At 42.9% G+C, this 72089-nt stretch overlaps 2 protein-coding genes across 2 annotated transcripts; one reads left to right on the forward strand and one right to left on the reverse strand.

The window, feature by feature from the left end:
* The first annotated feature begins 7391 nt into the window (after nucleotides 1-7391).
* Nucleotides 7392-36936, forward strand: LOC139557231 (pleckstrin homology domain-containing family N member 1-like). The gene is made up of 16 exons (XM_071371759.1): nucleotides 7392-7608; nucleotides 13765-13855; nucleotides 15879-16040; nucleotides 17404-17484; nucleotides 18300-18390; nucleotides 22166-22302; nucleotides 22946-23092; nucleotides 26309-26389; nucleotides 27127-27202; nucleotides 29394-29539; nucleotides 29641-30012; nucleotides 32588-32824; nucleotides 33496-33669; nucleotides 34235-34459; nucleotides 35039-35099; nucleotides 35983-36936. The coding sequence occupies exons 1-16, from the start codon at nucleotides 7535-7537 to the stop codon at nucleotides 36168-36170; spliced, it is 2343 nt and encodes a 780-aa protein (XP_071227860.1). The 5' UTR covers nucleotides 7392-7534; the 3' UTR covers nucleotides 36171-36936.
* A 596-nt stretch (nucleotides 36937-37532) lies between these two features.
* On the reverse strand, nucleotides 37533-47967 carry perm1a (PPARGC1 and ESRR induced regulator, muscle 1a). The gene is made up of 3 exons (XM_071371760.1): nucleotides 43879-47967; nucleotides 42484-42600; nucleotides 37533-38973 (listed from the first exon to the last, which is right to left on the reverse strand). Exons 1-3 carry the CDS (start codon nucleotides 47936-47938, stop codon nucleotides 38867-38869), a joined length of 4284 nt encoding a protein of 1427 aa, XP_071227861.1. The 5' UTR covers nucleotides 47939-47967; the 3' UTR covers nucleotides 37533-38866.
* Between the last annotated feature and the right edge of the window lie 24122 nt (nucleotides 47968-72089).

Raw genomic sequence — 72089 nt, forward strand, 5'->3', positions numbered from 1 at the left:
TTGTTCTTTTTTAACAGTTTGCGAATTGTGCCTATCACCCTCACGGCAGTCATTTAAGCTATGCATTCTGCCAAGAATCGTTCACAATCTAGTCCGGTTGCGGCCACAACTAGACCTTGTTTCAAATGTATCAAGAAACAATTGTATTTCTATGCCTAGCAATCAACAAATGTACATTGTTTAAAGCAAACGTTTACATGTCTCAGTCACAAATGACAGCTCCAATAAGACCCCTATTGTGAATGAGATGTGAACAAGAGATTTGTAGAATCATGACTCTTTCAAGTTTAAGTTAATCATTCGCCGGTGTAGGGTCCTGCATACTCTGGGCATTACTGACTTAAATGAACAAAATGAGTCGAATGATTCTTTCTTTTGACTGAACGAGTCGAAATGATCTGAGTCAGTAAAAAGAGTCAGTAAAACTTCCCATCCATCACCACAAACTGTTTATTTTCCCAAGTAGCCACTTCCGCTACTTTCTTCAAGGATAGGCATGTGTGACTGGAGCCTTGAGTGTAGGTAAGTCACCATTTTGTGTGCAGTTGCAGACGAGCACGCAAATACATTTTTCCATGACACCATATGATAGACTTATCTTTCACACATACACACTGCACAGTCAAGACATCACTTCTGATTATGCTATATACCCGCCAGGTTGGTGGCATCTTACTTGGGGAGGAAAGGGGAAAAGGGGATACCTAGTCAGTTATCCAACAATGTATTCTGAATCAGAGAGGTGCGTGGGGCTGCCTTAATCGACTTCCGCAACTTTGGCGCCTGGGGAACAGTGGGTTAACTGCCTTGCTCGGGCAGAATGACAGATCTTTACCTTGTCAGCTCGGGGATTCGATCCAGCAACCTTCCGGTTACTGCCCAACGCTCTAACCACTAGATGGGCCCATGGTAATGGCTGGAGCGGAATTAGTAGAATAGTATCAAATACATCAAACACATGGTTTCCATATGTTTGATGCCATTCCATTTGCTCTGTTCCAGCCATTATTATGAGCCGTCCTCCCCTCAGCAGCCTCCTGTGACACCAACTCCCCTTTATCTTGTCTGCTCCAGGGGTTGTAATGTCTGGCAACACTTTTACAACCCACACTATCAGTGTTACAACTTCTCTGTGACATACACTATATATACAAAAGTATGTGGACACCCCTTCAATTTAGTGGATTTGGCTATTTCAGCCACACCCGTTGCTGACAGGTGTATAGAATTGAGCACACAGCCATGTTATCTCCATAGACAAAGATTGGCAGTGGAATGGCCTTACTGAAGAGCTCAGTGACTTTGAAAATGGCACCGTCATAGGATGCCACCTTTCCAACAAGTCAGTTCCTTAAATTTCGACCCTGCTTCGAACCCAGCTGCCTCAGTTAACTGTTATTGTGAAGTGGAAACGTCTAGGAGCAACAAGGGCTCAGCCACGAAGTGGTAGGCCACACAAGCTCACAGAACGGGACCGCCGAGTGCTGAAGCGCATTGCAACACTCACTACCGAGTTCCAAACTGCCTCTGGAAGCAACGTCAGCACAATAACTGTTCGTTGGGCGCTTCATGAAATGGGTTTCCATGGCCAAACAGCCGCAAGCTTAAGATCACCATGTGCAATACCAAGCGTCGGCTGGAGTGGTGTAAAGCTCACCGCCATTGGACACTGGAGCAGTGGAAACGTGTTCTCTGGAGAGATTAATCACACTTCACCATCTGGCGTCTGACGGATGAATCTGGGTTTAGCGGATGCCAGAAGAACGCTTCCTGCCCCAATGCATATTGCCAACTGTAAAGTTTGGTGGAGGAGAAATAATGGTCTGGGTCTGTTTTCATGTTTCGGGCTAGGTCCCTTAGTTCCAGTGAAAGGAAATCTTAATGCTACAGCATACAATGACATTCTAGACGATTCTGTGCTTCTGACTTTGTAGCAACAGTTTGGGGATGGCCCTTTCCTATTTCAGCATGACAATGCCCCCATGCACAAAGTAAGGTCCATACAAAAATGGTTTGTCGAGATCTGTGTGGAAGAACTTGACTGGCCGCAGTCAACCCCATCAAACACCTTTGGGATGAATTAGAACACAGACTGCGAGCCAGGTTTAATCTCCCAACATTAGTGCCCGACCTCACTAATGCTCAAGTGGCTGAATGGAAGCAAGTCCCCGCAGCAATGTTCCAACATCTAGTGGAAAGCCTTCCCAGAAGAGTGGAGGCTGTTTTAGCAGCTATGGGAGGACCAACTCCATATTAATGCCCATGAGTTTGGAAGAAGATGTTCCACGAGCAGGTGTCCGCAAACTTTTGTTTGCTGCTTAGTATCTATGCATGGTCACTTTACCCCTACCTACATGTACAAATTACCTCGACTAACCTGTACCCCTGCACATTGACTCTGTACCAGTTCCCCCTGTATATAGCCTCGTTAATGTTATTTTACTGTGTTACTTTTTATTTAAAACATTTGTTTATTTAGTAAATATTTTCTGAACTGCATTGTTGGTTAAGGGCTTGTAAGTAAGCATTTCATGGTAAGGTTGACACCTGTTATAATAATGCTTGTCTCTATCAAATAACAGCTATACACTCCACCTTCCCTCTTGATTAAATTACTCCGCTTGAGCAACACACAACTTTGTTATGGTAAATGCGGCTTTTCATACAGGCTTTAGGTTGCTCTCTTAAAGACTGGAGCTTCTCCCATTGAGTTTAACTAGTATGATGACTGTTTAGTGCCTTGGGTGGATTGGTTTGCACATTATGGTTCAGCAGCTTGGGATGAACTGTCAGTTTATTGGAAATGTGTCTATTTCATATAATGTGGCCAGGACGTTTAAAGTCCAGTCATAGACAGAAACTGGAATTAAAGCTGAGTTTGTGACTCATTCTTTGACCAGAAACGAGCACTGTCTGTTAAGACAAATCTCTGGTTTTGGTTTCATTTTGAATGGACATTTTAGTTTTTTAGGTGTGCCCTCTCTACTCATAATAACCTCTAATTATGTTTTTAAGAAATTGTGAAACACTTGCAGTGCTCCTAGTCCTAAAGTAACTAGGCCTAGGTCATAATTAATCAATAAGGCAAGAGGAGGTGTGGTACAGTGGGGAGAACAAGTATTTGATACACTGCCGATTTTGCAGGTTTTCCTACTTACAAAGCATGTAGAGGTCTGTAATTTTTATCATAGGTACACTTCAACTATGAGAGACGGAATCTAAAACAAAAATCCAGAAAATCACATTGTATGATTTTTAAGTAATTAATTTGCATTTTATTGCATGACATAAGTATTTGATACATCAGAAAAGCAGAAGTTAATATTTGGTACAGAAACCTTTGTTTGCAATTACAGAGATCATACGTTTCCTGTAGTTCTTCACCAGGTTTGCACACACTGCAGCAGGGATTTTGGCCCACTCCTCCCTACAGATCTTCTCCAGATCCTTCAGGTTTCGGGGCTGTCGCTGGGCAATACGGACTTTCAGCTCCCTCCAAAGATTTTCTATTGGGTTCAGGTCTGGAGACTGGCTAGGCCACTCCAGGACCTTGAGATGCTTCTTACGGAGCCACTCCTTAGTTGCCATGGCTGTGTGCTTCGTGTCGTTGTCATTCTGGAAGACCCAGCCACGACCCATCTTCAATGCTCTTACTGAGGGAAGGAGGTTGTTGGCCAAGATCTCGCGATACATGGCCCCATCCATCCTCCCCTCAATACGGTGCAGTCGTCCTGTCCCCTTTGCAGAAAAGCATCCCCAAAGAATGATGTTTCCACCTCCATGCTTCACGGTTGGGATGGTGTTCTTGGGGTTGTACTCATACTTCTTCTTCCTCCAAACACGGCGAGTGGAGTTAGACCAAAAAGCTCTATTTTTGTCTCATCAGACCACATGACCTTCTCCCATTCCTCCTCTGGATCATCCAGATGGTCATTGGCAAACTTCAGACAGGCCTGGACATGCACTGGCTTAAGCAGGGGGACCTTGCGTGCGCTGCAGGATTTTAATCCATGACGGCGTAGTGTGTTACTAATGGTTTTCTTTGAGACTGTGGTCCCAGCTCTCTTCAGGTCATTGACCAGGTCCTGCCGTGTAGTTCTGGGCTGATCCCTCACCTTCCTCATGATCATTGATGCCCCACGAGGTGAAATCTTGCATGGAGCCCCAGACCGAGGGTGATTGACCGTCATCTTGAACTTCTTCCATTTTCTAATAATTGCGCTAACAGTTGTTTCCTTCTCACCAAGCTGCTTGCCTATTGTCCTGTAGCCCATCCCAGCCTTGTGCAGGTCTACAATTTTATCCCTGATGTCCTTACACAGCTCTCTGGTCTTGGCCATTGTGGAGAGGTTGGAATCTGTTTGATTGTGTGTGGACAGGTGTCTTTTATACAGGTAACGAGTTCAAACAGGTGCAGTTAATACAGGTAATGAGTGGAGAACAGGAGGGCTTCTTAAAGAAAAACTAACAGGTCTGTGAGAGCCGGAATTCTTACTGGTTGGTAGGTGATCAAATACTTATGTCATGCAATAAAATGCAAATTAATTATTTAAAAATCATACAATGTGATTTTCTGGATTTTTGTTTTAGATTCCGTCTCTCATAGTTGAAGTGTACCTATGATAAAAATTACAGACCTCTACATGCTTTGTAAGTAGGAAAACCTGCAAAATCGGCAGTGTATCAAATACTTGTTCTCCCCACTGTATATGGCCAATATACCACGGCTAAGGGCTGTTGTTACGTACGACCCAATGCCGAGTGCCTTATTGATATTATAAACTGGTTACCAACGTAATTGGATCAGTAAAAATAAATGTTTTGTCATACCCGTGGTATACGGTTTGATAAGCCACGGCTTTCAGTCAATCAGCATTCAGGGCTCGAAACCACTCAGTTTATAATAAGTCTTAAAATATGACATATTGGTCTATCCGCATGGTGTATTGATTTTGTTAAATGTTTCCTCTGTTGCTCCTGATGACAATGAAACACCAAGAGAGGAATTCATCTGACAGTTTTTTTTTAAATGAAATATTAGCAGTGTTACCATAACACTATACAATATAATTATTGGTTATAACACTTAATATCCGTCATCAAACAGGAACTTGTGTATATCGACTGCACTCCTGCTGAAACTGTAGATTTAATTTAAATATGGAACTCTTTCATATGCAAACAAGTATCAGTCGATGATTAACACTAGAAGCACTGAAGTAGTCGTTTTGACGGCATATTAATTTAAAATTGAAATAGGCCTATCTCTGCCATTATTAAAGTCATGCCCCACCTCCGTCCTTGACCTTTCCTAAATAAGTATATTTAACACACTAATGTTGTTAGAATTTTAATATCACAAAATTCCTGCCCCTCATTCACCGCTAGTCATTCACCATCAGCCTGTGCAGCTGATGATGGCCCAACTACACCTAAACTCTATCAAAACTAATTTCACACATATAATAATAGAGTTAGCCTAAAGACAAGATTAAATTGACAGTCTGATGGGTGACAATATTATCAATTGTCAAATTGTAACCTAAAAGAAGAGATGCATGGGTAGCTTGGAATTGACACAAAGGCAAGGAAATGGAGGGCCAAAAAGTGACTTTTTCAAATCCTCTGACAGTCACATGCAGGTATGACGTCGTCTATATAGTATGAAAAAAAGCTAATTCTGAGGTTTCCAAAACACTTACCTTTGCCAAATAACTTTAACATTTTAAGAGATTAGCTCTATTTCCAAATATGACTTCTTACCAGAATAACAGCTGTTCCATGCCACATGGGTAACATATAGCCCAGGTTACAAAGCAAAGACTAGTAATATAATAAAACCAAAAATATGCTATTGTCACGTTCTGACCCTAGTTCTTTTGTTATTTCTTTGTTTTAGTATGGTCAGGGCGTGAGTTGGGTGGGTTGTCTATGTTCCGTTTTCTATGTTGGTTTTTGCGTTTGGCCTGGTATGATTCTCAATCAGAGGCAGGTGTCGTTAGTTGTCTCTGATTGAGAATCATACTTAGGTAGCCTTTTTCCACCTGTGTTTCGTGGGTGTTTATTTTCTGTCTTTGTGTATGTCACCAGACAGGACTGTTTCGTTTCATTCTCGTTTATCGTTAGTTTTGTTGTTTTGTTCGAGTTTCGTTTTCATTAAAAGGCATAATGAATACTTACCACGCTGCAGTTTGGTCCTCCTCTCTTTCTCCAAACGACGAGCGTTACAGCTATTTGTTATTTTGAATACATGTGCTTAGTTCCATAATGTTTCTTAAAACCTGCCATAAGGAAAATGTATTTCTTTGTGATGAATTTAACACTTGAATTGTGGTGTTTTTAGAGAGCCTACAGTAACATAAATTAATATACTATTGTGTTCTTCTTTGTATTCGAATGTTACCCAAGACCTTCATAAACACAACCAAATAATTATTTTTGCGAAGGCATATATGAAATGTACTTATTAGACTGTTAGAATGCTGAAGTCAAAAGGATGGATGACTGAAAACGGGATGGCTCAAGGCCGGACTTTTCTGTTGTGAAACAGCGTACACATGTTTAGGGACACATAGGTAGAATACAGCAATGACATAACATTCTGGTCTGCTAAACATGGACGATATCTTCTTTTCATAAAATGTAATATAATATACACATTTCAGTTCATTTTGGGTTTAAAGGGATGTTCTCGTATTACTGAAAAAATATATGTTTTTATACATGATGTGGGAAAAATGTTTATTTCCTTTTTTTGTAAGCTGTTTTATATAGAACAGCCACAAGAGACTGACCTCTGTTTTAATATCACATCCCTTGTCATTACTTAACTTTTCAGAGTGACAACGTTGTGCTCAATGTATATGGGGCAATAATAAATACTTCTTTGGGCAACAGGCTCAGACATGTCCCAGTCTGGAAGGTCACTCCTCTCCCCTCTGATTGACACCACCGTCAACCACCATCAATTCAGAGTGACCTGTCTTTTCATGATAGTATTTAAACATTGAAATGAGGCCCATTTGGCTGGTGGAAGGAGAGAAATGATACACTTCGCTCTGCCCCCATTTCTTTGTTGTGGAATGGCTTTAACAGAGGGATCCCACGCAGGGTGTGAAATACCCCTACGCGCACACACACACACACACACACACACACACACACACACACACACACACACACACACACACACACACACACACACACACACACACACACACACACACACACACACACACACACACACACACACACACACACACACACACACACACACACACACACACACACACACACACGCCCTGACACAACTCAAAGCCCCGCCCCCTGCGCGCACACACTCTCACTGACACATACCCACACTGATCTGCCGATACAACCCTCGCCCTACCCTCTTCTCCCTCAGTATCTGCCTGACTTCAGTAAGCACACTGCCTCCACACCGTCTGCTTTGGGTTGTACAGTCACCATCACTGAGGAACATAATACAGGACATCTATAGAGGAGCGGACAGCCCCGACAACAGTAGAGCAGCATGGGGAGCAGCATGTCATGTGTTCCCCAACACAACTTCAGGTTCTCCAGCAAGAGTTTCATACGCAGGAACAGGTAAGGAAGGGCAAATCCTCACAACACAGGCAGAGTCTTAATGTCATACATGTCTGTTGTGGTGTGGTATTGGAGATGGAGGGAATTATTGGTATTTTTCACAGTGTTTGAGCTGTACGGTTTAAATGGAGGTTGGGAGGTTTATGGGATCAGAGACAGGATCACAGGGGGTACACGAGAGCACATGAGCAGTGGTATATTTCCAACTGTGTGATACAGTTACTGTTTTCCTCTTATTTGCATCTCCCTGTTTAACTGTAGTTTTGTTTCTTGTCAGATAATCTGGTTCCCTTCCCTTATCAGTATCTGACCCAAATTAGAATGGAATAAAATACAATGGTTAGGATAGAATATAATATAATGGTTAGGATAGAATATAATATAATGGTTAGGATAGAATATAATATAATGGTTAGGATAGAATATAATATAATGGTTAGGATAGAATAGAATAGAATGGTTAGGATAGAATATAATATAATGGTTAGGATAGAATATAATATAATGGTTAGGATAGAATAGAATAGAATGGTTAGGATAGAATAGAATGGTTAGGATAGACTATGATAAAATGGTTAGGATAGAATAGAATGGTTAGGATAGAATAGAATGGTTAGGATAGAATATGATAGAATGGTTAGGATAGAATAGAATGGTTAGGATAGAATAGAATGGTTAGGATATAATAGAATGGTTAGGATATAATAGAATAGAATGGCTAGGATATAATAGAATGGTTAGGATATAATAGAATAGAATGGTTAGGATATAATAGAATAGAATGGTTAGGATATAATAGAATAGAATGGTTAGGATATAATAGAATGGTTAGGATATAATAGAATAGAATGGTTAGGATATAATAGAATGGTTAGGATAGAATAGAATGGTTAGGATAGAATATAATAGAATGGTTAGGATATAACAGAATGGTTAGGATAGAATATAATATAATGGTTAGGATAGAATAGAAAATAATGGTTAGGATATAATAGAATAGAATGGTTAGGATATAACAGAATGGTTAGGATAGAATATAATAGAATGGTTAGGATATAAAGAATAGAATGGTTAGGATATAATAGAATAGAATGGTTAGGATATAACAGAATGGTTAGGATAGAATATAATAGAATGGTTAGGATATAATATAAAGAATATAAAAGAATGGTTAGGATGAAATAGAATGGTTAGGATAGAATAGAATAGAATGGTTAGCATAGAATAGAATGGTTAGGATAGAATATAATGCTTAGGATAGAATAGAATCACTGCCGGGACATAAACCGACAATGTCCTAGTCATGAAATAATTATTTTGGATTGTTCGAAGTTGATTAGTATTGCTGTAAGCTTATGCTACTTTAATGTACTATCAGAGTCATGAAATGAATCAACTTTATGACCCTCAGTGAAATGCTTTTACTTATAGCCACTTAGCAAAGCAAGGGCCATGATGGTACAACTGTTATGAATTGCTACTTTACCACATGGTTCACCATTCTGGGGGCAGCCTCTATATGTGGTATCCTTAGGGTTCTGCCAAGTAGATTTATGTTCAAATAAAAACAGAGGTTTAGTGTTGTCCAAAGTGCACCTAACCGTTGCCTCTTTAAAAGCATGCACAAACTTGAAAGCGCACACTCACACACACACACACACAAACACAGGTGAATTGATTGTTCACAAACAATAAATTCTGTTTTCTCACATACTCTGTGTCCTGCTCTCGCTCTCAATTCAGTTCAATTCAAGGGGCTTTATTGGCATGGGAAACATACAGTCGAAGTCTGAAGTTTACATACACTTAGGTTGGAGTTAATAAAACTCGTTTTTCAATAACTCCACAAATTTTTTGTTAACAAACTATAGTTTTGGCAAGTCGTTTAGGACATCTACTTTGTGCATGACACAAGTAATTTTTCCAACAATTGTTTAAAGAAAGATTATTTAACTTATAACTCACTGTATCACAATTCCAGTGGGTCAGAAGTTTAACACTAAGTTGACTGTGCCTTTAATTAAACAGCTTGGAAAATTCCAGAACATGATGTCATGGCTTTAGCAGCTTCTGATAGGCTAATTTACTTCATTTGAGTCAATTGGCAGTGTACCCGTGGATGTATTTCAAGGCCTACCTTCAATCTCAGTGCCTCACTGCTTGACCTCATGGGAAAATCAAAAACATCAGCCAAGACCTCAGAAAAAAAATTGCAGACCTCCACAAGTTTGGTTCATCCTTGGGAGCAATTTCCAAACACCTGAAGGTACCACGTTCATCTGTACAAACAATAGTACCCAAGTATAAACACCATGACACCACACAGTCGTCATACCGCTCAGAAAGGAGATGCATTCTGTCTCCTAGAGATGAACGTACTTTGGTGCGAAAAGTGCAAATCAATCACAGAACAACAGCAAAGGACTTTGTGAAGATGCTGGTGGAAACAGGTAAAAAAGTATCTATATCCACAGTAAAACGAGTCCTATATCGACATAACCTGAAAGGCCACTCAGCAAGGAAGAAGCCACTGCTCCAAAACTGCCATTAAAAAGCCAGACTACGGTTTGCAACTGCACATGGGGACAAAGATTGTACTTTTTGGAGAAATGTCCTCTGGTCTGATGAAACGAAAATGGAACTGTTTGGCCATAATGACCGTCGTTATGTTTGGAGGAAAAAGGGGGATGCTTGCAAGCCGAAGAACACCATCCCAACCGTGAAGAACGGGGGTGGCAGCATCATGTTGTGGGGGTGCTTTTCTGCAGGAGGGACTGGTGCACTTCACAAAATAGATGGCATCATGAGGAAAGGAAAATGATGTGGATATATTGAAGCAACATTTCAAGACATCAGTCAGGAAGTTAAAGCTTGGTCGCAAATGGGCCTTCCAAATGGACAATGACCCCAAGCATACTTCCAAAGTTGTGGCAAAATGGCTTAAGGACAACAAAGTCAAGGTATTGGAGTGGCCATCACAAAGCCCTGACCTCAATCCTATAGAAAATTTGTGGGCAGAACTGAAAAGGGGTGTGCGAGCAAGGAGGCCTGCAAACCTGATTCAGTTCCACCAGCTCTTGTCAGGAGGAATGGGCCAAAATGCACCCAACTTATTGTGGGAAGCTTGTGGAGGGCTACCCGAAGCATTTGACCGAAGTTAAACAATTTAAAGGCCATGCTACCAAATACTAATTGAGTGTATGTAAACTTCTGACCCACTGGGAATGTGATGAAATAAATAAAAGCTGAAATAAATCATTCTCTCTACTATTATTCTGACATTTCACATTCTTAAAATAAAGTGATGATCCTAACTGACTTAAGACAGGGATTTTTTCCTATGATTAAATGTCAGGAATTGTGAAAAACTGAGTTTAAATGTATTTGGCTAAGGTGTATGTAAACTTCAAACTTCAACTGTATCTGTTGAAGAGGGTGGGGCTTAAGCTGCATCCCTGTCTCACCCCACGGCCCTGTGGGAAGAAATGTGTGTGTTTTTTGACTATTTTAACCGCACACTTGTTTGTGTACATGGATTTTATAATGTCGTATGTTTTTCCCCCAACACCACTTTCCATCAATTTGTATAGCAGACCCTCATTCCAAATTGAGTCGAAGGCTTTTTTGAAATAAACAAAGCATGAGAAGACAATTATGGTGTGGAGGGTGAATACGTGGTCTGTCCGATAATTTGGTAAAAAGCCATTTTGACATTTTCTCAGTACATTGTTTTCACTGAGGAAATGTATGAGTCTGCTTTTAATGATAATGCAGAGGATTTCCCCAAGGTTGCTGTTGACGCATATCCCACGGTAGTTATTGGGGTTGAATTGTGGATTGGGGTGATCAGTCCTTGGTTCCAAATATTGGGGAAGATGCCAGAGCTAAGGATGATTTTAAAGAGTTTTAGTATAGCCAATTGGAATTTGTTGTCTGTATATTTGATCATTTCATTGAGGATTCCATCAACACCACAGGTATTTTTGGGTTGGAGGGTTTTTATTTTGTCCTGTAGTTCATTCAAGGTAATTGGAGAATCTGGTGGGTTCTGGTAGTCTTTAATAGTTGGTTCTAAGATTTGTATTTGATCATGTATAGGTTTTTGCTGTTGGTTCTTTGTTAATAAAGAGCCTAAAAGATTGGAGAAGTGGTTTACCCATACATCTCCATTTTGGATAGTTAATTCTTCGTGTTGTTATTTGTTTAGTGTTTTCCAATTTTCCCAGAAGTGGTTAGAGTCTATGGATTCTTCAATTACATTGAGCTGATTTCTGACGTGCTGTTCCTTCTTTTTCCGTAGTGTAGTTCTGTATTGTTTTAGTGATTCACCATAGTGAAGGCGTAGACTCAGGTTTTCCAGGTCTCTATGTTTTTGGTTGGACAGGTTTCTCAATTTCTTTCTTTGATTTTTGTATTCTTCATCAAACCATTTGTCATTGTTGTTAATTTTTAGATTTGAAAGGGAAGCTGAGAGGTCAAATATACGGTTAATATTTTCTTCTGCCAAGTTTACACCTTCACTATTACAGTGGAACATTTTGTACAGGAAGTTGTCTAAAAGGGATTGAATTTGTTGTTGCCTAATTGTTTTTTGTTAGGTTTCCAAACTGCATTCCTTCCATCTATAGCATTTCTTAATATCTCAGTTCCTTTGGCTTTGATGCCTCATGATTGAGTATTGCTCTGTGGTCTAATAGGGGTGTCAGTGGGCTGACTGTGAACGCTCTGAGAGACTCTGGGTTGAGGTCAGTGATAAAGTAGTCTACTGTACTACTGCCAAGAGATGAGCTATAGGTGTACCTACCATAGGAGTCCCCTCGAAGCCTACCATTGACTATGTACATACCCAGCGTACGACAGAGCTGCAGGAGTTTTTGTTGGTTATGTTGTCATAGTTGTGCCTAGGCGGGCATATAGGGGAGGGAATGCTGTCACCTCCAGGCAGGTGTTTGTCCCCCTGTGTGCTGAGGGTGTCAGGTTCTTGTCCGGTTCTGGCATTTAGGTCGCCACAGACTAGTACATGTAATTAAAGTATGGGGATTCTAGTGGGGGATATAGGTAGCACACAGGAGGACATTTTTCTTAAGATAATTTCCTTTTGAATTTCTAGCCAGATGTAAAATGTTCCTGTTTTGATTAATTTAATGGAGTGAGTTAGGTCTGTTCTATACCAAATTAGCATACCCCCTTAGTCCCTTCCCTGTTTTACACCTGGTAGTTTGGTGGATGGGACTACCAGCTCTCTGTAACCTAGAGGGCAACCAGTGGGTCCGTCTCCTCTATACCAGGCTTCTTGTAGGATGACAATGTCTCACATTCTCTCTCTGTGTAGTGAAAGGGCCAGGTTCAGCTCAGTTATTCCCTGTAGAGCAAGATAATGTGAATGCCAATTTAGTGACACAGAAAATACTAGGTTCGCAGATACCAGTCTTAGTCAATAAGTTTACAGAGTTTACATTTCTGGGTTGCGTTAGACAGTCAGTGTTCACATTATATTGTTCTGCTCAGAATTCAAAGAACAAGAACCTGGAATATAGTGATCACTTTATTGATGATTGATTAATGCTTGTCAGTCTTATTTGTCAGTCATCACATTCTGATCCGAACTTGATTACCACCAGCTCAGATGAAGTCTTTGTTTTATGCTAATGTCATTTAGATGGGCCACAGGGAGATAGAGAGAGAAACTCGAGGGAGATTGTAAAAGTTGACTCACTCTGATATCAATGCACCGGAAATGTTTCTTTATGAAGCTGTGACACTAAAGATAACAGATGGGGTTCAGGCTTGACAAAGGAGGAGATTGAAGCCTTTATTTCTTTATTCATGCAATGCCTATCTGAGACATAAGCCCTGAATGTTTTGCTCATTTAAATGGGTGATATTGAAGGGAACTGACAAAGGGGTTTCCTGGTCAAATGTGTCTAGATTTACAACGTGAAACCAGGCACTCACTTTACACTCCACACCCTTTCAAACTGAAAAGGGAACTCTTCAGAAAGGAACACATTCATCTTGAACTCATTGTTTTCATCCGCCATTGAGAAGCCAGCTGGTAGCACAGCAAACAGACAGGCTAGCTAGGCTACCTGCGTGGTAAACATGGGAGAGGGAGTTGTAAAATAAGTTTCTTTTCCCCCTTCCCTCCCGGAGCAGCAGCCGCTTGTTCCGTAAGAAGTATCCCCAGGAAGGACAGGAGAAGTCCAACAGCATCATCAATATTCTCTGCACTGTCACTCCAAGGAAGGTATGGAACGCTGGAAAACTCTCTCCCTCCCTCTTCCCCCCTTTCTCCGTCCGTCTCTCTCACTCTCCCTCTTCCATTCTCTCTCTCTAAACCATGATAAAAGACATAGACATATTTCATGAACACACACAAATATTTTATGACAAATTCTCTCATTTCAACCATGTCATACAAACACACGTACTATGTTGATACATGTATGCATAATCTTGGAAGCAATTTTTTTTTTAATCTTACAGGGACAACTGAATAACCTTTTTTCTAAGAATTCAGCCACAATTTAAGTTCGTTTATTTAACTAGGCAAGTCAGTTAAAAACAAATTCTTATTTTCGATGACGGCCTAGGAACAGTGGGTTAACTGGTCTAGGAACAGTGGGTTAACTGGTCTAGGAACAGTGGGTTAACTGGTCTAGGAACAGTGGGTTAACTGGTCTAGGAACAGTGGGTTAACTGGTCTAGGAACAGTGGGTTAACTGGTCTAGGAACAGTGGGTTAACTGGTCTAGGAACAGTGGGTTAACTGGTCTAGGAACAGTGGGTTAACTGGTCTAGGAACAGTGGGTTAACTGGTCTAGGAACAGTGGGTTAACTGGTCTAGGAATACTGGGTTAACTGGTCTAGGAACAGTGGGTTAACTGGTCTAGGAACAGTGGGTTAACTGGTCTAGGAACAGTGGGTTAACTGGTCTAGGAACAGTGGGTTAACTGGTCTAGGAACAGTGGGTTAACTGGTCTAGGAACAGTGGGTTAACTGGTCTAGGAACAGTGGGTTAACTGGTCTAGGAATACTGGGTTAACTGGTCTAGGAACAGTGGGTTAACTGGTCTAGGAACAGTGGGTTAACTGGTCTAGGAACAGTGGGTTAACTGGTCTAGGAACAGTGGGTTAACTGGTCTAGGAACAGTGGGTTAACTGGTCTAGGAACAGTGGGTTAACTGGTCTAGGAACAGTGGGTTAACTGGTCTAGGAACAGTGGGTTAACTGGTCTAGGAATACTGGGTTAACTGGTCTAGGAACAGTGGGTTAACTGGTCTAGGAACAGTGGGTTAACTGGTCTAGGAACAGTGGGTTAACTGGTCTAGGAACAGTGGGTTAACTGGTCTAGGAACAGTGGGTTAACTGGTCTAGGAATACTGGGTTAACTGGTCTAGGAACAGTGGGTTAACTGGTCTAGGAACAGTGGGTTAACTGGTCTAGGAATACTGGGTTAACTGGTCTAGGAACAGTGGGTTAACTGGTCTAGGAACAGTGGGTTAACTGGTCTAGGAACAGTGGGTTAACTGGTCTAGGAACAGTGGGTTAACTGGTCTAGGAATACTGGGTTAACTGGTCTAGGAACAGTGGGTTAACTGGTCTAGGAACAGTGGGTTAACTGGTCTAGGAACAGTGGGTTAACTGGTCTAGGAACAGTGGGTTAACTGGTCTAGGAATACTGGGTTAACTGGTCTAGGAACAGTGGGTTAACTGGTCTAGGAACAGTGGGTTAACTGGTCTAGGAACAGTGGGTTAACTGGTCTAGGAACAGTGGGTTAACTGGTCTAGGAACAGTGGGTTAACTGGTCTAGGAATACTGGGTTAACTGGTCTAGGAACAGTGGGTTAACTGGTCTAGGAACAGTGGGTTAACTGGTCTAGGAACAGTGGGTTAACTGGTCTAGGAACAGTGGGTTAACTGGTCTAGGAACAGTGGGTTAACTGGTCTAGGAACAGTGGGTTAACTGGTCTAGGAATACTGGGTTAACTGGTCTAGGAACAGTGGGTTAACTGGTCTAGGAACAGTGGGTTAACTGGTCTAGGAACAGTGGGTTAACTGGTCTAGGAACAGTGGGTTAACTGGCCTAGGAATACTGGGTTAACTGTCTTGTTCAGGGGCAGAACGACAGATTTTTACCTTGTCAGCTCGGGGATTTGATCTTGCAACCTTCCGGTTACTAGTCCAACGCTCTAACCACTAGGCTTCCTGCCGCCCCAGGTTTGTTGTGCACAATGGGTTAATATTCACTAATGTCATTGGTTGCTTGCAGGAGATGACCCATAAGGATCTGCAGAAGATCGAGAACATTAAGTGGGAACCTCCGTTCCCTTACGACCCAGCCAATGGATGGAAGAAAAGCAGCATCAATGTCAAAAATTATGGCAGGATGGTCCACAGCTCTAAAGTCCGCTTCCGCTTTCTCCACTGCAAGGTGAGAAACAACTAACACACACACACACACACACACACACACACACACACACACACACACACACACACACACACACACACACACACACACACACACACACACACACACACACACACACACACACACACACACACACACACACACACACACACACACACACACACACACACACACACACACACACACACACACACACGTCCTCTGACGGAACTGTAACACCTCAAGTCACTTCAGATAACTGACTAACTAAATGATGAAACAACAATAAAGCACAATAAACATATACCTCCACACAGTCATTGTGGTTAATGAGGTCTTTAAACAAGCCTCCACCCCACAGTGAAACAGTGTGTTAGTCACCCCCGACGGGAGGCAAACCAAACAAACAGGTGGAGGGGACAGGATGTAGTCCTAGCTCTGCGGGTTTGTGAAACGGTTAGCTAATGCTTAACTAACGCTGACGTGGTGGCCAAGGGGGATGAATAAAACGAGGGTTCAGCATAGGGGACCGCAGGCCGCGTTTAAACACGCTGGGCACTGAAGGAATTGGTAAACAACTCCCGGGGACAACCTCAGAGCTGATCTAAGAACAGGTATACAGGAAAATACCGGCACCCAACCGTGGGAATCGCTATCTGTCACAGATGCAATCACACTGTCAAAGAGAGTGAGAGAGCGAAAGAGACAGAGAGAGACAAAAAAGGAGTGAAAGAATGGAGTGTCATAGGGGAAAGAACACATTGTTTGGTAAATCAATACAGCGCAGAGAGTAAATCAAGGAGGAAGTATTGCTTCACTGTTTTTGAACCTGAAAAAAGTACAGGGCTAGTCTTGTCAAATCGCAGGAAGTGATTGTAAATCACAAGTGGCTCTTTGAGAAATCCCATAAATCCTCAGAATACCACAAGTCCTCCTAATACAACAAGTCCTTATGATCAAAATCCAGTACAACACTTCCTACAGATGTAAAATTAATCAAAAAGGGAATTGGGTGCCATTTGGGACGTTCATAATGTCATGATGAATCAATTTCCAAATCATTATTTGGTAACACTGCGTCATATTGCCAATCCTTTAGTCTTTCTCTGATATTCTATGTTTCCCCTAATGACCACCATAATAGACAGATAGAGGCATATCACCTCCTGGCACGCACGCACGCACGCACGCACGCACGCACGCACGCACGCACGCACGCACGCACGCACGCACGCACGCACGCACGCACGCACACACACACACACACACACACACACACACACACACACACACACACACACACACACACACACACACACACAGACACACACACACACAGAGACACAGACAGACACACACTCTGTCTCTTGCACTCTCTCCTCAGGATGTGCATGATTGCTACCTGGACCTCTTCCAGACACACCTTCATTTTGTCTCCAACAACACCACTGGACTCACCTACCAGGTGAGGCTTTCCAACTGTTCTTCAAAGTCTGCCATTATGTTATTTATGGAGATTGTACTCAAATGTTGTAAATTAATGAGTAATGATTCACAAATTGATCACAAATGACAAATGGAGAGGAAATGTTTACTATGACACAGTAGTCTCAGTGCACTGATTGTAAAATAGCTCGGTATTATAAGAGCCTCTGCTAAATGACTCAAATGTAATGTCGTTTTCAATCTCGTGTCTCGTGATTACGTGTCCCTTGCGAACGGTTTTTGTATTGGTAAACATGGTGTGTATGATTGTCTCCTTAACCTGTCTAGTAAAGTATGAACAGTCATCAAGCAGTGTCTATATCGTGTTTGTCTATATCGTGTTTGTACTAGACTCAGTGACAGGGTGGGGGGCTGCTGGAGCATTACTGGATATTAGACATTATGACGACAAATGTAAGGCCTCAGACAATCATACATGCAACCTGGCTGGCCTTAGTTCCACACCAATTAATAATCATATTTGCCTAAGTTCCAAAACTGAAACTGAAAAACGAGTACATTTGATGGTCATAAAATTCAGAAGCTATTTTTAATACATTTTCTTGGTCCTAGAGTCATGAAATGTTCAGAGTCCATAAAGGGGAGTGACTGCTTTCAATGAATGTAAAACTATAACATTTGTCAACAATTTAGTTATGAGGTATTATCCATGCTTGAAAAACAGTGAAACGCATCCTTGTTTTAAAGTATATTTCTATGGTCACGACAATGAAACTGTAAGGTTAAATGGAATGATTGAATGACTAAGATTTGACTTGTGTTTTGTGCGTGCAGGGGACTCTTCCTCTGAAAGAGCTCACCATCTGCAACCTGCAGCAGAACTGTAACCACAGCCAACTCCAGGAATTTGCCTTCCAGATCAACGGTTAGTTGGCCTTTTACTTGAAAGGGAAAAACAAAATTGACTCCTTGTGGTAGTGGTGGCATTCATAAATAGCAGAGCATGGAGCGCTGAGATGTTGAAATCACTTGTTTCATGTTTTCTATTGACTATAGCCAATCTGTGTTGAGTTGGCATTGGACCGCCGTGTGTTTATAGTTGTTTATGATTCACAGGCTAACTTCAAGCCTCTCTGTAACTCAGCTGTGTGGTAGGCGAGGTTCTATTCTCACCGACTCAAACAAAGAAAATCTAGTTCAGGAATTTGTAGAAGCAACTTTGCATTAAGTAGTGACTAAATGCCCCTCTTCTTTCAACCAATCTCAAAGCTACTTGAGATGTGTGCAAAATAACTTGACTGTCACTTACATCTTGTATTGCTGTCAAAAACTCAAAACGAAGCGCACTGTTCTCAAGTTTCGTTTATTTCTCAGCAAAGACAGACAGAGCCCATATTCACGTTCACAATCCTAAACTGCAACCACACACTATTTTCAAATGGTGGTGTTTCCTATATTCCGACATTCCGGTGACTCAAAAGTGCTGTGACCTCTTTCACCTCCACACAACCCCAAGACTAACTAGAGTCGCCTCTCTCAGCCCTCAGTCAGGGGGCCAAGCCGCTCTTGAAGGCCCCTCTTGTTGTGCGACAGGTGCTCCTGAACTCGCTCAGCTGTCGAGGCTGAACCCGCTCTAAGCCCTATCAAGACATTTAATCTATTGCACATTCCAGGAGCATCCTACTTAATGCCTGCTAGTTTTGCCCCTTAGAATCTGGGCTCATATCCACAAAGTGTCTCAGAGTAGGAGTGCTTATAGATATTAATGAATAAGATGATATGGACAGATCCTAGATCAGCACTCCTACTCTGAGAGGCTTTGTGGATATGGTCGCTGATCTCTAAATGTTCCTGTACTTCAATATCAACTTGACTGCATCTTTGATAATGATGATAGGAAGTAGTTGCAAAATGAATTTGAGCATGGTTGACGGATTTGTGCCTTAGCCAGCTTCTCTGTCGTCTATTCTATGGCATGACAATTATTGTCAGAGGGGTCTGTTAAAGCACAGACATACCTGGCAACCGGGCTAGAATTGGAATGTATTTAGGATTTAAATGTGTTTGATGAGGGGATCTTGGGCATTTCTCTGCATTCAAGATGACACACATTGTGATTAAAAGTCATTGACACGTAAATTCCGCTCAAGTCACAGAGAATTCTTTATCATTCACATAATTATTTTGAAACGGAAGAGATCTCCACTGTCAAACGTTTTCTTTGCTACCCATGGCCAAAACATACGTCACATTCATAGATATTTGCCGGAGAAAACTGATTTAATAAACTATTGTATTTCAGATGTTTTCTCTGTTCTGGGAGAGCCTTTATTTACCTGCAGGGAGGCTGTAATAGACTTCACTGGAAACACACGTAGAATAACATGACAAAATATTGTGCGCAGCGATAACTCTGAGTAAAAATCTTTCTCATTGCTACACTGCTGAATCAGCTTCACTGTAAACTGACCAGGAGTTGACTTAGAATGACATACTAGGAACACGCAAGGTCCCGAAAACTGCCCTGGAAAATCCCGGAAAGTTCATGCAAAGGTTAAGTTAGTGTCATGTTGCGCAACATTTTTTCATAACATTTTTGTAATTATATTCTGATAGAGATATATATGAAATGAGAGGAGGATGAGACAGATGAGAGGGTATCACAGCCAGGAAAAGAGTATCGGAGGGGGAAGAAAGTGGGAGCCGCACACCCCCGCCTCTAGGAGGAATGGCCTCAGAAGTCCAGACTCACACTCCCATTCGTCAGTTAAGGTGGACAGGTCAGAACAATAGGCCTCGGCTCCTGAAATATTTAACAACCCGACAAGCCTTAGTTGGGTTTTAACTTTGGCTGTCCTCACGTGAACCATGTGAAAATGCCTCCTTCAAGGGAGTGTGATGATCAAGGTCTAAAATGAAGGCTGGAACAAGGAGAAAGAAAATCAACTAACGAGAGCAGCATGGCCACCGATTAGAGAAGCAGTCAGCTGGCAAGGCAAGCATTCCGGACAATGACAAAGGCGTGGGGCTGGAATGAAAGAGGCTGTTATCTGTAGTATGTGTAGTAGGGCTGATAAAGGGAGATTCCAGCTCACCTCAAGTCCTGTAGGCTACATTCCTGTTGGGAAGGAAGGCAGTCCAGAGGGAGGTGGGTTTGCTTGAGCTGTTATGAGGCCAAAGAGAGCAAGCGTTTCAGAGGAGAAGGGCTGATTTAGGATCAGTTTGGCCTTTTAGATCACAACGGATAAGATGACATGGACATGGGGACCTGATCCTAGATCAGCAGTGCTTCTCCGACACATTCTATGAATACCGGCCCAGGTTGCAAGCTCTCTCCTGTAGTAGTTAAGTTATACCTAATTCACACATGATTTACTGTATGTTTCTTGTAAAAACATTTTTGGGGTATTGTTTGTATGACCCCCTTTCAAACAGTCCTCTTTTTACCACATTCTTGCCGGCGTAAGCCTTTTATATATTCTGTGCGCATGCCGACACTGTAGACGAGTGGAAGTAGGGGTGTGCCGATGTGGATGGGCCTATTTTAATAAACCCATTAAATATACACCATTACAAAGAAATCCAATATTAATTTGTTTAGACAGGTCCATATGAGACATTAAGACTAATACAATTTATTTTCAAAAGAAAAGCATATTTTGCGTTACTGGTCTGTGCAGCCTATAGGCTACATGGCTATGCAGTGGTGTAAAGTACAGTAAAGTCAAATACTTTAACGTTTTTTGGGGGTATCTGTACTCTACTATTTATATTTTTGACAACTTTTACTTTTACTCCACTACATTCCTAAAGAAAATATTGTAAGTTTTACTCCATACAGTTTCATTGACACCCAAAAAGTACTCGTTACATTTTGAATGCTTAACAGGACAGGAAAATGGTCCAATTCATGCACTTATCAAGAGAAAATCCCAGACAAGACATTCTTACATAATTGCGCATGGGCTCATCTGAAAAGAGAGGCTATGTGTAGCTCAAGATGCTCATTCACATTAACCCATCGTTCAGTGGCTAAATATTAGGCCTAATACTGCAGTAAATGAATCACCACCAGCCAATGTGATCACACCATCGTGCGCTCTCTTCTTTCAAACAGTTATTTTGGTTGAAGACAGATAAACTACAAATGGCTAGTAGTTAGAAACGTATGCATGTTAACCCATAATTTATTAGCTAAATATCAGTGGCCTTTAAATATTTACCTGTCAAAGTCAAGAAAAAATATGAAATGGCAGTGTGCGTTCCCCCAGGCCAAATGCCAAGGCATTTCTGTGACAATAGACAAGAACAGCTCAAGGACAGAACTACATACATTTAAATGGAGAGAATAAATGCATTAAAATAATTTCTGTGAAGCTGTGTCTGTAAAAAGTTGGCGGCATGCTAGAGTTGGTGTGTTTTTGTCTTAGTTTGAAAGGGATATCAGGCTACAGGGTATCTTCTGTGGAAGTTTGACAGAACGTGTAATTAACATGACGGAGAGCTCTACCTATCTACAGTATTTTCACAATAGTTTCTTTGTGAAATAGTGGTAAAACCTAAAGTCTGATTTACTAGCGATGACAAGCTTCCAGTTGCATAATGTACAGCCTTCTATTTGTAAATGGATAGGGTAGGGCTTTAGCAGGACGCGCTAGTGGCCATCTCCTCTCTGACCTCATGACCTTTGACCCCTGCAGGTGTCAGCCTGAACCCCATCATCGTCTATTGCTCCAACCAGGAGGAGATGGACATGTGGTTCGGCCTGCTCAAAGAACACATCGAGATCAACGGGGGCACCCCCATCGCACCTATCGAGACCTACACCAGGGTTAAGGTAAGGAAATAATACTATGTTTCATTGATATGGCAGTGCAGATGATGGAAATGGAGGCCAGTTAAAGAGGCCAGTTAAGGAGGCCCAAGTAGGAGCTACACCCTGGGTTGATCCTGAGGGTAAAACAGCAATCAATCAACAGGATGTGTTGAGTCATGTAGGTCACGGCTGTCTCTTCCTGAGGGCATGATCCATTCCCAGGGAGCGGTCATGACTGTGGCCGCACCACAACCACATCGCTAGACTCACATCTGCACTGGGTCAAAGTATGGTTACACCAACAGGTGTGGAAAAGGCTGATCACACACATTCAATGACCAACGGTATATCCCAATGCATATGTTCTGAAAGCAAAGAAGAAAAGCATTCATGCAACATTCTTCCTGTGTCACTTCCAATAGTGACAGCTAGTGTAGGAACAATTGTTGTTTCGTTATACAGTATTCTCGCCCAGGAAGTATGATAGTATGTAAGTATGATTGCGTCACTATCAGAGAATGAAAAGCCCCGTCATTATAGCTATAATAGCTCATACTGTGGAGAAGTTCTGTATGTGTTTAATGTTTATTTCTCATAACTGGTGGGGTGAGGTAGATTATTTTCATGTCTCGCTAATGTAAACATGTCTACCTGTTTCCTGCAGAATGTAAAGGAGAATACGGAGGGGAGAGAGGAGCTGAGGAACTCAATCAGTAAAGACCCCATCTATGAGTGGGAGGGTTCTCAGCGTGAGAGTCTGGGGCCCATCATTTTCGTGTCCAAAGTCAGTCTGCAGCACCTCCCCTGCCAGGTACAACACCCACCTCCGCTCACCTTTCTGTGGCTTATGATGTGCCTATGGCACACTGTAACCTGTCACTGAACCATTATAACCTGACAGTGAAACATTATAACCTGACAGTGAAACATTATAACCTGACACTAAAACATTATAACCTGACAGTGAAACATTATAACCTGACACTAAAACATTATAACCTGTCAGTGAAACATTATAACCTGACACTAAAACATTATAACCTGACAGTGAAACATTATAACCTGACAGTGAAACATTAGAACTTGTCAGTGAAAGATATGTCACTTTTTTATATTAAAATATCACTCAAACGAAGAAGCCTGTATATACAGTCCGCATTGCGCATAAATAGATTACACATTTTAAGAAAGATGAATAAAAGAGTTTATTCATGGTCTTGACTGTTGCTATCTTGTTTTGTGAAACCAGACAATTTATGGAATTGTCCATTAGACAGTTATGACTCCAACCTGTAATCAGTCAGATAGCGGGGATCTGAGAATGAGGAGTAAACGTAACATTATCAATCAATAACATCTACCTTAGAGCCCACTGACTCTCTCTCTCTCTCTCTCTCTCTCGTTTTCTCTCTCTCTCTCTCTCTCACACACACACACACACACACACACACACACACACACACACACACACACACACACACACACACACACACACACACACACACACACACACACACACACACACACACACACACACACACACACACACACACGTACTCTTTCGCATATTCACCATGACCTCACCACAACGTACGGAGTGAGCATTGTTGTCTGCTGGGACTCTATACCTTGAGGGAGTGTATGGGCAGAACACTAGTCTACTGCAGTTACCACAACACTTACTCCCTGGGTCTCATACACTCCGACAAGACGTGACGTTACTCTGCTAACCGAGCGAGAAAGTAACCAAGGAAATACATGATGCTGACTAGGCTTAATCCTATAAAACAGCAACGCTCATGTAGCCGGCGGGTGAATCTGCCAATTAACATTTGATGGGAACTGGCCTGATGGAAATCTTTCGAAGGGAGATTGAAGGGCTTGTAAACTGGGTGTGTGAGAGGCAGTTGCTTAGCTCACGCAGCAACTTGACTCACCTCACAGCTGGAATGTCAGCTGTCTGCCAGACACGCCCTCGGCAGGGCGGAGAAACACGCTCACGGGCATGCAAGTGCGTGCGCACCACACAAACACACACGCACACACACACACACACACACACAGGGTTGGGTAGGTTACTTTCTATATGTAATCCATTAGTTACTAGTTACCTGTCCACAATTGTAATCAGTAATGTAACTTTTTGATTTCCCAAACTCAGTAACTTAATCGGATTATTTTCTGTTACTTTTAGATTACTTTCCCCTTAAGAGTCATTAGAAGAAGAGAAAAAAGAATGTAGCATATTACTTTGTGGGTTGGTTATGTAGGCTTACTACAGATAATAATACAATTAGGCAATTTCTTTACATTAAAAACCAAAGTCTGTCAGATTTCCAGTCATTCCATTTCATTTAATACCCCTTGATCTTTAAGAATATGGAAATATAGATTAGCCAAATTGTTTTCCCGGATCATAATCCAAAAATGAAGGATTTATTAGTCTACTCTGTTGTTTATTCATTATGATTTTGTTGTCATGGAGGACTGATTGGGCTCATTGCTTCAAAACATGGTTGAAAAATAAATGCTGCTGTCTTGGAATGGCTTGTTTTGAGAACTACCGAAAACTGTTATTTGCATGTGGAAAAAAACACACACACACACACACACACACACACACACACACACACACACACACACACACACACACACACACACACACACACACACCACACACGGTCAGGGAGATAACAGCCCACTTGCACTTAGCTACTACACTGAAAAACAATATAAACGCAACATGTAAAGTGTTGGTGCCATGTTTCATTATCTGAATTAAAAGATCCCAGAAATGTTCCACACGCACAAAAAGCTTATTTCCCTCAAATGTTCTGCACACATTTGTTTATATCCCTGTTAGTGAGCAAATTTGATTTGTCACATGCGTCGAATACCTTACTATGTTTAGACCTTACTATGAAATGCTTACTTACAGGCCCTTAACCAACAATGCAGTTTTAAGAAAAATAAGAGTTAAGAAAATATTTACTAAATAAACTAAAGTAAAATATAAAAGAGCAACAATATAATAACAATAACGAGGCTATATATAGGGTGTACCAGTACCGAGTCAATGTGCGGGGGTACAGGTTGGTTGAGGTAAAGTGACTATGCAAAGATAATAGATAATAAACAGTGAGTAGCAGTAGCGTAAAAAAAAAGTGTGTGGGGTCAATGCAAATAGTCTGGGTGGCCATTTGATTAACTGATCAGCAGTCTTATGGCTTGGGGGTAGAAACTGTTAAGAAGCCTTTTGGACCTAGACTTGACGCTCTGGTACCGCTTGCCATGTGGTAGCAGAGAGAAGACCTGACGCCGCCTGGTACAGAGGTCCTGGATGTCATCAAGCTTGGCCCCAGTGATGTACTGGGTCATATGCACTACCCTCCGTAGAGCCTTGCGGTCGGAGGCCGAGCAGTTGCCCTATCAGGCGGTGATACAACCAGTCAGGATGCTCTCGATAGTGCAGCTGTAGAACACCTGACAGGTGTGGCATATCAATAAGCTGATGATTATCAAGCTGATTAAACAGCATGATTATTACACATTACACAGAGAAGTATTTCTGTCTGTAATAAAGCCCTTTTGTGGGGAAAAACTCATTCTGATTGGCTGGGCCTGGCTCCCCAGTGGCTGGGCCTGGCTTCCAAGTGAGTGGGCATATGCCCTTCAAGGCCCACCCATGGCTGCACCCCTGCCCAGTCATGTAAAATCCATAGATTAGGGCCTAATGAATTTATTTCAATTGACTGATTTCCTTATATGAACTGTAAGTCAGTCAAATATTTGAAATTGTTGCATGTTGTGTTTCTATTTTTGTTCAGTAGATTTCAATGTCAGTACCTTCTATATTTGACACAGAAAGCCCAGTAGAACTATTAACTGATTGCATCTGATGTGAAAACACACGGCACTTCAATTAGTTAATCTTACACTGAGCGCAAGATACATTGACAGGATATAGACATTTTAATGAATTAGCTAATGCAGTGAGAGTTGATTGTTTCTATTGTGTCCAATACAGGAGCAGAGTGACAGACTACTGGTGATGTACCCAGCCACTCTGATCATCCTATCAGAAGAGAGCCACGGACTTTACTACAAGGTACCTTTAAATCGTCCCATTGAACCATACAGATGTAGGATCTTAATTTGAGCCATTTTTCTACAGCAGGAAAATAATCCTGCCACAATTGGAAATGTGAATTATTATGTGGATTATAATTAATGGACGTTTTTTGTAGGGTTTGATATATTTTTCGTTAGGGCAAATCAAGTCTGACGTTTTAAATGGAAATGACAAACTAGAAGCCTTTTAAAACCTCAAATACACTACAAGTTTTCACTTCCTGCTGTGCAGAAATATTCTCAGCAACAAAAGAGTGATACAATTAAGATAATACATCTGTAGATGTAGACTCTTAGCTAGCCTGGTCTCAGATCTGTTTGTGCTATCAAGTCAAATCCTTGTCATGCCAAAAAGTGGCAAGGAATTGGCATGATAGCACAAACAGACTGGCATTCAGGCTAACTCTTATGTACATTATGTACTATACATAATGTACTCACCGCAAGAGCTTATATACAGTAAGTGACTCATATCCTTGATTATGCTCGAGGACCTTATTTGTCATGTTTGCAGTGCCTTCCCTCTGATCTGTCTTTGAATCAGAAGTGTGTGAAATGGTATGTATAACGGTGTGTGTGTGTGTGTGTTTGTGTGTGTGTGTGTGTGTGTGTGTGTGTGTGTGTGTGTGTGTGTGTGTGTGTGTGTGTGTGTGTGTGTGTGTGTGTGTGTGTGTGTGTGTGTGTGTGTGTGTGTGTGTGTGTATATGATTGCAGGGGAAACTTCCACTTAACATGGTCACTGTGACCACACCCTGCCAGGACGTCAAGCCCAACACCTTCATGATTGAAGGTAAATTGACCACTATCTCACACTTATTGTGCAAGCCTTCCCTCAAATACAACATATGTACAGTGGGGAGAACAAGTATTTGATACACTGCCGATTTTGCAGGTTTTCCTACTTACAAAGCATGTAGAGGTCTGTAATTTTTATCATAGGTACACTTCAACTATGAGAGACGGAATCTAAAACAAAAATCCAGAAAATCACATTGTATGATTTTTAAGTAATTAATTTGCATTTTATTGCATGACATAAGTATTTGATACATCAGAAAAGCAAAACTTAATATTTGGTACAGAAACCTTTGTTTGCAATTACAGAGATCATACGTTTCCTGTAGTTCTTGACTAGGTTTGCACACACTGCAGCAGGGATTTTGGCCCACTCCTCCCTACAGATCTTCTCCAGATCCTTCAGGTTTCGGGGCTGTCGCTGGGCAATACGGACTTTCAGCTCCCTCCAAAGATTTTCTATTGGGTTCAGGTCTGGAGACTGGCTAGGCCACTCCAGGACCTTGAGATGCTTCTTACGGAGCCACTCCTTAGTTGCCATGGCTGTGTGCTTCGTGTCGTTGTCATGCTGGAAGACCCAGCCACGACCCATCTTCAATGCTCTTACTGAGGGAAGGAGGTTGTTGGCCAAGATCTCGCGATACATGGCCCCATCCATCCTCCCCTCAATACGGTGCAGTCGTCCTGTCTCCTTTGCAGAAAAGCATCCCCAAAGAATGATGTTTCCACCTCCATGCTTCACGGTTGGGATGGTGTTCTTGGGGTTGTACTCATACTTCTTCTTCCTCCAAACACGGCGAGTGGAGTTAGACCAAAAAGCTCTATTTTTGTCTCATCAGACCACATGACCTTCTCCCATTCCTCCTCTGGATCATCCAGATGGTCATTGGCAAACTTCAGACAGGCCTGGACATGCACTGGCTTAAGCAGGGGGACCTTGCGTGCGCTGCAGGATTTTAATCCATGACGGCGTAGTGTGTTACTAATGGTTTTCTTTGAGACTGTGGTCCCAGCTCTCTTCAGGTCATTGACCAGGTCCTGCCGTGTAGTTCTGGGCTGATCCCTCACCTTCCTCATGATCATTGATGCCCCACGAGGTGAAATCTTGCATGGAGCCCCAGACCGAGGGTGATTGACCGTCATCTTGAACTTCTTCCATTTTCTAATAATTGCGCCAACAGTTGTTTCCTTCTCACCAAGCTGCTTGCCTATTGTCCTGTAGCCCATCCCAGCCTTGTGCAGGTCTACAATTTTATCCCTGATGTCCTTACGCAGCTCTCTGGTCTTGGCCATTGTGGAGAGGTTGGAATCTGTTTGATTGTGTGTGGACAGGTGTCTTTTATACAGGTAACGAGTTCAAACAGGTGCAGTTAATACAGGTAATGAGTGGAGAACAGGAGGGCTTCTTAAAGAAAAACTAACAGGTCTGTGAGAGCCGGAATTCTTACTGGTTGGTAGGTGATCAAATACTTATGTCATGCAATAAAATGCAAATTAATTATTTAAAAATCATACAATGTGATTTTCTGGATTTTTGTTTTAGATTCCGTCTCTCACAGTTGAAGTGTACCTATGATAAAAATTACAGACCTCTACATGCTTTGTAAGTAGGAAAACCTGCAAAATCGGCAGTGTATCAAATACTTGTTCTCCCCACTGTATATGACACAGGTCTGTTATGACGTATAGATTTGAATGAAGACGGGTGTTTTGTTGACATTTCCAAATGTCAACAAAACAAGAAACGCTTTTATGCGCAAATATTGATATAATGACTATCATATCGAAGTAAACTTGGAGTCACACGATGACATGCTGTGTGGTCCTCCTACTACGAAAGGCATGCAGTTTATTAGGCTACATATGAAATAATAATGATGAATTTATCAGGGTGGTGAAAGTGCAAGGTGATGAGCTTGATGCTCCTTTCTAATTAATATCGAGGGACTTATTCTGGTGACATGATCATCGTCTTCTGTTTGACAAATACAAATAATCTCGCTCTTTTGTCCATAATAATCTCATCATGTAGGCTATATGTGCGCTCTAGCCAATGTCGCGCTGTTAGCTAGAGCCACATGTCAATACCAGATTGGGCACACTTGTTATATCTCAAAAGACACTGAACATTGCCTCATGCACATTCAATGAGTGACCTTACCCATTGTTTTGCCCTGCTGTCACAGGCAAGATGATAAACCCTATTGTGGTGTCCTGTTTGGATAAGAGGGAGTTCTATGACTGGATCCAGCACTTCAAAGCCTTCGATGTCCCTGTGGTCAGCCCCCCATCCCCCGTTTATGACATAATCTACACCCCCACAGCGAAACAGGTGAGACATTAGATTAGAACAACAAGGCCCTTCCGAGTTTTAACTGTGTCCATTCCATTGTTGTCAGTTCTTAACATGTTGTGTTGTATTTTTCACACTAGGCTCCAGAGGTTGATAGGTGGAGTTGGAACAGCCGGAGCCAGAGCCGGAGTGAGTCTCTGAGGCTGGGGCAGTCCGCTGGGAGTGAGTCTCTGAGGCTGGGGCAGTCCGCTGGGAGTGAGTCTCTGAGGCTGGGGCAGTCCGCTGGGAGTGAGTCTCTGAGGCTGGGGCAGTCCGCTGGGAGTGAGTCTCTGAGGCTGGGGCAGTCCGCTGGGAGTGAGTCTCTGAGGTTGGGGCAGTCCGCTGGGAGTAAGTCTCTGAGGCTGGGGAAGTCCCACAGTGCACAGGGGTCTGGTTCCGGGTCCCACCACCTCCAGTTCCCACCTAGACATGCGGACAACCCTCTGTCCCCAGGGTACACAGAACCCCTATGTGTAAGTTTGCACTTGAATACTTTCTACCAGGCTTAGATCAAATACATATGTCAAACACATTCAAATGACAAAATAAGCTAAATTAAGCACATGTCAAAGTATTTGAAATGTTTTTGAGCCAGTTCTGCTTTCTACAAAGAAATTAGGGGGAAATGGAATGTGTGCTACTTCCATGTGAACTAGGCCACTCAAAGCGAATTTATTTACCTTTACACTACAATGTTGGGTGTTGTACTCTGCCCTGTGGTGGTAATTTTTATGTAGCCGGTATATATAGTATCTGATATCCATACCATTAAAGCGCTGGAGTTGAGCTCAGCATTGTCCAAATGTGAATTATTAACAGAGGTTTAGACTGTGCCTCTCCTGGTACAACCCAAGCCAATGCTGAAGTCCTTAAACCTCTCAAAGACGAGATGATTTGTTGTGTTTTCCTCCTCTGAAATAACACCATTAAGATAACTTTGACCATGAGAAATGAGGGGCCCTTACACGCTGCCTCAGCAATCAATAGGTTACCTGATAACGGAGAGTGGACAGACCCCTCAAATTGAGTTGAGACACTAAAAACAATTACAGTCAAACATACAGGAGTCATCTATAATACATTGCATCATCTATGCACATATATGCATAAACAAAAAACAAAGTACAGTCGATAAAAGGACAATTAGGTACTTATAAAGAAATGTCTCCATTGGAGGACAAGGTGGCAGGCTTTGACGCAGGCATTTACATTATTGTTACCTGATAAGATTTCACATAATTAATTATTTTCATTTAGACTGTTAACATTTTCATTTTGGCTGGAGAGCTGAAGAAAAATATAATTCCTAATGTTGTTGTATAACACAGTAAAGCAAGGCATGAGCTTTAGTTTCAATGTAACCATCATTACAAAAACTACATACATGTTTATCTACAACCTGTTCTCAGAGAATTTCTTATTATTCTGTATGTGAATCTGATACACTCCATTTAGTATGATATGTTTCGTATGTTATGTATTCATTTGTGGATGTCCATCACCCATTTCGTATGATATGTTACGAATTACAAATCATATAATATTTTACTAATTTGAGAAAACATACAATACGTTATGAATTTGCTAAATGTATGATATGTTACGAATTCTAGCTAGGTAGCTAGATGGCTAACGTTAGCTAGATGGCTAACGTTAGCTAGTTGGCTAACATTAGCTAGGCTAGGGATTAGGGTTAGGGTTAAGGTTAAGGTTAGGGTTAAGTTTAGGAGTTATGTTAAAAGGTTTAGGGAAAGAGTTAGCTAAAATGGTTGTGGTTAGAGGAAGGGTTAGCTAACATGCTAAGTAGTTGCAAAGTAGCTCAAATGTAGTAAGTACTTGAAATGTTGCTAATTAGTTAAAATGCTAACGTTTTCCATGATGGAATTCGAACTCGAATTCGAATTCGAACTCGCAACCTTTAGGTTGCTAGACATTCGCTAACATGCTAAGTAGTTGCAAAGTAGCTAAAAAGTAGTAAGTACTTGAAAAGTTGCTAATTAGCTAAAATGCTAAAGTTGTTCGTGATGAGATTTGAAACCTTTGGGTTGCTAGACATTCACGTTATACTCCCACCCATCCACCCGGACCAACGACCCTACTTTAGTTTTGCCTTAAGTAACCATCTGTCCTATGTAACCATGCCAAACTTAACATATCATACCAATTTGGGTTTCCAGGAGTTACATTTACTATGTTACGTCAAGTCTATTAGACCAGGCTGTTATCTAGGGGAGTGTTTTTGTATCTACCAGTCTCAATAGAGAGAGGGGCCACTCCACATCTACATTTTGCAAAAGAGCTTCGATTTTGCTTGGTTAAAACTCTCCGTATATAGGGTTCAGTCCCAAAAGTGCGTTTAAAAAGGCAGTAGTTGCGCAGTTTGTTACTTTCACGTTTATTTATCAGTTGGTACCACTTTAGTTCATTGCTCTCTAAAAGTGCTGATTCAAAAGCATTACGGTCATTTCTAGAATACACTCCATCTGTATCAGTGAGCTGAGTCATATGTATGGACTGTGTGTGTGTGTGTGTGTGTGTGTGTGTGTGTGTGTGTGTGTGTGTGTGTGTGTGTGTGTGTGTGTGTGTGTGTGTGTGTGTGTGTGTGTGTGTGTGTGTGTGTGTGTGTGTGTGTGTGTGTGTGTGTGTGTGTGTGTGTGTGTGTGTGGCCTACTCCAAGCTACTGAACTGCACCTCCACAGTACCAATTAAGATGATTGAAACCTTCAACTTTCCTTGCTTAGATTTTGGCAACAGATAACATAAGCTAGACGTATTCATATAAAGCAGGAATCCAACCTAAGTTTTCAGGGCGGATAGGAACAAAAGCATCATATCAGGTTTGCCAGATTCCAAGTTTCTTTGAATAGCACACTTTGGTACGGTTTCCCAGATCTCTATTAAGCCTACTCCTTGACTCAAAAGTTTGCTCAATGGAAAAAGTATTGAAGATTGAGTAGTAGTATCAGTGTTCATTCGCATCACCCTAGCTTGTTGCAATGTCACCGAGCATACTTGACCTTTGCCCTCTGTCTTTGTGTGTCCTTACAGTACATCTCCAGTCGGCCCTCCTCCACTGAGACGGCTCGGCTGGGCAGCCACAGTAACAGCGTTTCGTCCCACGCTGCCAGGTCCGAGCGTGACCCCCGACCTTTGTCACAGCGCTGCTCCTACCTCCCCCATGAGGGGCCGGTGGTGCTGTCCCCCGTGTACAACACCCCCTACTCAGGCCTGCACCGTGACCCCGCCAGCACCCCGCAACGCCTGGAGAAAGCCACCCTCGTCAAGGTACTAACTTCAGCCTGGCGGCTAACTTGATTATCTTTGTATTTGGCATTTTAGTCATTTAGCAGACCCTCTTATCCAGAGCAATTTACAAAAGCAATTAGGATTAAGTGCCTTGCTCAAGGGCACATGGGCAGATTTTTCACCTAGTCGGTACATCATGGGTACTAGAACTAAAATAGACTAGTACCACAAAGCAACAGGTCTGTGAGTTAAAGAAGTATATGGTAGTACCTCTTCAGCTTAATTCAGACAATGTGGCTTCAGGGAGATATTACATCATAAGTGCTGGACATGAAACAACTTACCGTAACCTTCCGCTGTCAGGGGGTTCAAATTTAAGAGACTGAAGACAGATTAGTGTAGCAGGCTAGTGGCATACACTCCCCACACACATACAGATGTGACGCTAGTAGACTACACCCCTACTACCTCACCCCTTTTCCTTTCGCCCCTCTGTAGAGCATGTGTGAGATTAGACCCATCTCTCCGCTTGGTAACCCTACCCCAAATCCCAGCGCTAAGTGCGGATTAAATTATTAGCTTCTGCTAGCCTAGGAGCGTGAGAGAGCGAGAAAAGATAATGGCCATTCACCCACTGTGCTGCAAGGAACAGCTGACTGACTGAGGCTTGGAAGAATAATGATAACCCCTGGAAATCCTTGTGTGATTAGTCCAACAGCTGGAGCACCCCTCAGACGTCCCCGAAGTACGCATCGCTCTCCACCCCCCAGCGACACTCAGACATGTGCGCCCCCCGGCAGCCCCTGTCGCCCCTGTACGATGAGCCCTGCACCCCTGACACCTACACCCAGGAGGAGGAGAGCTGGCACAGGCAGCAGCCAACGGTAAGCCGACCCCGATACTGAATCCATGTGTCTCAGTTTACACCACAACCGCACTCCCCACCAACTCTCACACACATACTGTACACGCACATATCACATATGCACACATGAACTGTACAACAAAAGTACACACATACACACAATCAGGTACATGTGCATATAGACGCAGGCACATGCATGCACGCATACAGGAAACGTTTGACCAGGGGGTGACTGATGCAGGCAATGGACAGAGTCTAAGAGCTGCATGCTGCTGATGACTAATTGATTTTTTCTGATGCATAATGATGTGGACTGCTGAGAGATGAAATTCCTTGTCACTAGCAACGTCCTGTCCGTATGCATGACCTGTATTTTAGAGAAATATGATTTAATCGATTGAATTGAAGTTTTCTGGCTAGGTTTGTCTAGATTTTAGACACCATATTGACACATGGGGGTGCTTAAGGTTCTCGTCAGTGGCTTTATATACAAGACTGTCATTGGACAGGCACTTAAATTCCAATTACTACGACTACAAATTTGACCTGCTGGCTTTTTAACGCTTGCACCCTCTGATTCTCAGCAACAATGTTGGCGAGGACCACCACAGAAGCAGCAGGACCCTCATCTCCTACCCTCCTCCTTCCAGCTGCGCACCCCTCCCCTGGGCAAGCGTTGCAGGAGGAGCCTGGTGCTCTGCCAAGGCCAGGGGCTGGAGATGGAGGGCCCTCAGGGGCCAGCAGACCAGAGAACTGAAGCTGTCCCCAGACTAAGGCTGCTGCCTGCACCCAAAGCAGTGCAAGAGGAGGTGGGAAACGGACACTCAATGGCTCATATTCACATAGCATGAATGGTGATCCTTTATCAGAACTCAGTGCTTTATTGTTATGGGTCAATACGTCTTACAGATGTAGGATCTTAATTTGATCACTCTTTTGTTGCTGAGAAATGCAAACTTGTAGTGTATTCAAGGTTTAAAAAGGCTTCTGAAATTTGTCATTTCCACTTTAAAATGTCAGACTTGATTTGCCCTAACGAAAAATATATAAAATCCTACAAAACATGTCCAGTAATTAAACCAACATAATAATTCACATGTTTTCCTGCTGTAGTAAACTGGCTCAAATTAAGCGCTTGAGCCGACATCTGCAGCCTTTACCTTGAATGCAGTCTCCGCAAACGCAGGAGCATTGCCTTTAAAAGGCGCATTGTCGACAGTGCTGTAAGACTTGAATCCTGGCCATAGTTAATGCATTATGGCTCAATCATATTTCTTTCGAATACTTTTGAATAATCTCCATTTGTACTCTATAATAATCATCTCTAAAGTACTATTTGTTGTTCTTGTACATGTGAAACAATTTTCTATCCTCTCATCTTTTGACAGAGGCTCTTCCCATCGATGGCTGCTATGAACACCCCACAGATGCTGTATGGTTACTCACCAGGTAAGAATGTCAAGCATGCTCATGTAAACCAACATGCTGCACATCATAATGCAACAACATTGGTTACCTTTAACCTACTACATACTTAGCATTTCTGTCATGCACACCATTTCAAACCTGTCTAATACATTGTCACGTCGTCATTCACACACTACAATCCCACTAAAAGCAAAGCCTGCCTTAGTTGGTAATCTACTTCAAAAACCTCAATGACACAGAGTTCTGTTCATAGGGGAGAAAAGGGCACATTTGCACATGCAGTATAGTATAATATACCATATAAAACATTGGAGTATTGGACTGGGTGTGTCACTGTCAACATGCAGTTTGAAAAAAAAGTGCAGGAAATGCGCAGATGTGCCAATGAAATGGAGCTTAGGCCAGCTTTAAATACCATGTGTTCAGGTGTCTCATGGGGGGAAAGCCCAGTGTAAGAGAACACTGTTCCAGACAGGGTTACTGCTAGCCATGACTGACAGCTCACAACTAGGCTAGGACCGCTCGCTCTCGCTCATATCTATGTCTCCTTTGATCTCATATAAAAACAGGATGGGATTTAAAGAGGTTATCTCGGTATCTCCAAATATAAACCCACTGTAAAATTGGCTATAACTCAGGGCATTATCAGGTGATCACTTCAAGTTATATGTCTTTGCACAATTCCGAGGACAAAACAGAGGACAAACCGTGGGTGCTGTTAGGTATGCAACAGGACGGGTTTTACAGTACAGCAACACTGTGTGTAGCTGTTCACACACACCATGAGAGAGTGACGGTATGCATTGGACCTGATCCAAAACAATCTGGGCCAGGTCTTGTATTCTTCTTCTTCTGCTCTTTGAAAACTAAAAGCCTGGGAAACGCGTCTCTCTCGCCTCCACAGATCACAACTCATACCTTGAACCATTCGAGCCAGATGACCAGGAAATGGACTATGACAACATTTGGGAGTACGACTGCAATACCGAGAGAATTCAACCCATGTCTGGAATTTTGCCACACCGGACGGGATTAGACATTGGGGCGAGAGGCCTTGGTGCCATGGCAAACAACCAGCAGAGATGGTTATAAAAACAAACAATGGGCCGGCACTCGTCTGGACCCAAGCTCACTACTGCATATCATGGTTGTGCCCCAAATGGCACCCTATTCCTGATATAGTGTGCTCTGTTTCAAGGTAGTTCACTATATAGGGAAGAGGGTGTGAATAAAGTATTTGTTAGATAGTCAAAAGAATGCTTTAAGTGGCCATAAGATAAGAGGAACTTCTTAGTATTAATGCTGCACTACTGTGTACTGTATGTAAATGCAGATAAACATGATTCAGCAAAAACACTTTCCCACACAACAGAGGTAGGAAACTGAGCCTACCTCTGTTAACGTAGCATTAATGAAAGTGCAAAATGTACATAGTTTCTATCCCTGAGCGCTTGAACATGTTTGTTTTTTTACTACTATCAATGCACTGCATTTGGCTTCATTTGAATTTTGAGAGTTTTTTTGTATTATTTATGGGCATTTTCTTTAACGCCGTCCTGTTTAAATGCTTTTATATTGTGTAAACTTTTTGATTCATATGTTATATCATTATTATATTTTTGCATCATAGACAACATGTCTTTGGTTGTAAGCTGTAAAAAGCATTCCAGCAAACTTAAAAATAGCAACACATCAGTATAATTTATTTAATGTTCTGAAATAACAAGGCAAACATTGATGGCTTGGATGGACTTCCTCCATTGTGTTACTGCTGCAAAATGTTGCTTGTCTTTGTGGCTTGTTTCTCATACTTTTAGGTGTTTATTTAAGTTTTTAATATAAACTAGTATTGATATTATTTGCATTATTATACTGTGATTATTTTGATGGATGTTTAGTAGTAATTATGACCTAAAACATACTAAGACATTATATAAGTAGGTAAAACTTTATTACACATTTCCTGCATAAGCATGAATAAACTATTTATAAATAGTGTACATCTATATATAGATGTATAAGCATTACAAGTAATTAGCATTTAACATATTATAATTTATAAAACATTTGTAACATTTATAAACATCAATATGCATTTATAATGGGTGGAGGTCATTATGACGTGTTACCTGACAGTTCATCTCTCCTGGACAAACCATGTAAACATAAATAGTACTGACCGATTATGCTAGACTTTAGCTCTCAGTTAACCGAGATTACCGGACAGTAGAGTCCTACTGTACAACAGACAAGCTCCTTTGAATTAATAGAAGCTGATAAATCAGATAGTATAGGTAAGATTAACTTCCAATCTAATATCAAACGTACTGAGAGGAATGCAGTACAGTCATTTTAAGAAATGTGTATTATTCAGTCAAAACAAACACATTTTACGAGTCAGTCAACTGTTTTTTATTTTGAAAAAAATATAGAATTTTGGTCAAATGAGCACATGCCAGTAGACTGGTGTTATTTCACCCAGGATCAGAATCTGTGATGCTCCTCTCGTTCTCTCTCATGGCCCAACCTCGCTCTCTGCTGGTGTAAGACAGTCATCTCTACAATTGTATTGGAACCCCACGTCAATGGAGTGCCTGTCTGATGCAAATGGCCCAGTAGGAGTTAAATGTGTTATGTGTGTTGTTTGGGATTGCAATTTTTAAGAGCAAAAAACTACTTTATAGTGGTTTATAATCTGGCAGTATTGATAGTATTGTGGAGGTAGTTAATACAAGGTACTATAGCGCCCTCTAGTGTATAAAATCTGACAGAACACAGGAAACCGCTCTCAACTCTGAAATGCCATATATTTGAAACGTAATACATCCACAGTTCACAGAACAAACCATACAATGACAGAAAGTCATCTGATAGAGGCCATCAAATAAATTAGCCTTAATTATGTATAAACAAAAAAACAATGGCACATATTTGTAGTCCCCTAAATAAATCTGGATACTGGCTCAGCACTCTAACTGCTAGGCTACCTGTCACCCCATATAGTTAATACACCTTTGTTTTGTACTGGGGTATGAGATGATTTCACATAGTAAAATACTTTGAAGTTGATTGAATAATCAAACACAGCTATATTTTTATATCCATTCTGTACCTTTACTTTCTAATATTTGTCATTCAATTCCAAAACATACACACTATATTCATGTCCTCATCCTAACACATTGATAGTGTATATCTCTTAGAGCACTTTCCACTGGCATCTTATGTCTCTTCTCTACATTTTGGTACCTTCATTATAAAATATAAATATATCTGTCTCTTTTCGTACACTCATAAATATCATACATCTCTTACCCAAGGATGTTGTCATTTAAACCCTTGTTATAGGTTATATTTATCCAAATTACATTAACGGACCTCAAACACATTCTTAAAAAATGGCATACAGGAATATTATCATACACACTATCTTGACCATTTCAGTGGATTGGACATGTTTTTTTATTGCTAACTTGATGTTCATAACTTATAGTGCAAACATTTCAGGCACTGTAAAACATAGCTTTTTCCCTCAATTAAAAGAGGACACCACAGAGGACACCACAGATTTCACATGCAGTCAAAGGATGGTCCATGCTATCCGGTATCCTTGGGTCGTCCCTACCCCATTGAAGTTGAAATGTAAAATGGTTAAGGGGTTAGGGTAGGGACGTCCCAATGAACCCTGATAGGACTGAACGTCAAAGCACCCAAGATGAATTCAGTTTCCATGGGAGAAAGGGGTAAAGTTAGGAAGGACGTAGCTGTGCATGGTGACTGTCCCTGTATCAGATGGAGGGTGTTTGACGTAACGGCTTCTCTTCAGATGCCTCTTCCCTGCCTCTTCTCCGTAGGTATCGGATGGCAGACAGCGCACTTATGTTGGCCAGGAGAACTGTGCAATGTTCCGTGGGAAAAAAATATCACATGAGCCAGTACCATGAATGCATCATTCTTGACTAAACAACTAATTACATTTTCTTATTATTGAATTGAATGTTTGAGACATATTGCATAATAATGTAAACATATAATAACTCATAAGAACAAATAGATTGCTCACTTAAATATTTTAATACTAGACTAGAATATAACAATATTCTTCAAAATATAACATAACATCTGGGTCAGATGGTTTAGACCCTTTCTTCTTTAAGGTTGCTGACCCTATCATTGCCAAGCCTCCAACCTTTTTAACCTGTCTCTCCTTTCTGGGGAGGTTCCCATTGCTTGGAAGGCAGCCACGGTTCGTCCTTTATATAAAGGGGGAGATCAAGCTGATCCTAACTGTTATAGGCCTATTCCTATGTTGCCCTGTTTATCAAAAGTGTAGAAAATACTTGTCAATAATCAACTGACTGGCTTTCTTGATGTCTATAGTATTGACTCTGGTATGCAATCTGGTTTCCGCTCCAGTTATGGATGTGTCACTGCAGCCTTAAAAGTCCTCAATGATGTCACCATTGCACTTGATTCTAAGTAATGTTGTGCTGCTATTTTTATTGACTTGGCCAAAGCTTTTGATACGGTAGACCATTCCATTCTTGTGGGCCGGCTAAGGAGTGTTGATGTCTCTGTGGGGTCTTCGGCCTGGTTTGCTAACTACCTCTCTCAAAGAGTGCAGTGTATAAAGTCATAAAATCTGCTGACTCAGCCACTGCCTGTCACCAAGGGAGTACCCCAAGGCTCGATCCTAGTCCCAACGCTCTTCTCAATTTACATCAACAACATAGCTCGACATAGCTCAAGCTCATCCATTTATATGCAGATGATACAGTCTTATACTCAGCTGGCCTCTCCCCGGATTTTGTGTTACATGCTCTACAACAAAGCTTTCTTAGAGTCCAACAAGCTTTCTCTGTCCTTAACCTTGTTTTGAACACCTCCAAAACAAAGGTCATGTGGTTTGGTAAGAAGAATGCCCCTCTCCCCACCTGTGTGATTACTACCTCTGAGGGATTAGAGCTTGAGGTAGTTACCTCATACAAGTACTTGGGAGTATGGCTAGACGTTACACTGTCCTTCTCTCAGCACATATAAAAACTGCAGGCTAAAGTTAAATGTAGACTTGGTTTCCTCTATCGTAATAGCTCCTCTTTCACCACAGCTGCCAAACTAACCCTGATTCAGATGACCATCCTACCCATGCTAGATTGACAGGTAAAGTTGCTCTCTGCCATCAGATTTGCCACCAATGCTCCTTATAGGACACATCACTGCACTCTATACTCCTCTGTAAACTAGTCATCTCTGTATACCCGTCACAAGACCCACTGGTTTGTTGCTTATTTATTAAACCCTCTTAGACCTCACTCCCCCTATCTGAGATATCTACTGCAGCCCTTATCCTCCACATACAACCCCCGTTCTGCTAGTCACATTCTGTTAAACTTCTTCGGGATCGGTGTCCCTTTCACGGGACGGTTGAGCAAACGTAGGCTAATGCGATTAGCATGAGGTTGTAAGTAACAAGAACATTTTCCAGGACATAGACCGATCTTATATTGTCAAAAAGCTTAAATTCTTGTTAATCTAACTGCACTATCCAATTTACAGTAGCTATTACAGTGAAAGAATACCATGCTATTGTTTGAGGAGAGTGCACAATTTTGAACATGAAAAGTTATGTGAAAAAAAATAACACAAGAAAATTACATAACAATAACGAGGCTATATACAGGGGGTACCAGTACCGAGTCAATGTGAGGTGGTACAGGTTAGTTGAGGTAATTTGTAGTGACTATGTGTCTATGCATAGATAATAAACAGCGAGTAGCAGCAGTGTAAAAACAAAGATGGAAGGGTGGTCAATGTAAATTGTCTGGGTGGCCATTTGATTAATTGTTCCACAATCGTATGGCTTAGGGGTAGAAGCTGTTAAGGAGCCTTTTGGTCCTAGACCTGGCGCTCCGGTACCGCTTGCCGTGCAGTGCCAGAGCAAAAATCAAGCCATGAGGTCGAAGGAATTGTCCGTAGAGCTCCGAGACGAGATTGTGTCGAGGCACAGATCTGGGGAAGGGTACCAAAAACTTTCTGCAGCATTGAAGGTCCCCAAGAACACAGCAGCCTCCATCATTCTTGAATGGAAGAAGTTTGGAACCACCAAGACTCTTCCTAGAGCTTCCCGCCCGGCCAAACTGAGCAATCAGGGGAGAAGGGCCTTGGTCAGCGAGATGACCAATAACCCAATGGTCACTCTGAAAGAGCTCCAGAGTTCCTTTGTGGAGATGGGAGAACCTTCCAGAAGGACAACCATCTCTGCAGCACTCCACCAATCAGGCCTTTATGGTAGAGAGGCCAGATGGAAGCCACTACTTAGTAAAAGGCAATTGACAGCCCACATGGAGTTTGCCAAAAGGCACCTAAAACTCTCAGACCATGAGAAACAAGATTCTCTGGTCTGATGAAACCAATATTGAACTCTTTGGCCTGAATGCTAAGCGTCACGTCTGGAGGAAACCTGGCACCATCCCTACGGTGAAGCATGCTGATGGCAGCATCATGCTGTGGGGATGTTTTTCAGCGGCAGGGACTGGGAGACTTCAACAAGTCTCCCAGTCCCTCCCGGGTGGCGCAGTGGTCTAGGGCACTGCATCGCAGTGTCTCTGGGTTCGCGCCCAGGCTGGGCTGGGTTCGCGCCCAGGCTCTGTCGCAGCCGGCCGCAACCGGGAGATCCGTGGGGCGACGCACAATTGGCATAGCGTCGTCCGGGTTAGGGAGGGTTTGGCCGGTAGGGATATCCTTGTCTCAGTATGTAAAAAAAAATTAAAATAAATAAATATGTAATAAAATGTATGCACTCTACTGTAAGTCGCTCTGGATAAGAGCGTCTGCTAAATGACTGAAATGTAAAAATGTAACAAAGTACTGGGTAAAGGGTCTGAATACTTATGTAAATGTGATATTTCAGTTTTAAATTTGTATTACATTTGCAAAAATAAAAAATAAACTGTTTTTGCTTCTTCATGATGGGGCATTGTGTGTAGATTGAAAAAAACGATTTAATAAAATTAAGAATAAGGCTGTAACGTAACAAAATGTGGAAAAAGTCAAGGGGTCTGAAAACTTTGCTTGTTTCCAACAGTTTCTATCAATTGCAAAGACATCTGAAGTCATCGGCGGTCACAGAAAGACCGATAAACATCTTGATTTTGTGTTTAGCTGAGATCTTCTATGTATAAAGCAACACAGCAGGGCAAAAAAAGCATCTAACGAAGCACATAGCTGTTTTATGAGTGGTCTGAGTAAATCATTAAATAATGAGCATTTTCAAGTGTAACTTTAGTAACAATGGTTTTGGGAAACATCTCGGAGATTTAACCATGCTCAGACAAAGGTTCTAACGATGGACTTAGCCTTAAGATGCTATTGGGAAACCAGGCCAAGGTCTATAGAATGTACATACCAGCCTTCCAGGCATCTCCAGCTTGTGGGTTAGCGGACTTCAACACCCAGGAGGCAAATGCGATGCAGACTAAACACATGTCTGACTGTCTGAGAGGTACAAGGGAGGCATCTAATCCTAGAAAGGACACAGTATGTGGCTGTTTAAATAGTCAAACAAAATGTATCACATTCAAGATTGAACATTCTCTACTGTTCTACTCTTTTCACATTATTGTGCCAACGCAAACCGTACTGTGCTGGCTTGGATATTTTCTTTTCACACCGTCCTCTCCAGCACGTTTCCAGCAACTATAGTGGATGCGTAATGAGGCCAGCACAGTAGAAGTTGGCTTGGCTCAGTAGATTGAAAGAAATATTTGACTTATATAAGTATAATAGAATACATGGCAAATACCTATGCAATGGTAAAGATGACACACAGGTGAAACTGTTGGTCTGAGAGTACTTTGGAGTACTTTGTGTGCTCTTTGGCTACAAAACAAAAATATAAGATCAGTGGGGATGTGGCATTGATCAGCTGTCTTGTGAGTACAATTGTCCCCATGGAGCACAGAGGACATGGGCTTACTGTGATAATGCATGTTCACGCAGGGAATATGTCCAGGAGGAGATCAGTGCAATTATCATTGGTCTCAAATCCCATACCTGCAGCAGACAGACTAGGCCTCATTACATTAGGCAGGACATTTCCTGTTCTTTCACACTGTGCCCTGATCAGGTTCCAGCCATAGCGGTACCTGGACTAATTCCAAACAATCTAAAATGCACCCAGGTATTTCTGTGCACCTTAAAGGGATGTTCTACTAAAGAAAAAGGTCCACTTTGGCTGTTGTTGACTCCCAGACAGTTTTTGGATATGTGTTTTGCTAACTTCCCTTTAAGGAAAATCTATGGGTGAATCATTGTTGATCACCATGTTAAACACATTGTGCTATGTGTGTATATTGTGCTATTGTGTATATGTATGGCCAAGGTCACTGTTCCGTCTTTGAGCTGCTTACTGGATAGAATGGTGCTCCTTCGGCCACCATTGTGGGCCTATTTATACTTACCATTTGACGGCAAACATGTGAATAACGCTTGGCACTAGGCAACTTGAGAGGACACGGACAGTGATTGAAGAAGAGTTATCACATGCAACCATTCCTCTGCCACTTGGCTTAGCACTACTACGTGCGTCTAGTCAATGTTCATTGACAGCTGGAGTGAGGGAGCACGTTAAGAAAAAAAACATAATTTTACAACCAGTATACAACTTGGCCATGATGTCAAGAAATGTATCAGTTTTCGCAGCTAGGTTAGATACATAAAAAAAAGTAAAATACTTGAAGACTCCAAGTGCTGAATGTGCATAATAACGTGCATGCGATAATAATAGAGAAAATGGCCTTACTGGGATTAGAAACAGCCATCTGCAGATCCGGATATCTCCTCTTCTGTTCGGCCAGCTGTCTGAAGATCCTGCCCTCTAGGTTGTACAGCAGTTGATCAGGAAAAGGCTTGTCTTGGATGCCCAGCGTGTGGAAGGGTCTAATGCTTCTGCGGAATGAACTCTTGATCTCATCCACAGGAACCATAGACCAGGAGTCAGATCTCTGACTTTGGCTGGTGGAGCCAGTGAGGCGGACCTTCCGTAGGGAGAAAGAGTTTTTCCAGAAGAAGTTCTCACTTAGACCCTCGTCTGTGAAAAAGTCCTCATATATGTCCGGAGCCACTATTACACCTTGGGTCTCTTTTGGCTTATGGTTAAACCGCGTGATCACCCGGATCGGACTTCTGTCTTGGTTATCTTCCTCCTCCGAGTCTGCAGACGAGTCACTGGAAAATAAATGATCGTAGGCCTCCGGGAACTGAAGATTCTTGTTGGCCGAATGTCCGCAGGAAAATATGGGCAACAGCTCATCCTTGTTGTGGCTTGATGCCTCCCTGACAGGGTAGAAGAAGCTTCCTGCATCAAACTCGGAGTAGAAATGCTCATAATCAGGGACTGAATCACTGTTGACATAGTAGGTGGCCATGTTGTCTGTTTCCGATGGACTTGCCTCAGATTTATTTCCTCCAAAGACGTACTGGATGATCTCAGAGAAAGAGATCTGATTGCTTTCTGTCGACACATCCTCCGAAAACGATTCTGAAGGTAAAGAATTCATGCCACTGTGCTGCCTCACTAAATGTCCATCACTGCAGGACTCCATTTCTGGTTCTCCTTCCCCTGATATGACAGCTGGTAAGGGCCGACCTTTCAACACCTGGCAAAGTGGTTCAACTTCCAGAGCAAGTAGGTTCTGGACGCTGACGTTTTTGCAAATTTTTCTTAAGTACTGTGGGGCACTGCCTGAAAAGATTGGTCGGGGGATGTAACTTGCGGAACTTAGCATTGCAACATTTTCTGGGTATATACCAGCCCCAACGCTAACTGAGTCTGGCTCGCTTTCCCACAAGATACCAATAGAGTTGGATGATTCATCTCTTGTGATTGGATCAGTGCTTGGATTATCAGCATTTGGATTTTGTGAGAATTCTTTGTCAAAATCAGAAATGGTGGAAATGTTGCCACTGGAGCGATGAGGTTTGGAGTCGTCCAAGTGAGTGAAGTAGCCTGAGTCTGCGGCATCAGAGCTGTCGGCTGCCTCAGCCTCTGGTGGCTGGGGGAGAACACTGGACTGGTGGGCATTGCTGACCATACGTAGTCGCAAAATGTCATTAATGGTCAGCTTCTCCATCTCATTCCAAAAAGCGGAGATGGCGTACACAGGACGTGTTTCGTCAGGTGCTTTTTCAATCCCCTCACACTCTGCTGTTTTGGCTGTGCTAACAGTGTCTTCTGTTTTGACCTCTATATCAACTTTGAGTTCTGGTGTATCTTGAGACGTATCCTGACTGTCATTTTCAGACATTTCCCTCTCCCTCTCACTTGTTGCTTTGCCTACAGAAAGTTTTGCTTCTTGACCATTGCATCTGGTTTGAATATCAGGTGTATCAGAGCTTTCAAATAACGTTACTGGCAAGTCTATGTCAGCGTTACGTTTATCTGGCAGTGCTATCATATATGTTTTGTTAGACTGAAACCCAACAATTTGGTTACCTTCCATTTTTAAATCAGGGGAATTAGAAAGTGAAATATTTGATTGAGTTAATGGAACATTCTCTGGAGTACACGAATCAGGGTCTTTTTCAGTGACATAACTTATATAAGTATTATTTATTTCATCTGCCTGATTAGAGTTCATAGCACTCTTTGGAATAACAGAGTAACAAGATACAGTTAAAAGAGGTATTGCTAATACAGGCCTCTCAGTAGTTGCATCCAGAATAATAGTCGACTTAACTGTCTGGTTTCCAAATGTTCTTTGACTGATTACATCATCTGATTTTGAACAGCAGGGCTCATTAAAACTATTTATTTTGCCAGTAGTGTTAGTGCTGACCACTTCTGATGGTATACTCTTATCAAGAGTTGGGATGAGTACATTTTTAAATTCTTGGTGCATCTTGAGGACTATGTTTTCATGAGCAGGCAGCTGCAATGTGTTTGAAATAATAACACCACTGCTGCCTTTAGAGACGAGTAAGGTGTTCTTTCTGAGTGCAGTGTTATGTTCTGTTGATTGTGGCGTATTGAGAATCTCAGATGAGGCGTCCCTGTTTTGAGTCTTTCCATTCACTTCTTGCAGTTGCAGAGGCCCAGACTCGCTTTGATATTTTGCGATGTTATCTGGGCCAAACGTTGCTTCCTCTGTGACTGGAGATGACTCACTAGAAGCACAGGTGGACATCGAGACTGGCAATCCAGGACATTCTTTAAATTCTGTTGATGGCTGTAATTGTAATGCGCTGCTTGGCTGTAAATTTGCTGCCACATTACCATCATAATTAGGTGTTGACAAACCGCTGTCAACAGCTCGACCTGGTGGGGATCTTGATCTATCAGTGCATTCACTGTTTACAGGCAAGCTAGATTTGCCTTGTTTGCAGTTAGCCTCCATACCAAGAGGCTCAGCTTTTACTGGCCTCAACTCATTCTTCTCAGTTAGCGTTTGACTTTGACGGTCTCTTAGAAGGGGAGTTGGTAAATTGAGGCTCACTTCGTCATGCTCCACTGCAGTTGGCCCAGGTGTCACATTGTTTCTGGTTCTCCCTTGGAATATTTCTGAGTGTGTGGGTGGACACTGAGAACTCTGAGTTTGGTGAGCTGAAGATTTGATATGCTCACAGCCGGCCTCATTCATGTAAACTGCAGTGTAATCTCTTGATAGTCTTACATGAGCATCCATTTCTATTCCCTGTGCACCTCTCTCCTCCTCAGAGTCACTATGGTTGGCAAAGAACTGCCTCTTGTACCCTTGGCCAGCGTCCACAATACTGACAGTTTTTTTTCTCCTTCTCTTCTTTTTAATGGTGAATGATGGAGACTGATCTGGGCTCCTTACGCTCTGCTGTTCTGGGTCTTTCTTTGGTGATGTGACAGCAAGGTATTTGCCTTCTGTTGATTTATTGTGTGGCATCACTTCAAGGTTTGTAGATGAATCCCTATCAGGGTTAAGGCATGAATCAGAGGTTTTCTTAAGAGGTGGTTTATCTAACATGATATCCCCATTACTCTCATCACCCACACTTTTGCATACAGCTAACTCTGAGTTCAGCACTTTCCCAGAGGCAGGTGTCTTTAATGAGTCGGCTGTCATTTCCAATATTGCTTTGAGTAAGTCAGAGGATTGACCCTCCCTTTTCTGCCTCCCTGCTTCATTTGCTGGCAGCAACAACCAATCCCCCTCTCTGATGGCCAACTCTACATTGGGATTGGTGGATTTGTCTGTCTTGCCCTCAGAGGCATAATTGACTGGGAGCTCAGGGGCCATCTTGGAGTCAGGCCTATCTGTTGTGTTGGCATTGTCTGGCTCTGTGGTTTCCATGCCAGTTGCTGCCTCACTGCTGGCAGACAGGGAGTTCAACTCTGGGTTGTTTATTGGCAAAGCGTCGTCATTGGCTCGTGGCCCATCACCACACACCTCCCCCTGCGCCACCTTGCTGCTTTTCCCCACTGTTGCTTGGCTGTGCTCAATAAACTGTTCAGCCTCCGGGAGACTTTTAAGCCTCTCAAAGAACCTATTGATAGACTCCAGGTGCACATCCTCATCCTCGCTGCACGACAGGACATTCTCCAAGCTACCGACACCGTACTTGTTGAGGTAATGCTCCACGGGAGAACCCTCGGAATCCCGGGGGCCGTCCATGGGGCAGACAGCCTCCCAAGCATCTGACTTGAGGTCAGCTCGCAGACCCTTGTCTAAGAAAGTGGACCTTCCCGCATCATCAACGTCACTCAAGCTGTAGTCACTGATGCTAGAGTCCAATCCAGCCAGCGCGGGGGGGTGGAGGTCACAGTCCTCGCACTCCTGGAAGGAGTCCCAGTCACCCTCGGAGACGTGCACACTGTGTTCATAGTCATCCATTGGTAGGAAGGGTTACAAAACAGTTTCAGCACTACCTGTGAAATAAATCAACATAGTGCTTTAAATGTCACTGCAAACATGGTGCGACACCTCAGAAGATAAAGATACTCGTGTCTCAAACTAGAAAGTGGGATTCTTAACAATGCTACTGCAACAAATGACAGATAACGTCAACTCTTGAAAATCTTTGTTTGCCATCAGTTTAGGCCACATGATGTCTCAACCAAGTATTGGCTACGTTTGCCAAGTGCATTGCGAAAACTTGTTTGAGGAGAGCAACGAAGACCTGCCTTGCAAAAAGCCTTCATAGATAATGTCTGCTAATGCATGATGGTATGCTTTGTGTGGCCTATGAGCCCCCACTTGATGAGCAATTCCTTGTGTCTAGGTGGGTAAATTTAATCATTAACTAAAGTAAAAAAAATAGTTGTCATGAAATTCATGTATGTCACAGATTCACTAACTCCAACATTACTTGAAATGACCTTAACATTGAAATTACCTTAACTATTAAAGGACTCCCCCACACATCTGTATCAGAAAGTGTATTGTCCATGTGTGCGGCCATAAGGTCCTACCTGTTAAGCCTCCTGCTGCTGTGCCACTCCTATATAGAGTGTTATGCTCCGGAGTCCCAGCAGTGGCATGCTGTTTCTCTATGTGTCCTCTGGTCGGTCGTCCATATGTTGTGAGAGTGCAATGTGTCAGGCCCTATGATTCGTTATAAATAGAGCGGTGCTTCAGTGCCTCTTATCACGTAATACACGCAATGCTCCAGGCTGGCGCTCGCCATCATTCCCAACAGAGGTATAACGTTTCAGCACCGTAAATAGACGCCACACTCACAAAGTGATCACAAGATCTTGAATGTCTACGTGATATTCATGTAGTTTACCCACTTTGTCACACCTTCTTCATGCCAGTTAGACAGCAAGTGGTCTTTCGTATAAGTTGATATTTTTGGGGTTCCTTGATTCCTTGTAGTAGTGAATTAGACAGATTCATTCTAACATCGGTTGTATGGAACAGCCAGGGCATAACACAACTGTACCCGGTGTTTCTGCAGTAAAGTCTTGCGAGGCAGCTAATGCTCCTGACAATGGCCACACTCCCACGGAAGAGGGTCATTTGTGGCAGTCAGTCAGCTGATACATCGCTGGTATGATGTCACTGGGTGACAGGGGATCTGAATCTTCCCCTTAGACACACTGGACACTGTGGATAGTCAGAGTGAATGCCAGAAAAGGTTGGAGTGCTGGAGCGGCCATGGGAAAAAATGGATGCCAGTTTATGTGAGAGTCGTCTGACACAGGCCATGTTGCAGCCAGAATCTAGCTATCTGATCCCTCCATGCAGGGCCAGCTCTAGCCTTTTGGGGGCCCTAAGCGAGATTTGGTGTCCCTCCTCTTGACAGTGGAGAGAAAAATTTACTTTTTAAATTTCCTGCATTTGTACACATTTTGCCATGGAGCATAGAGAAAATGTTGCAGTTTTAGAGCAAGTTTTCTGCATTTCTATATATTTTGCCATTAGGTGGCGACCGTTGGGTCCTAAGCAACTGCTTATGTAGCTTATGCCTGGAGCCGGCCCTGGCTCCATGTGGGAGACACAGAATAATTCTACAATTATTTAATCTGGATACAAAAAGTGACAGGACGTGCAAAGTGCAATAAAGTGCTAAATAAAAACGTTGCCATGTAACTTTTTGTATTCTTTCAAGCATGGCAGTAGATTAGGATGTGTTTTTTTAGCCTCCTTTTAATGGTTTGAGTGCGAGCAACAGCTGCACTCTACAATATATCAGACAAGTCAAAGAAGTGATCCCGAGGGTGATATCGACCATCCTATATCTTCACAACAATCTATAGTTCTTATTCTGTTATTTTACGTGACTTTAACTTAACTTTTGCATATACAGTGGGGCAAAAAAGTATTTAGTCAGCCACCAATTGTGCATTTCTCCCACTTAAAAAGATGAGAGAGGCCTGTAATTTTCATCATAGGTACGCTTCAACTATGACAGACAAAATGAGAAAAAAAATCCAGAAAATCAGATTGTAGGATTTTTTATGAATTTATTTGCAAATTATGGTGGAAAATAAATATTTGGTCACCTACAAACAAGCAAGATTTCTGGCTCTCACAGACCTATAACTTCTTCTTTAAGAGGCTCCTCCTCTGTCCTCCACTCGTTACCTGTATTAATGGCACCTGTTTGAACTTGTTATCAGTATAAAAGACACCTGTCCACAACCTCAAACAGTCACACTCCAAACTCCACTATGGCCAAGACCAAAGAGCTGTCAAAGGACACCAGAAACAAAATTGTAGACCTGCACCAGGCTGGGAAGACTGAATCTGCAATAGGTACGCAGCTTGGTTTGAAGAAATCAACTGTGGGAGCAATTATTAGGAAATGGAAGACATACAAGACCACTGATAATCTCCCTCGATCTTGGGCACCACGCAAGATCTCACCCCGTGGGGTCAACATGATCACAAGAACGGTGAGCAAAAATCCCAGAACCACACGGGGGGACCTAGTGAATGACCTGCAGAGAGCTGGGACCAAAGTAACAAAGCCTACCATCAGTAACACACTACGCCGCCAGGGACTCAAATCCTGCAGTGCCAGACGTGTCCCCCTGCTTAAGCCAGTACATGTCCAGGCCCGTCTGAAGTTTGCTAGAGAGCATTTGGATGATCCGTGAAGGAGATTAGGAGAATGTCATATGGTCAGATGAAACCAAAATATAACTTTTTGGTGAAAACTCAACTCGTCGTGTTTGGAGGACAAAGAATGCTGAGTTGCATCCAAAGAACACCATACCTACTGTGAAGCATGGGGGTGGAAACATCATGCTTTGGGGCTGTTTTTCTGCAAAGGGACCAGGACGACTGATCCGTGTAAAGGAAAGAATGAATGGGGCCATGTATCGTGAGATTTTGAGTGAAAACCTCCTTCCATCAGGAAGGGCATTGCAGATGAAACGTGGCTGGGTCTTTCAGCATGACAATGATCCCAACACACCGCCCGGGCAACGAAGTAGTGGCTTCGTAAGAAGCATTTCAAGGTCCTGGAGTGGCCTAGCCAGTCTCCAGATCTCAACCCCATAGAAAATCTTTGGAGGGAGTTGAGAGTCCGTGTTGCCCAGCAACAGCCCCAAAACATCACTGCTCTAGAGGAGATCTGCATGGAGGAATGGGCCAAAATACCAGCAACAGTGTGTGAAAACCTTGTGAAGACTTACAGAAAACGTTTGACCTCTGTCATTGCCAACAAAGGGTATATAACAAAGTATTGAGATAAACTTTTGTTATTGACCAAATACTTATTTTCCACCATAATTTGCTAATAAATTCATTAAAAATCCTACAATGTGATTTTCTGGATTTGTTTTTCTCATTTTGTCTGTCATAGTTGAAGTGTACCTATGATGAAAATTACAGGCCTCTCTCATCTTTTTAAGTGGGAGAACTTGCACATTTGGTGGCTGACTAAATACTTTTTTGCCCCACTGTACATTGTTTAAACTGTGAGGTCTGCCATTCAGATGCCCCAGGCTTAAACTGAGGTGGGTTTAAGTCTTTGTTTACAGCTATCAGGATGATTTGATGAGGACAATGGGATTATGGGGCCATCCCTGCACTAAAAATGTCATTGACTTTCACAGATATCAAGATAGCATATAATTTATGACCTCATTATCAACACTTATCCTGGGCATAACAGACTGCTGATGTGTCTTGATTGCAATGGAATGGAACGACAAGGATATTGACGTTAGAAAGGGTTCAGATACATAAAGCCATTTACACAAGGCACTTTCAAATTGTTCACCATATTGTCAGAAGAGTAGCCTACATTCGAAAATGCTTTTATCCACAGGGTTGGCTCACACAAACACCAGTTGGATTCATCTTGGAGGAGAGACTGTTGTTAAGCATTCCGAACTTGCGTCTAAAAACATTCAGGATTTGCATCTACACTCCACATTCACAAACACTATTACTATCCACGGCCACCGCGGCCATTATGAGCCCTGATTTTCATCAGTAAGGCTAATTATGGGAAAGCAGCCCACCTAATTAACAAACTGCAGGCTGGGCCGTGTGCCCAAAAAAGCCCTATCAATGCATCTGGTTTCATAAAGAGAGACAAACCAGGGCCTGTGTGTGACTACTGCACCTGGGGCAAGAGCAGTGGGCTGTTTTGACGTGGGTGGGATTCTGTTGCCATCGACAGGATTAGGTCCTCATGAAGTCAGTTTTGGGGATTAAGATCAGAATCTGTTTGGACTACTTAAAAGTAGCTAAAGCCCGGTTGGTTCGTGTTAATTGTTTCACCGTGTCACCTCCGGCAATTCAGCATAGATTAAACAAAGCCTTGTGAGCAGAGGCATTCAGAGAGCAGACATAGCGACATGATGTGATTAATACAGAGAGGGTTTGTATGGATATGCCACACTGGCTTGCATGCCTTGGTTGGTGGCACCTCAAGTACCTCACAGGTGGCACAGTCAGTAACATTTTCTATTATGACCAAGAGGGGGGAGCACTGTATTCTGTCTGGAGCATACTATGACAGAACAGTTGACAAAAGAGGCTGTTTTAGAAGCTTGGTGGTTGTTTTGACAATTTGACGTTACAAATGCCTCACAGGGTGTTTGAGGGCTATGTTGTTAGGGGATTAAGTTTGTTCAAGTTGAGCAAGACAACACAGTGAGCAAGACAACACAGTCCCATTTAAACCACTAAAGCAGTGCCAGAGCAGATTGGTTTTAGCTGCATGGCACAAGTAATAAGGTTCATGTAAAAATGTGTGGTTGGTAATTTCAATGAATGATATACCCATTCAATTCTTGAAGAATATAAAGGAAACATGCTTTTTGAGTGTAGCTCCTCCTTGTTTTCGTTGTCATTTGAGACTTTGTTAACAAGACATGTAGGCATAGGCTATAGCTTCAAAAAATATGTTTTACTATCATGTCAATCTCAGTGTCAATTAACATGCAGTTCAAATTACAGATGGCGCCTTAACAGGATCAGTTAATTAGATGTACGGTTGAGTGCCTTTCTCTTCCTACTGTCTTGAACTCAACTCATGTCAATATATTTTTTAAATATTTTTCGACTGTCTCGGTAGCCTACCTAGCCTAGGCCAACATACAGTATTTCTGGATTTGTCTGATGGTGTAGACCTGCTTATCCTCTTGACTCCCGAAGAAAAATAGTCTACACATAAACCCATCGACTGTTTTCAATTCTTCTCGTCTCATCTTGGTTGTAGCTTGATGTAGGCCTAAGATTAGCCCCCAGTTTTTCCTACCTCAGTGCGAGAGACCGCCTTGCCAAAGGCACAGTTGGGACTGTGGGACAGTGATTACCGCATGCAGACAATCGTAGGGTCTGAAGGTGAGGTGCCCGTAGTGCGACCCCGCGTGTTGGATCAGCCTGCAAACAATGGTTGTGTTCTCCTGCTCAGACATTGCATGCATCAACCAAAGGTTGAATGCCACGCCATCGTCTGTACCTCCAAGCACTAAATTGCTATAACATATGATGTGGTTAGCTAATACGTAAAATACCTATCCAGGCGTTGTAAGATCTGGCATGTGTCAGCAACGTCTGAGCAGAGTAACACGACCAAGACATTATTGTCCTTAACTCAAAATCAGCTGAAAACGTCAAGGTATCAGTGCACTCAGCATTTTGGAATGATCATGTCCTAATAACAGACGTAAGCCAAGACCCCCTTTGACAAAAATAATGGTTACTCAACTTAAGTTTCAAGGAGATCTGTGTTTGATTTACGATAGCCGAAATACCACTTATTTAAGGTACAGTTAAAAGACACCTGAAATGAATAATTGTCTATACAAATAGTTGAATTAGTTTGGCACATAGACTAGTTTGGCACATAGACTCGTTTCACAGATCTTCGATATCAAATGGGCTGCGATTGCGAATAGGCTACACAAATTGGTTTTGCTGAGGTAGGCCATATCAAAGTCGGAACCTTATTTGATATTCAATTGACAACATGGATCCAATTTTTCCCTAGAGAATAACCGACAGGCTAGGCTACATCAATCTCAACCTATTCATTTTAGGCTATTATGTGGAATGGGCCTAGATAGGCCTACCATCTAAAGAAAAGTAGGCTACAATACAGTAGACTACAAAAAAAGCCAAAAACAGACAGTGGCAGGAAGCCCTTTCAATGCATTAAGTGAACACAAGATGGCAAAGAAGAGCCTTCAAATCTTAATGGATTCACAGAGATACGGAGTTTGAGGAAGAATCCAACATTTGCTTGGAATAGAGGTAGGCTACAAACTGCAATGGTCCTGTTATGATTTGTGATCAAGTTTGGCTGAAAAACAAAATCAGGGTTGTGAATTTAACGTCAGAATTCACATGTTCAACATTTCAACCAATATTGATCATAACAGAATTCGGAAAATATGACATTGAATGTTGGGAAATTGGTATTATTGACTGTGTTTTTTCATTTGCAATTTACGCAACATAGTGAACGTAAATCCGGGACACTCAGATTAGTATTATACTGTATGTAACGATTGGTATGGTTGCATAAAACAAAGAGTTAGTCCTAGCTCAAACACCGCATCGCAAAAAACGTCACTTTCTCTTTGGAAGAGCGCGGATAGAGTGCCGTCTGAAACAATATAGTGCCCCTCGTCGGACTTTTGACTATAGTTCGGCAGCCTCTGCCGCTCTTTTGGCATGTTGCGGGTGAAGCACACCTGTTTCATGCTGCGCGCCAGAGCTGGTGTGTATTCATTCAGCCGATTCTGTTGCAAAACGTTTCCTAAACGGAAGCAAACGGAATGGAACAGGGAGGGACCTACCTGAATTAGTCCAATAGAAACTCTCGTTTTGCGGTTTGCTTCGGTTTGGTTCTTAAACGATAAACGCTTTCCGTTATGAATACACCCCAGTTCTTCCACTGTCAGGCAAAATGGAAATAAAGGTTGTTTCTCTACCATACCCACAACGGAAGCACACTCATTGCCTCGGATTCGCAGGTGGAGGACTTCGGTGAGATGTCGCTGTTATGCCTGAATTCAACCCAAAACGAACAGGGAAGTCTGCTGCAGTGTTGGGAGCGGTTGTAAAAAACCAATCGGTACATCAAACAAAGCTCTTAACCGTGCCAGCCCGCTCTTAATTTCTATTCAGTTCGACTCGCCATAAATTCGGCATCTGAACTGTGTGTTACTTAAGGCAAAAAAAAAACACAGAAAGGGTGGTTGGTTGTTCGGGTGTGTGGGCATATAATGTGAATGTCTAGCAATGCAAAGGCTCTGTGTTTGAATCTCATCACGGACAACTTTGCCACTACTTGACATGTTAGCTAACCCTTTAACCTAGCTCCTAACCCTAACCTTAAAGGCCCCGAAAAGTTAAAATCACATTTTTCACAAAATTGAATGATATTTGGATGAAACCAGTTCAAATTACTTTAGCTGGTACATTGATAAAGTTTGAACATAAAGTTACTGGTTCCCACCCCCACCCCCCTCTGTGTCAAAGACTTGGATTCAGGAGTCAGGCAATATCAAGGATTTACTTCTGGCATTATACAATGTCACATAAAACTGGACATTTTATTAACAAATGGTAGCGTCTTATTATCTTAACTCATTTAAATATGTGCCAGCCTAAAACCGCCATCACATGTGCATAGCTGCGGGAAGTGTCATGCACGTGCAGTGCAAACTTTGAGTGAAGTTGCTTTATCGATTAGGGAGAACATTCAATGGGTCTTGCCAGGAAGCTAATACTGAAGGCGGATGCTGTACCATCATTGACAGTGGATCAGTGGATCTTGCAAGCGCTGGCCATAATATAAGTATCAGAGTTTGACGAGTCTGACACGTTAGCCCACATTTTAGGGGGGGATCGGGGAGCGTTAGTTAATGCAACTGTGGCTGCTTTGACTCTATAGTTTCTGTAAAACACCTGATAGTCACTATATGTTTTCTGTTCTTCCATCTCTAAAACCCCTACATGTTTTCCACAAGGGGTCCTTGGTTGTGCAGCGGTCAAAAGCACTGCACCTCAGCCTGGGGTTCGACCACAGGCTGTGTCACAACTGGCCGTGACCGGGAGCCCCATAGGACAGCGCACAATTGGCCCAGTGCCATCTTGGGTAAGGGAGAGCTTGAATGATAATGCTTTAGCGACTCCATGCGTCATGGCTGGGCGCCTGCAAGCTCACTCCAGTCACCAGTCAAACAGTGTTTCCTCCGACACTTTGGTGCGGCTGACATCCAGGTTAAGCGAGCAGTGGGATAAGAAGTAGGTAGCCAGATGGGTCATGACTCGACCTTCCCCTCTCCCAAGCCCATTGAGGAGTTGAGTTAGGAGCCAAGGGACCTAATTCGGTGAGAAACCGGGGTAAAGACAATACGATTGTGGCCATACCACCCCGAACACGCTTGTTCAGGGTCGGGCCTGGTTAGTATTGGCATGGGAGATAGCGTGGGAATACCAGATGCCGTAAGCTATTTTTTTTAACAAAAAACATAAATATATATCTATATACAGTACCAGTCAGAGGTTTGGACACGCCTACTCATTCCAGGGTTTTTCTTTATTTTTTACTATTTTCTACATTGTAGAATAATAGTGAAGACATCAAAACTATGAATTAACACATGGAATCATGTATTAACCAAAAAAGCGTGAAACAAATCTTAAAAGTAGCCACCCTTTAGCTTGATGAAAGCTTTGCACATTCTTGGCATTCTCTCAACCAGCTCCATGAAATGCAAGGTGTGCCTTGTTAAAAATTAATTTGTGGAATTTCTTTCCTTCTTAAAGTGTTTGAGCCAATCAGTTGTGTTGCGACAAGGTAGGGGTGGTATATAGAAGATAACCCCATTTGGTAAAAGACTGAGTCCATATTATGGCAAGAACAGCTCAAATAAGCAAAGAGAAATGACAGTCCATCATTACTTTAAGACATGAAGGTCAGTCAATAGGGAAAATTTCAACAGTTTTGAAAGTTTCTTCAAGTGCAGTCGCAAAAACCATCAAGCGCTATGATGAAACTAGCTCTCATGAGGACCGCCACAGGAAAGGAAGACCCAGTTACCTCTGCTGCAGAGGATAAGTTCATTAGAGTTACCAGCCTCAGAAATTGCTGCCCAAATAAATGCTTCACAGAATAAAAGTAACAGACACATCTCAACAACTACTGTTCAGAGGCGACTGCGTGAATCAGGCCTTCATGGTCGAATTGCTGCAAAGAAACCACTACTAAAGGACACCAATAATAAGAAGATACTTGTTTGGGCCAAAAAACACAAACAATGGACATTAGACTATGGAAATCTGTCCTTTGTGAGACATAGAGTACTGTAGGTGAGTACTATAGAGTACTATATTAGGCTAATGGATTAAATTTTTTTATGTCAAATGATGTCTCACCATTATTTTTCACCTTTATTTATCATGAGTGTTCATGTTGATCAGTATTTTGGGGAGGCTGGCCTATACATTTATGATCAGTACATACAATTCTGAACATATTGTAATTTATAATGCTAATGCAGAGCCACCAATAAATTATTGTCCAGTACACTTATTGTATTCTGTTTATTTTATGTCTTAGCTTCTAAGGTGAAGAAGTGTATCAGTGAACTGTATTCTGTAATTAGTTACAAAACAATGAAAATGCAAATGTGTATTGCTGCTGTTTGTCTGACATCCAACAGTCCATGATCAGCTCTGTTGACCATGAGAGCATTTTACAGAGAAAATGGGTTGAGTCATAGTCCCAGTCGGTATTAAATAGAACGTTGCGGCCCTGCCCTCCTGTGGAGAGAACAACCTGTGGTAACCTTGGTTACCCAATTGGCTCACAGCAAAAACGTGATATGTTTCAAATGCAATTTTCTTGTTGTCTGCTTGTTTTAGTCAATTACACAACTACATTTAAGAAAAGTACGACATGTCAAAAGATTACTTTTCAATATTGCCTGCTCCCAAGCATTCTCACTACTTAATATGAATATTGTAGGGCTTCCCACATGCCCATTTTTATGACAGCGCTAACGTTAATCACGTGAAGGCTAGCTAGCTACGAACTAGAACATTAAACTAGCCAAGACCAACCTGTGATGTTTTTTTCCCACATATATAGCTTCGTGTAGCCTACTTGGACACCGGATCCCCGCAATTTCCCATTCTTCCACACCGAATAGCCTGAAGCCACAGGGCTTTTCTCACAGGCTCTATATCCCTAGGTGGAAGCATTGCTAACTGTAGGTCGGGATTTTTGACCTGGTTACATGTACATTGAACAACACAGCAGCCTGTGGTGTGTTGGAAACGTTATTATTCAGAATAACCAATCATATTAATTCCTCAGAGGGTTATGGCTTGAATGAACAAATAGTAATTGGTTTACTGCCCTCCAAAGAGTGTGATTGGCTAATGAGAGGCAAGGGGGTCACCTAGAAAGGCAGTAGGGTTAGTAGGGCTGAAGCAGCAAAGAAGTGATGGCTAGCTGTGTTACCTGTGTGAATGTGAAATAAACTTACTCAATTATTTTACAAATTAGCAAAGTCTCGGAGTCATCAGTAAAGAAACCAGCATCTAAGATGCAACAACTGGCGACAAGGATGGAATGAACTCTGAGGTAAAATCCTGTTTGCTGACGACCAACCGAGAGAGCTAGGTGCGCGGCTAGCTGGAATCTGCGTGAGCACGTGCGGGCCAACGAGAGCCATGGAATTGTTCAGTTGTGAGATCGGTTTGTGCTTCGAAAAAAGCTAACGAGAGTTTCAGCATGTGAGAAACGGTTTTCACCGTTTTTGGAGGCCAACTAGAAGAGCGGTGTTTCTATCGGTCGCTGGTTCAAAGACTTTTACACTGCTGAAAGACTTGGTAGCGCCAAAGAATCCTGGTGAGGCTAGCTTTGAGAAGCTAATGAAAGCTCTGAGAGACTTTTATGCACCAAAATGGAACGTGCTCAGCGAGAGGTATATTTTTCATAGTAGGAAACAATTATCAGGAGAGACATTGGCTGAATATATTGCATCACTGATGGGATTGGCAGCTATGTGTGAGTTTGGGGCTGGACTAGAAGAGCAGCTAAGGGACCAGCTAGTGTATGGAGTTCCCTGCAAGGAGCTGCGCGGCAAACTGCTAAGAGTCGCATATGGTATGAACTTGACATGGGCTAAAGTGTTGGACATTGTCACAAATTTTGAGTCTTGCATGCATAAATTCCAGCAGATGCCGTCGCAGCCGAGAACAGATCATCTGAACAGGAAACTGGCGGGACATCGACAGGTGCCGAGAGGGACCCAGAGGATGTCGGACCAGAAAGGGGAGATATCAAAGCCCTGTTCCGCTGCCTGGGAACAGGCCATTCACCGCAGATCTGCCGCTACAAGGAGTTCCAGTGCAGAGCGTGCCAGAAGACTGGACATTTGGAGCGGGCCTGTCAGGGGAGAGCACAGACAGCAGCAGCAGCTAACAGCACACTTTCAAAGCAACGCTCTCAAACAGCTCACCCTAATCCAGTGAAGGGGACACGTTTCTTTACGACAGATCAAGATGAGGTTTCAGAACTGCTACTGCCGGCAGGTACCAGCACAGCCGAAAATAACCAGTCAGGAAGTGACTTGGGACTTTTTACTGTGTGTAATGATCATGAGTATGTGAAACTGTTCACCTGGTCACCATTGTTTATCAATTGAAATGGATGATGGACATCCACAAATTAATACATATAGTACCATACGAAATGTAACATATCACACTTATATTTACTATGTTACAACTACTCCTGAGTCCAGGTTGCTTGACGAGACAGCAGCTATATGCATGAGGTGTTGGGCGACCCTGGGTGTCACTGGGTGACACTGGTTGTTACTGGCTGACTGGGATCTGTCTCTTCCCCCTCGGGACGCTGCTGTCATGACTATCTCCCTCATGACCAAGCATCACCCTCTGGGCCCTGGGCTAATTGTTAGAGAAAGACAGCAAAGTCAGCTCTCTAAACCTGCTTTTACAGCTGGGATGTTCTGACACATCTGGCTACTCTGAGATAGAATTATGAATAAACAAATGTTTTAAAAAGCAGCTTGATTCATGGAAATCAGTGACTTACATTGTTGAGATGGAGGAGATTAAGACATGGTAATCAATTTGATTTCCTCTGTTAATGAAGATAATAAGGTCAAATGTCACACTCATTCATAACAGTACCAATGTAGTGTATATCATCTGTACTGCTTTTGATAAGCTCGGCCTGGAGAAAACAGCTATTTCTGAGCGGTAGACCTTTTACGCACTATACAAAGGAATTAACTAATTTCAGGTGAGTTTTAAGATGTCTTACCCCATTTCTACACAATATACACTGAACAAAAATATAAACGCAACATGTAACGTGATGGTCCCATGTTTCATGAGCTGAAATATAAGATCCCAGAAATTGTGTAACCACGCCAGCCCAGGACCACCACATCCGGCTTCTTCACCTGTGGGATTGTCGGAGACCAGCCACTCGGACAGTTGATGAAACTGATTAGTATTTCTGTCTGTAATAAAGCCCTTTTGTGGGGAAATACAAAATCTGAAATGGCTCCCCAGTGGCTGGGCCTATACCCTCCCAGGTCCACCCATGGCTGTGCCCCTGCCCAGTCATGTGAAATCCATAGATTAGGGCCTAATGAATTTATTTCATTTGACTGATTTCCTTATATGAACTGTAACTAAGTAAAATCATTGAAATTGTTGCATGTTTTGTTTATATTTTTGCTCAGTATAGTTGATCTTTCAGGCCCCCTGTAATAGGCGATCACAATGTCAGTGTTTGCCAGCGGATTAATTTAGATTGAGTGTGGAGAATGATTAGATGAACACTAAACAATGTCCTATGGAGGTTTGCAGCAACAGCCGACAATGATTCATTGGATTCAGAGAGCAAGCAAGAACATCCTCCCAAACCTCGTCTACTTATCATTTGTGGGCTGTCTCCTGTTTGCTCTGGGTTAAACATACTGGGAGCCATGGGAAGACCCATTCTCCGATGGTGGACTGTTTGGGTTAATAAGTTATCTGATGACAAAGGGTCGACTAGCCCGCCACCTCCAGCCGAGTGATGGCCTTCCTTCCTTGAGCTTGGGTCGGCGGGGTTATCAGCAACAGGGAACAATAGCAAGTGGCACGGCCAGGCACGGGGCGCAGGACTGTCAGTCACTTCCTGCATACCTACACAGGCTGACCAACTTGGTCCCAGGGCAATTATTATTATTCTGCATGTAAATTTGTGACAATCAATTTAGGATTAACACAAAAAAAAACTATAGGATTGGCAGCACCTCCTATTGGAGAATTGATCTACAGCTATTATTTTGGTCTCCCATCCAGGATTTGAACCTAGCCCAGCTTAGCTTTTATGCTTGTTACTAACTATTACCAATGTGCTATTGTGAGAGTGATTGTTGAGAGATCTCCACTTAAAAACTATATAGATTCACTGTTGCTATCAAAGTCATTCCAAAGGGTAGGTTTAACAGAGACAATGAAATATGACCATACTTTATCACTCATGTGAAAATGGCACATTTTTGTAGAAAAAAATATAAAGTTTGAAAGTTCTACCCAATGACATACAGTGATTTTCAAACACTATGAGATGAAAATACCCTCCCTTGGGCTGGAAACTCGTTGCAGGTTTTGAAAATCACCGTTTTTTAAACTTTTAATCTACCCTGTGATGTCATTCCCCCCCCACGGATCATAGAAAGGCAATGTGTTTCATAAGGCTATCTCACAAACTAATGTAACAATCCATTCAACCTTAACATGAGTAACACATCCATGGACACATTTTGAGGTTACTGTAACTATAAATGTCTTCTTCTGTAATCATAGAAACCATGCATGTTCAAGATAGCATGCATAGGTCGTCGCACGTCTGTGGAGATCTTCACAATTGCTGTAATAATCAAAGCAATATCTTGAATGGCATTGATCACTAGCACTATGTACTTTTCGTGTAATCTCAACTGCAGTCCAGGTCATTTGGTTCCGGTGGTGCAGTGCTATTTTTTTAGGTGAGGTTGAGCGCACATTTTTTTAATGATGTCATCATTACCTCAATCAATTTCTCCCGACAGATGTAGCCAGTTAAATAGCTTATCGTTATAGAATATGCATAAAATGAATCCTCCGATTGCAAAGTCTGCCTATGCCCACACATAAATTTACCCAAATAACAAATATTTTTAATACCCTCAAAAAACAAGTTAGGCCATCACTGTCAATTGTGAATGATAATTCACGTTTTACCAGGGAAATGTCCAAACTGCATCTACATGCCAATCATTTGATTGAGCTCAATCAGTTTCATGGGAATATGCATTTACTGTATATATTCTTGAATAACTGTTTTGTGAGCAAATTAGAGCAGTTGGTATTAACTATTAGTCTCTTGTATTTTGTTTCAATATAAGCATATATCCTGCCTAATGGCACACTGTCACGACTTCCGCCGAAGTTGGTCCCTCTCCTTGTTCGGGCGGCGTTCGGCGGTCGACGTCACCGGCTTTCTAGTCAGCACCGATCCATGTTTCATTTTCGTTTTGTTTTGTCTTCATTGTACACACCTGGTTTCCATTCCATAATCATGTTCCTTATTTATCCCTCTGGTTTCCCCTTTTGTTTTGTGCGTGATTGTTTTTGTCAAGGTGTTCCGTGTACGTGTTCTGGATTGTTCATGTTTATCCTTGTTGGATTATTGTTGATATTGAGTAAATATCGTGGCTTTACTCATACCTGTGTCCTGCGCCTGACTCCGCTTTATTCCATTCACCTGGAACATTGACACACAGTCTTGAGTTTTGATGATCATTTATTTGTTGACTATTCCGCTTCACCTGACCATCCTAAAGTGTCATTAGAAATGAGGTGTTTTTGGTGTAACAGCAACGTTATGAGCCTGCTATGCTATCATATTCGGTTCTGTTATGTAAATGCAAGTTAATCAATATATGATATTGCGAGACATTGATTCAGCTTTGATCTAATTTTACTAAACGAGCACCATTGTGAGAAGTAGGACTATTAGGCAACATCTTGATGAGTGTTATTTTAAACGATTGGAGATCCCTTTATGGTGCTAAAAGGACAATGCCAGGATCGTGCAATGATGTTAAATAAGTTGAACCAACTTGTGATGCTGAAGGATAGCTCTGCCATCCGGCCAGTTCAGGACCAAACAACAATTAGCAGTAGGCCTATAGCCTAATAGTCCTACAGCAACATGGTATAGCTATTTGTAGGCTATAGCCTAATGTAAAAACAAATACATATAGCTTAAAATCATTTGCGAGGAGAGATTTAGTTGTGAGTAAGCATTTCATTGTATAGCTTACTTATAAATAACATTTTATTTGATTAGCTTGAACACATGGATACAATGTACCCTATTACAGAATAAAATAAAGCAGAGAGATTAACTATCACGTTTTAGGGAAGACCCAGATGCAGACAGTGTTAAAGTAACAAAAGTTTATTACTAGAACAGGGGCAGGCAAAACGACAGGTTGGCAGAGGTCTGTAATCCAGATCAGAGTCAAAAGGTACAGAACGGCAGGCAGGCTCATGGTTGTTCTCCGGGTTCCACCCACAGTACAACGGCCAGTCAAAGCGAGCCAACCAATACTTGGAAACGACTCTTCACTGCCTGGTCTCCGCCAACCCCACCACCTGGAGCCAGCAACTAGTGTGGGTCAAATACGCCCTCAACACCCTTCCTTGCTCTGCCATGGGTCTCTCGCCCTTTGAGTGTTCCCTGGGCTATTAACCCCTGCTCTTCCCTGAGCAAGATGTTTGTCCACCGCTGCCGTCGTACCTGGAAGAGAGCCCGGTCGGCCCTTCTCAAGACGACCTCCAGGTATCTACAACAAGTGGACCGCCACCGGACCCCGGCTCCCCGGTATCATCTCGGGCAGGTATGGCTGTCCACCCGGGATCTGCCCCTCCGGGTGGAGTCCCGCAAACTTTCCCCCTGGTTTATCTGCCCTTTCCCTGTCTCCAAGGTCATTATCCCCTCTGCTGTTCGTCCTCTGTTGCTCCGTATACAAACCACTTTTCATGTGTCTAAAATCAAACCCATGTCTCACAGTCCTTTGTCTCCTGTTTCCAGGCCCACCCCTCTCCCCCGACCGGCGTACACTGTGAGGCGTCTCCAGAAGGATTGACCTTCCAGTACCTGGTTGACTGGGAGGGTTATGGCCCGGAGGAGAGGCGCTGGGTCCACGCTAGGGACATCACTGAATTCCAACACCGGCACCCCGGTCAACCAGGTATGTGCCCAGGTAAGACACCAGGTGGTGCCCCTAGGGAGGGGTACTGTCACACCCTGATCTGTTTCACCAGTCTTTGTGCATGTCTCCACCCCCCTCCAGGTGTCGCCCATCTTCCCCATTATCCCCAGTGTATTTATACCTGTGTTCTCTGTTTGTCTGTCAAGCCTACCAGCGTTTTCCCCCTTGCTCTTGTCTTTTTCTATAGTTCCTGTTTTGACCATGTGCAGAACGCCTTCCAGAACTGGGACAAGAACTGAGGACCCTGGTCTGAGACCATATCTACTGGGAGTCCATGGATTCGGAAGACATGCTGCACCATGAGCTGGGCCGTCTCTTTGGCAGAGGGTAGCCTGGGGAGAGGAATGAAGTGAGAGGCTTTGGAAAATTGATCCACTACTGTCAGGATGGTGGTGTTGCCATTAGATGGGGGGAGACCCGTGACAAAGTCCAGGGCTATGCGAGACCAGGGACAGTGAAGGACAGGTAGAGGTTGAAGGAGACCAGCCGGAGCTTGCCGAGGAGTCTTGTTCTGCGCACAGACCGTGCATGCGGCGACGAATGCCGAGACGTCAGAAATCATGGTAGGCCACCAAAAGCGTTGTCACACAAAGGTCAGGGTCCGACGGGAGCCAAGGTGGCAGGCAAGCCTAGAGGAGTGGACCCATTCCAGGACCGAGGAGCTAACCTCATCAGGAACAAACATCCAGTTATCTTGGCCCCCCCGGGGTTCGACTGGGAGCTCTGCGCCTTACAAACCTGCTTCCCTATTCCCCAGCTGAGTGCCGTCGCCAGGCACAAGGTGGGAAGGATGGTCTCAGGTTCCAGTGTTGTAGCCGTGGGGATGTAGTGGCACAACAGCGCATCCGGCATATCCGGCTTGACATTCTTGGATCCCGGTCGGTATGAGAGGGAGAAGTTGAACCTGGTGAAAAGCAGGTCCCATCTAGCTTGCCTGGAATTGAAACACTTGGTGGTGCGGGGAGATATTCCAGGTTCCTGTGGTCGGTCCACACAATGAACGGATGTTCTGCCCCCTCCAGCCAGTGCCTCCACTCCTCCAACACCATCTTCACCCTGAGAAGCTCACGATTCCCCATATCGTAGTTCCTCTCCGTGGCGTTGAGGCGATTGGAGAAGAAGGCGCAGGGATGTAATTTGAGGTCCAGGGCAGACTGCTGGGACAGGACAGCCCCCACTCCGACATCCGAAGCATCGGCCTCCACCCCGAACTGGCGGGACAGGTCAGGATGAACCAAGATGGGAGCTGTGGTGAAGCGGTGTTTGAGATCCCGGAACATCCCGTCAGCAGCTTTGGACCACGTGAACGGAACCTTGGGAGAGGTGAGTGCAGACAGGGGGGAAGCCAGGGTGCTGTAACCCCGGTTAAAGTGGCAAAAAAAGTTGTAGAATCCCAGGAAACATTGCAGCTGCACCCTGAACGTAGGCTGGGGCCAATCCGTCACCGCTCTCACCTTCCGGGATAAATCTGTACACTCCCTGCAGCGATGATGTTACCCAGGAAGGGGATGGTGGAGCGATGGAATTCGCACTTCTCCGCTTTCACAAAAAGCTGGATTTCCAGGAGGCATTGGAGAACTTGTCGGACATGGAGCACATGTTCTTGGGTGGAGTGGGAAAAGACGAGGATGTCGTCGAGGTAGACGAAGATGAACCGGTTCAACATGACACGGAGAACATCATTAACCAAAGCCTGGAACACAGCAGGGATGTTGGTAAGGCCAAATGGCATGACCAGATACTTGTAGTGACCGCTGGCCGTGTAGAAGGCAGTCTTCCACTCGTCCCCTTCCTGTATCCGCACCAGATGGTAGGCATTCTGTAGGTCCAGCTTGGAGAACACGGTGGCCCCCTGAAGCGGCTCGAAGGCAGAGGAGATGAGTGCACGGGCGCAGGGTTTTGTCCTTCTTCTCCACAAAGAAGAACCCTGCGCCGGCGGGGGAGGCAGAAGGATGGATGAACCCTGCAGCTAGGGAGTCCTCAATGTAGGTCTTCATAGCCTTGGTCTCCGGACCCGACAGAGAGTACAGTCGTTCCGGGGCGGAGGGGTGACTGGGAGAAGGTCAATTCCGCAGTCATAGGGTCAGTGCGGCTGAGGCGAAGTAGCCCGGGCCTTACTCAACACCTCCCGGGGGTTCTGGTACTCCGCGGGAATGGCAGCGAGGTCCAGGGCAACTTCCAAGCCCCCAGGAAGACGTCCCGGGGCAGGCTACACTGACTTCAGGCACTGAGCGTGGCAGAACGGGCTTCAACCCATGATGGCACCAGCCAACCAGTCAATAAGGGGATTGTGTTGCTGGAGCCAAGACAATCCCAATACCACAGGAACCTGAGGAGAGTTAATGAACAGGAATTGGATCGTCTCGCTGTGGTTCCCTGACACCCGTAGGTTGATGGAGGTGGTATTGTCGGTGACCCGGCTTATAGAGCCTGTCCAGTGCTCTAACATCCATGGGAATGGAGAGGGGCTGAGTGGGGATGCCTAGCTCGGACGCCAGGGTAGCGTCCATAAAGCTCTCGTCGGTGGGCGAGTGAAATCCAATCTCCTTCCTTCGTTCCCGTAGTCGCCCATCGATCCGAATGGTCAAGGCGTTGAGCGAGTCGAGATCCGTCAGGAGTTCCTGGGCTGCAAGCTCGTCCTTTACTTCCTCCGATACTCCGTGCAGGATCATGTTGATCAGCGCTTCCGGGTTCCAGGCACTCTCAGCTGCCAACGTGCAGAAATCCACCGCATAGTCTGCCACACTGCGGGAGTCTTGTCGAAGCTGGAGTAACTTCTGGGAAGCCTTTCTCCCGGACAATGGAGCATCAAAAACTCTTTACCTCCGCCACAAACTCCCCCAGACTGAAGCGTACGGATAACTGCTGTTCCTATACTGCCGTAGCCCAGGCTAGATCCCTCTCAGACATCAGCGTGATGAGGTACGCTATCTTAGAGCGGTCCGAGGGGAAGGAGGAGGGCTGCAGCTCGATGATGAGGGAACACATAGTGAGAAATGCCCGACAGGTGCCCGACTCTCAATCGAAGCATTCCAGGATAGGTAAGAGGGGTTCCCGGGAAACCGGGGTGACCGGGGAGGCGGCGCTGCTAACAGCCGGGTTACTGAGAGTCTGGGAGGTTACCTTTGTGGTAAGCTGCCTAACAGGCAACCCACAGAATTGCTCCAGCAATGTGTTCAACGCTCAGTAATGGCTTTGGGCCAAGGTCTGGAACCCTTCCATAAGACCATGGATCAACTTCTCATACCTTCCGATGGTGGCTCTTTGGGAGGCGATGGCGTTGCGGAGCTGGTCCGAGTCTGCTGGGTCAGTCATGGCCAGTTCGTACTATCATGTTTTAGGGAAGACACAGATGCAGACAGTGTCAAAGTATCACAAGTTTATTACTAGAACAGGGGCAGGCATAACGACAGGTCAAGGGCAGGCAGAGGTCAGTAATCCAGATCAGTGTCAAAAGGTACAGAACGGCAGGCAGGCTCAGGGTCAGGGCAGGCAGAATGGTCAAAACTGGGAAAACTAGAAAACAGGAACTATAGAAAAAGACAGGAGCAAGGGAAAAACCGGTGGTAGGCTTGACGGACAAAACGAACTAGCAACAGACAAACTGAGAACACAGGTATAAATACACTGGGGATAATAGGGAAGATGGGCGACAACTGGAGGGGGGTGGAGACAAGCACAAAGACAGGTGAAACAGATCAGCGTGTGACACTGTCAATTCATATAATATATTTGTATAGATTTAATGTGCTATCTAATCAATTGACCAAGTAGTGAACATAAATCATTACTACATAGAATTGAAGGAAATTCGTTTTAAAACAACTATAAAATCAAGCTTTTTTTATTCATGCATCTCAATAAACAATAACCTAAATGCATTATTACCTCCAACTGGCCCAATTAATATTTCCAATTGCCCACCCTGACATACCAAACTAGAATAGACCCTGTGGACCAATATCCAATGTAGGCTAAATATTCCAAACAGGGCTACAGCAACTTCCAGAGAGAGTCAGGCTCCTTGGGCTTTGCTGTGGCCACTCTGGTTTAGGTGTCCTCGGCAAAACATTGTCGCCGTAACCAAGTGTTCACGTATCGTTCTGGGTTCCACTGAGGCGTCCGTGGAGTTTTATGAATATCATGGTGAATTTAGATTTTATTTCAACGTTCTGATTGGCCAAAGTGGTCAAGCCTTCGACGAGCCACCACAGTTCACACTCGTTACCTACAGTTCTTCATCTCACCACCGCCAGAGAGAAGACAGGGAAGAAACCACTGTTTACTTCATTCTAGGCTGCTATACATATTTATTTGTTTTTTCATTCTATCGTTTTTCATGTAATTTTAGTGGTAATTCAATATAATTAGTTTAGTTTTCATCAGAATACATTTCCAGAAATAGTTTTACCAGCTCGGTGTATTTTTTATCATTTTTCAAAAGTGAAGGTGCGCGCTCCAGTGATAACAAATTAATTTGTTGTATGAACAAAATATCTGACATTGTATTCCTGAACTTCGCTGTGCTTTTAAATGGGTGAAAGTTCAATGATAAACATTGGAAATTGAACAAACTTTTGGCTGTCCATTTGAGTGGGTAAATATAGGTTGTAACCTCATTGATCAACATCTCAACAAAATATTACATACTTATCCACGTTGAAAGGAAGTGGTGTGCCCAATGGGATATGTCTTTCTCTGAGAACAGGTTGCTTGTTGTGCATTAATGTGTAGGGTGCCGTCTTTCGGATGGGACGTTAAATGGGTGTCCTGACTCTCTGAGGTCATTAAAGATCCCATGGCACTTATCGTAAGAGTAGGGGTGTTAACCCCGGTGTCCTGGCTAAATTCCCAATCTGGCCCTCAACCATCACGGTCACCTAATAATCCCCAGTTTACAATTGGCTCATTCATCCCCCTCCTCTCCCCTGTAACTATTCCCCAGGTCGTTGCTGCAAATGAGAACGTGTTCTCAGTCAACTTACCTGGTAAAATAACGGAAAAATAAAAATAAATTAATAAATTAATAATAAAGGAGAATTATGGGTAGAATTTACTGTAGTTGGCGGTTAGGGGAACTAACGGCAAAGTTTATGATCATTTATGTAAAATTAGGTATATGCTTTTTCAAAAGAGCCACTGTCTGGAAATCTGCTCTAGAAAGAGAAGACAAATGTGAGTATGAGTGCAGGAAAGACAGTTAAGTGTTGAGTTAAACATTTTGTATAGTATAATTTTTTTTTATATACTGCTCACCCTTCTATTGTAGTATTTTTGTTTGAATATAAATAACCACTCATCATGTTACTGCCCAATGTATGAACAGTGGCAAAATAATACTCTTTCAGTGAACCAGCTGAGTGTAGCCTAGATATGTATAAGCTGACATGACAACATCAGGGCAACTGAACATTTATGCATGAGTGTTGGCGAAACTGCCTGTCTGGCAAAACTCTAAGACATTACCATTACAGGGAGTTTTCAGAGAGTCTATTTTATGGATTTGCTCCACATTTACTAAAAAGAATGACGTATGGGCTGGAGCTCTGTTAGGACCAGCCCCTAAATCTGTCAGTCTACATCTAGTAGGCTACAATGCAGAGCCCGGTATCCCGATAGCGATGCAACTTAGACTTAAGAGTGTTTTAACAATGCATATTTCCTAGTGTACAACGGCCGAAGATGTAACATGCGTTTCCCAAAACGCATCATGAAACATATTAAACAAAAATATAAACGCAACATGCAGTAATTTCAAAGATTTTACTGAGTTACAGTTCATATAAGGAAATAAGCCAATTGAAATTCATTCATTAGGCCCTAATCAGTTGATTTCACATGACTGTGAATATAGACATGCATCTGTTAGTTACAGACACCTTTAAAAAAATGGTCCCTCACACTGGGCTTCAAGATCTCGTCACAGTATCTCTGTGCATTGAAATTGCCATTGATAAAATGCAATTGTGTTCGTTGTCCGTAGCTTATGTCTGCCCATACCATAACCCCACCGCCACCATGGGGCACTCTGTTCACAACGTTGACATCAGCAAACCGCTCACCCCACGACGCCCACACACATACACGTGGTCTGCGTTTGTGAGGCCGGTTGGACGTACTGCCAAATTCTCAAACACGACATTGGTAGAGAAATTAACATGACATTATCTAGAAACAGCTCTGACATTCCTGCAGTCAGCAAGCCAATTGCACGCCCCCTCAAATCTTGAGACATCTGTGGCATTGTGTTGTGTGACAAAACTGCACATTTTAGAGTGGCCTTTTATTGTCTTCAGCACAAGGTGCACCTGTGTAATGATCATGCTGTTTAATCAGCTTCTTGATATGCCACATCTATCGGGTGGAAGGATTATCTATGCAAAGATGAAATGCTCACAAACAGGGATGTAAACAAATTTGTGCACAACATTTTGAGAAATAAGCTTTTTGTGCGTACAGTATGGAACATTTCTGTGATCTTTTATTTCAAGCTCATGAAACATGGGACCAACACTTTACATGTTGCGTTTATATTTTTGTTCAGTGTATATTGTGGCAAAAATGACAGACAGAAGCCTAAAATGATCAAAATAGAACTTAGTTAAATGAACATGAAATTGATTTCTATATAATTGAATGATATAGGCCTATGTTGTAGGATATTTATCTCTTAAGGCATCATAATTTGAAGCATATTCTTATCCTTCATGTGTTTGTAACAATTGCAACTTTGTTTTTGTCGTCAACTTTGGTATGATGTTATGGGATGTCACAGAGAGATAAACATATTGATTCTGTTTAGCAGAGAACTTCCATGTATAATGTGACGTGGAAGGGCAGAAAAGCATCTAACAAGGTACTTAGCTTTTCTACGAGTGGTCTGAGGCAGTCGGTAAATAACAAGCGTTTTCAAGTGTACTTTAGTAATGATGGTTTTGGGAAACAGCTCAGAGATTTAACGATGCTCCTAAAAAGGTTCTAACGATGAACTTATCCTTAAGATGCTTTTGGGAAACCAGCCCCAGAACAGTACAGCAGACCTGGGTTCAAATATAATTTGTTTTCTTTCACATACTTAAGCTCTGCTTGGCGGGATGGAACCAATTGAATAGTGTCAAACGTGTAAACCCCGCCCATCTGGCCCTCCAGGCGGACTCAAGCAAACCCTCAAAGTATAAAAAAATATTTATTTTTTGAACCCAGGTGTGCTGCACAGTACAGTACAGTACAGCACAGTGCACTACACACCCAACCCAGTGTCTGTCTGGGGAGCTCTCATGAGTCAACCGGCCTGTGTCTGTGTCGCTCTCTCTCTCTGCGCTCTGTCTCTGAGTCACAGTCTGGTGTTGGTGAGAGTGGGTGTCTGCTTTGCTGCCCTGAGCGGGGATCTCCCTGGGGTAACCCCCCTGCCATCCCCGCTCCAGAACTCAGACTCCAACCGAAGAGGGCTGTCAAATCACAGATCAGGTTTTACTGTCACTCCGTTTACTGGGAGGGGATTGGTAGGGCAGCCCTATTTGACCCCGCCTCATGATTGTTTACTTCTTGTTGATTTGGCCTCAAAATAGCTTATCAGTAGCTAGAGACAGGACCTCCACACTAGTAAACATTACCTCACTGATGATGCTTGATTTAGGCCCAGTTGATTGATGCAGGTGTGTGTTCCCCATCATGTTGGGACGCTAGGCTGAATGGCGCATTCTTTGCACTAACCCTTCAGACGCTTTACACTCTTTTTCTATTGAGCTCCATAAGACCCTGGTCCGATC

The sequence above is a fragment of the Salvelinus alpinus genome, chromosome 28, assembly GCF_045679555.1.
Source record: "Salvelinus alpinus chromosome 28, SLU_Salpinus.1, whole genome shotgun sequence".
NCBI lineage: Eukaryota > Metazoa > Chordata > Actinopteri > Salmoniformes > Salmonidae > Salvelinus > Salvelinus alpinus.

Coding starts and splice junctions, on each gene's coding strand:
- LOC139557231 (XM_071371759.1), top strand. CDS start 7,535: ATGGGGAGCAGCATGTCATGTGTTCCCCAACACAACTTCAGGTTCTCC. Junction 18,391..22,165: donor ATTTGCCTTCCAGATCAACG/GTTAGTTGGCCT, acceptor TGACCCCTGCAG/GTGTCAGCCTGAACCCCATC. Junction 33,670..34,234: donor GGCACAGGCAGCAGCCAACG/GTAAGCCGACCC, acceptor TCTGATTCTCAG/CAACAATGTTGGCGAGGACC.
- perm1a (XM_071371760.1), bottom strand. CDS start 47,938: ATGGATGACTATGAACACAGTGTGCACGTCTCCGAGGGTGACTGGGAC. Junction 42,601..43,878: donor GATGGCTGTTTCTAATCCCA/GTAAGGCCATTT, acceptor TGTCCTTTCTAG/GATTAGATGCCTCCCTTGTA. Junction 38,974..42,483: donor TGGAGATGCCTGGAAGGCTG/GTATGTACATTC, acceptor AACATTGCACAG/TTCTCCTGGCCAACATAAGT.